At 37.6% G+C, this 72,089-nt stretch overlaps 1 protein-coding gene across 2 annotated transcripts; it reads right to left on the bottom strand.

Moving 5' to 3' along the window:
- Positions 1 to 13,052: 13,052 nt before the first annotated feature.
- DNAJC10 (DnaJ heat shock protein family (Hsp40) member C10) lies at positions 13,053 to 67,238 on the bottom strand. 2 transcript variants are annotated; one of them, XM_065931887.1, is made up of 24 exons: positions 66,810 to 67,238; positions 66,211 to 66,266; positions 64,942 to 65,291; positions 63,122 to 63,284; positions 61,559 to 61,609; positions 55,595 to 55,677; positions 55,234 to 55,365; positions 54,584 to 54,677; positions 53,461 to 53,538; positions 43,570 to 43,613; positions 42,783 to 42,920; positions 38,619 to 38,708; positions 37,840 to 37,953; positions 36,261 to 36,375; positions 30,906 to 31,033; positions 30,487 to 30,603; positions 26,616 to 26,717; positions 25,284 to 25,439; positions 24,237 to 24,370; positions 21,468 to 21,521; positions 21,042 to 21,189; positions 17,213 to 17,332; positions 14,919 to 15,023; positions 13,053 to 13,883 (listed from the first exon to the last, which is right to left on the bottom strand). In XM_065931887.1, exons 3-24 carry the CDS (start codon positions 65,143 to 65,145, stop codon positions 13,872 to 13,874), a joined length of 2,382 nt encoding a protein of 793 aa, XP_065787959.1. In that variant the 5' UTR covers positions 65,146 to 65,291; positions 66,211 to 66,266; positions 66,810 to 67,238; the 3' UTR covers positions 13,053 to 13,871. The 2 variants fall into 2 exon arrangements, with proteins under 2 accessions (XP_065787959.1, XP_065787960.1); XM_065931888.1 differs by having other exon boundaries at positions 66,918 to 67,238.
- Positions 67,239 to 72,089: the final 4,851 nt, after the last annotated feature.

The following is a 72,089-nucleotide window of genomic DNA, read 5'->3' as shown; positions in this document are numbered from 1 at the left end:
AGAGGCTCTTTAGTTCCTCTTCACTTTCTGCCATTAAAGTGGTGTCATCTGCATATTTGAGGTTGTTGATATTTCTCTCAGCAATCTAGACTCCAGCTTGTGAGTCATCCAACCCAGCATTTTGTATGATGTACTCCGTATAAGTTAATCAACATAGTGACAATATACAGCTTTGATGTACTCCTTTCCCAGTTTTGAACCAATCCGTTGTCCCAAGTCCAGTTCTGTTGCTTCTTGTCCTGCACGCAGGTTTCTCAGGAGGCAGGTAAGGTGGTCTGGCATTCCCATCTCTCTAAGAATTTTCCAGTTTGTTGTGATCCACACAAAGTCTTTAGCATAATCAATGAAGCAGAAGTAGATTTTTTTTTAATTCCCTTGCTTTTTCTATGATCCAGTTGATGTTGGCAATCTGATTTCTGGTTCCTCTGCCTTTCCTAAATCCAGTTTGTACATCTGGAAGTTCTGGGTTCACAAGCTGCTGAAGCCTAGATTGAAGGATTTTGAGCATATTCTTGCTAGCAAGTGCTATGCTGTGTTTAGTCGGTCAGTCATGTCTGACTCTTTGCGACACCATGGACTATAGCCCACCCGACTCCTCTGTCTATGGAGATTGTCCAGGCAAGAATACTGCAGTGGCTTGTGATGCCCTCTTCCAGGGGATCTTCCCAACCCAGGTCTCCCCAATTGCAGATGGATTCTCTACTGACTGAGCCACCAGGGAAGCCTAAGAATACTGGAGTGGGTAGCCTGTCCCTTCTCCATGGGATCTTCCTGACCCAGGAATCAAACCTGGGTCTCCCGCATTGCAGGCGGATTCTTTACCAGTTGAGTTACCAGGGAAGCCTGGTAGCATGTGAAATGAGTACAGTTGTATGATAATTTGAACATTCTTTGGCATTGCCTTTCTTTGGGATTGGAATGAAAACTAACCTTTTCCAGTCGTGTGGCCACTGCTGAGTTTTCCAAATTTGCTGGCATATTGAGTGCAGCACTTTAACAGCATCACCTTTTAGGATTTGAAATTGCTCAGGTAGAATTCCATCACCTCCACTAGCTTTGTTATAGTAATGCTTCCTAAGGCCCAATTGACTTCACACTCCAGGATGTCTGGCTCTAGGTGAGTGACCACACCATCAATGGTTATCTGGGTCATTAAGAGCTTTTTTGTACAATTCTGAGTATTCTTGCCACCTCTTCTTAATCTCTTCTGCTTCTGTTAGGTCCTTGCTATTTTTGTCCTTTATCTATTGTATCCATCTTTTTTTTTAAATTATTTTTTAAATTTTATTTTTTCCAGTGGGTTTTGTCATACATTGATATGAATCAACCATAGAGTTACATCCCATCCCGATCCCCCCTCCCAACCTCCCTCTCCACCCGATTCTTCTGGGTCTTCCCAGTGCACCAGGCCGAGCACTTGACTCATGCCTCCCACCTGGGCTGGTAATCTGTTTCACCATAGATAATATACATGCTGTTCTTTCGAAACATATTGTATCCATCTTTGCATGAAATGTTTCCTTGATATCTCTAGTTTTCTTAAAGAGATCTCTAGTCTCTCCCATTCTATTGTTTCCCTCTATTTCTTTGCACTGTTCGGTTAAGAAGGCCTTCTTACCTCTCCTTGCTATTCTCTGGAACTCTGCATTCAGTTTGGTATATCTTTCCCTTTCTCCTCTGCCTTTCTCTTCTCTTCTTTTGTCAGCTATTTGTAAGGCCTCCTCAGACAACCACTTTGCCTTCTTGCATTTCTTCTTCTTGGGGCTGGTTTTGGTCACTACTTCCAGTACAATGTTATGGACCTCTGTCCATAGTTCCTCAGGCACTCGGTCTACCAGATTTAGTCCCGTGAATCCATTTATCACCTCCACTGTACAATCATAAGGGATTTGATTATGAAGTCATAAAAATTCTTTGAGAAGGCACCCTTCAAATGAAGAGGGGCTTTCTTGATAGGTAAAGCCATCTTAAACGTAAAATAAAAATGACTACCTTCTAAAAATTTTCATACCATCTATTATGATACCCTCTAAGCATTATAAAAGTTGCTAATTAAATTTATCATATGCTAGTACTTTTTGGTTGATGGACAGGGAGGCCTGGCGTGCTGTGATTCATGGGGTCACAAAGAGTCAGATATGACTGAGCAACTGAACTGAACTACTTTTGAGGTATAACATGAATACAACTTCTAGCCAACAATTCTTATCACAGTTGAATCACTGGCAAATGAATTTTTTACAAATTTAACAATATAGAATGATACTTCCACTTTATATCTAATATAAATAATGCATGCTGCAATATACATGGGGGTGCAGATATCTTTTTAAGTGTTTTTATATCCTTCAGATAAATACACAGAAGTAGAATTCTGAATCATAGAGTAATTTTAATTTTTAGGAATCTCCATACCGTTTTCCATAGCGCCTGTAGCAATGTCCGTTTCTACCGTCAGGGGATGAGACTTCCCTTTTTACTACACCCTCATCAGCACTTGTTATTTTTTTGTCTTTGACATCACCTCACACCTATTAGAATAGCATTATCTCACTGTGGTTTTGATTTGGATTTCCCTCATGTTAGTGATGCTGAGCACCTTTTTATGCACTTATTAAGTCAGTTTTATATTTTCTCTGGAAATATGTCTATTCAGATTCCTTGCTCATTAAAAAAAAATCTTTTGCAAACATTTTATAGCATTCCATAGGCTGCCTTTTCATTTTGTTGATAGTTTTCTTTGCTGCATGAGTTTTTTTTAGTTTGATGTAATCCCAGCTGTTTATTTTTGCTTTTGTTGTCTTTGTTTTTGGTGTTAAATGCAAAAAGTCATAACCAAGACAGATGTCAAGATGCTTACTGCCTATGATTTCTTTTATTTTTTATGATTTCAGGTCTCATGTTCAAGTCTTTAATCTGTTTGATTTTTATGTACAGTATACAGTAGTGGTTCAGTTTCATTCTTTTGTATATGGCTGCCCAGTTTTCCCAACTCTACTGAACACACTGTCCTTTCTCCAGTGTATATTTTTTGCTCCTTTGTAATAAACTGGCCATGTATGCATTGGTGTATTTCTGGGCTCTTGATTCCATTCCATTCATCTATGTGTTGTTTTTATGCCAATAATACACTATTTTGGTTACTATAATTATGAAATATAGTCTTTCAAGATTGCTTTGGTTATTTGGGGGTCTTTTGTGGTTCTGTACAAATTTTAATTCTGCAGGCGCTGGAGTCGTGTGCAGCTGAGAGGAGATACCCCACTCCAAGGTCAGGAGCAGCAGCAGTGAGGAGATACCCCACGTCCAAGGTAAGAGAAACCCCAGTAAGACAATAGACTCTGAAAGAGGACATTAGAGGGCAGACAGACTGAAACCACAATCACAGAAAACTAGCCAATCTGATCACATGGACCACAGCCTTGTCTAACTCAGTGAAACTAAGCCATGCCATGTAGGGCCGCTCAAGATGGTCAGGTCATGGTGGAGAGGTCTGACAGAATGTGGTCCACTGGAGAAGGGAATGGCGAACCACTTCAGTATTCTTGCCTTGAGAACCCCATGAACAGTATGAAAAGGCCAAAAGATAAGACACTGAAAGATGAACTCCCCAGGTCAGTAGGTGCCCAATATGCTACTGGAGATCAGTGGAGAATAACTCCAAAAAGAATGAAGTGATGGAGCCAAAGCAAAAACAACACCCAGTTGTGAATGTGACTGGTGATAGAAGCAAGGTCCGATGCTGTAAAGAGCAATATTGCATAGGAACCTGGAATGTCAGGTCCATGAATCAAGGCAAATTGGAAGTGGTCAAACAGGACATGACAAGAGTGAACATCGACATTCTAAGAATCAGCAAACTAAAATGGACTGGAATGGGTGAATTTAACTCAGATGGCCATTATGTCTACTACTGTGGGCAGGAATCCCTTAGAAGAAATAGAGTAGCCATCATAGTCAACAAGAGTCCAAAATGCAGTACTTGGATGCAATCTCAAAAATGAGAGAATGATCTCTGTTCATTTCCAAGGCAAACCATTCAATATCACAGTAATACAAGTCTATGACCCGACCAGTAATGCTGAAGAAGCTGAAGTTGAATGGTTCTATGACCTACATGACCTTTCAGAACTAACACCCAGAAAAGATGTCCTTTCCATTATAGGGGACTGGAATGCAAATGTAGGAAGTCAAGAAACACCTGGAGTAACAGGCAAATTTGGTCTTGGAGTACGGAATGAAGCAGGGCAAAGGCTAATAGAGTTTTGCCAAGAGAACGCACTGGTCATAGCAAACACCCTCTTCCAACAACATAAGAAGACTCTACACATGGACATCACCAGATGCCCAACACTGAAATCAAGACTGATTACATTCTTTGCAGCCAAAGATGGAGAAGCTCTATACAGTAAGCAAAAACAAGACCAGGAGCTGACTGTGGCTCAGATCATGAACTCCTTACTGCCAAATTCAGACTGAAATTGAAGAAAGTAGGGAAAACCACTAGACCATTCAGGTATGACCTAAATCAAATCCCTTATGATTATATAGTGGAAGTGAGAAACAGATTTAAGGGACTAGATCTGATAGACAGAATGCCTGATGAACTATGGATGGAGGTTCGGGATATTGTACAGGAGACAGGGATCAAGACTATCCCCACGGAAAAGAAATGCAAAAAGGCAAAGTGGTTGTCTGAGGAGGCCTTACAAATAGCTGTGGAAAGAAAAGCAAAAAGCAAAGGAGAAAAGGAAAGATATACCCATTTGAATGCAGAGTTCAAAAGAATAGCAAGGAGAGATAAAAAAGCCTTCCTCAGTGATCAGTGCAAATAAATAGAGGAAAATAATAGAATGGGAAAAAGTAGAGATCTCTTCAAGAAAATTCGAGATCCCAAGGGAACACTTCACACAAAGATGGGCTCAATAAAGAACAGAAATGGTATGGACCTAACAGAAGCAGAAGATATTAAGAGGTGGCAAGAATACACAGAAGAACTATACAAAACAGAGCTTCACAACCCAGATAATCACGACGGTGTGATCACTCACCTAGAGCCAGACATCCTGGAATGTGAAGTCAGGTGGGCCTTAGGAAACATCACTACACACAAAGCTAGTGTATGTAATGGAATTCCAGTTGAGCTATTTCAAATCCTAAAAGATGATGCTGTGAAAGTGCTGCACTCAATATGCCAGCAAATTTGGAAAACTCAGCAGTGGCCACAGGACTGGAAAAGGTCAGTTTTCATTCCAATCCCAAACAAAGGCAATGCCAAAGAATGTTCAAACTACTGCACAATTGCGCTCATCTCACATGCTAGTAAAGTAATGCTCAAAATTCTCCAAGCCAGGCTTCAGCAATACGTGAACCATGACCTTCCAGATATTCACGCTGGTTTCAGGAAAGGCAGAGGAACCAGAGATCAACTTGCCAACATCTGCTGGATCATTGAAAAAGCAAGAGAGTTCCAGAAAAACATCTATTTCTGCTTTATTGACTATGCCAAAGCCTTTGACTGTGTGGATCACAATAAACTGTGGAAAATTCTGAAAGAGATGGGAATACCAGACCACCTGACCTGCCTCTTGAGAAACTTGTATGAAGGTCAGGAAGCAACAGTTAGAACTGGACATGGAACAACAGACTGGTTCCAAATAGGAAAAGGAGTATGTCAAGGCTGTATATTGTCACCCTGCTTATTTAACTTATATGCAAAGTACATCATGAGAAACGCTTGGCTGGATGAAGCACAAGCTGGAATCAAGATTGCTGGGAAAAATATCAATAACCTCAGATATGCAGATGACACCGCCCTTATGGCAGAAAGTGAAGAGGAACTAAAAAGCCTCTTGATGAAAGTGAAAGAGGAGAGTGAAAAAGTTGGCTTAAAGCTGAACATTCAGAAAACTAAGATCATGGCATCCAGTCCTATCATTCATGGCAAATAGATTGAGAAACAGTAGAAACAGTGTCAGACTTTATTTTTTTGGGTTCCAAAATCACTGCAAATGGTGACTGCAGCCATGAAATTAAAAGATGCTTACTCCTTGGAAGGAAAATTATGACCAACTTATACAGCATATTAAAAAGCAGAGACATTACTTTGTCAACAAAGGTCCATCTAGTCAAGACTATGGTTTTTCCAGTAGTCATGTAATAATGTGAGAGTTGGACTGTAAAGCTGAGTGCAGAAGAATTGATGCTTTTGAACTGTGGTGTTGGAGAAGACTCTTGAGAGTCCCTTGGACTGCAAGGAGATCCAACCAGTCCATCCTAAAGGAGATCAGTCCTGGGTGTTCATTGGAAGGACTGATGTTGAAGCTGAAACTCCAATACTTTGGCCACCTGATGCAATGAGCTGACTCATTTGAAAACACCCTGATGCTGGAAAGAATTAAGGGCAGGAGGAGAAGGGGACGACAGAGGATGAGATGGTTGGATGGCATCACCGACTCAATGGACATGAGTTTGGCAAACTCAGGGAGTTGGTGATGAACAGGCAGGCCTGGTGTGCTGCGGTCCATGGGGTCGCAAAGCGTCGGACACAACTGAGTGACCGAATTGAACAAATTGTAAGACTGGCTGTATTGCTCTCGAAAATGTCATTGGAATTTTGATACTGCAGAGTCTACAGATTGCTATGCATAGTATGGACACCTTAACAATATTCTTCCAATCCATGAGCAAGAAATGTCTTCCCATTTATCTGAGTCTTTTCAATTTTTTCAATATAGTAGTTACAGGTCTTTCACCTTCTTGGTTAAATTTATTCCTAGATACCCTTTTTGATGCCATTGTAAATGGGCTTTTCTTAACTTCTCTGACAGTTTACTACTGTGTAGAAATGGAATTGACTTTTGTGTATTCATTTGGTATCCTTCAACTTTACCAATTTATTAGTTCTAACAGGTTTTTTTTTTTTTTTGTAGAGTCTTCAGGGTTTTCTATATATAACATTCTTGCCTAGTGGCTTTGGCTAGAGCTTCCAGTGCTGTGCTAAATAAAAATGGCAAGGGTGAATATCCTTATCATGATCTTGATCTTAGAGAAAAAGCTTTCAACTTTTCACCATTGAGTATGCTGTTAGCTTGTCATACATAGCCTTTGTTATGATGAGGTACAATTCCTTTGATACATAGTTCCTTGAGAGATTTTTATTATGAATAGATCAAATTTGATCTATTGAATTTGATCTATTGTTGAATTTGATCAAATGCCTTTTCTGCATCTATTCAGATGATCATATCATTTTCATATTTCATGTTTTAAAAATGATTTGTAGATGATTTGCAGATGTTGAATCATCCTTGCATCTCTGGAATATATCCCACTTGATCATGGTGTTTGCTCATTTTACTGTATTTTTGAATTAGGGTTGATAATCTTTTGTTGAGGATTTTTGCATTTCTGTTCATTAGGGATATTGACCTGTAATTTTCCTTTCTTATATTAGCTTGTAACCTTCCTTTTCTTGACTGGTTTTTGTATTAGGGTAACACTAAACTCCTAAACTGAGTTTGGAAGTTTCCCTTTTCTAATTTTTGGAAGAGTTTGAGAAAGGTTGTCATCTGGTCTTGGACTTTTGTTTGCTGAAACATTTCAGATTACTGATTCAACCTCCTTACGTGTAATGGGTCTGTTCAGATTTCTCTTATCTTGCTAAACTGTATGTTCTAGAAATTATCCTTTCTTCTCATTTATTCAATTGAAAGTTTTATCAATTTTATCTTTCAAACAAAGCATCTCAGTTTCTGTTGTATCTTTAGTCTCCATTTCATTTATTTCTGCTCTGATATTTGTTATTTTCTTCCTACTACTCTTGGAATTTGTTCTTGTTTTTCTAGTTCCTTTAGGAGCAAATTAGGCTGTTTGAGAATTCTGTTTTCTTTTCCTGTAGGCTTTTTATCACTGTTTGCTTCTTAGAACTGCTTTTGGAGCATCCCATGACTTTTGGTATTTTGCATTTCCATTTTCCTTTGTCTCAAGTTTTAAAAAAATTTTCCTTTTGATTTCTTCTTTGACCCATTTGCTGTTCAGGAGAATGTTATTTAATCTCCACACATTTGAGAATTTTCCAGTCTTCCTTTTATACTTGGGCTCTAGTTTCCTACCATTTTGGTCAGAGAAAATGCTTGATACGATTTCAAACTTCTTAAATTTATGAAGCCTTTTTTTCATGGCCTAACATATGATCTACCCTGGATAATGTTCTATGTGCATTTGAAAAGAATGGGTATGTTTCTGCTTTTGGATGAAACATTGAGTCCATCTGCCCTAACGTGTTATTTAAAAGCCCAATGATTACATGATATGTTTTCGTATGCCTTAAGTTTGAGACTACCTGTGTCCTTAAGGCTGAAGTGAATCTCATCAGTAGCATATAGCTGGGTTTTGTTACAATTTACATCTTTTTATCTTGTATATCCATTAGGAAATAATTGTAGTTCATTACGGTCTCTTTTGTCTTTTAACCTTCACAACTAGATTTGTAAATGATAAACTCACCATTAGAGTATTCCACATTAACTATACATTTACTTTTACCAGTGAGATTTATATTTTCATGTTTTCCTCTTACTAATTAATGCCATTTTGTGCATGCTCAGTCATGTCTGACTCTTTGTGACCTCCATGGATTATAGCCCACCGGGCTCCTCTGTCCATAGGATTTTCCAGGTGAGAATACTATAGTGGGTTGCCATTTCCTTTTCCAGGGCATCTTCCTGACCCAGGTATCGATCTTACGTCTCTTGCATTAGCAGGCAGATTCTTTCCACTGTGCCACCTAGGAAGCCCTAGTGCCATTTTAATTCAGCTTAAAGAGCTCCCTTTAACATCTGTTATAAGGCCTGTCTAGAGATGATGACGACCTTAACTTTTGCTTTTTAAGAAAACTCTTCAATTCAGGACAACTTTTGCGTTTTTTTCCTTTCAGCACATTGAATACACTGTGTCACTCCCACCTGGCCTGTGAAATTTCTGCTGATAAATTCATTTATAGTTTTAGTGTGGTTCCCTTGTATGGAACAGTATTTTTTTTCTTTTGCTAATTTTAAGATTCTCTTTTGCAATTTAATTATAACTTGTCTCAGTATGGGTCTCTTTAGATTGTATTTAGCACTTTGAGCTTCCTGGATCTGGGTGTCTTTCTTTTTCCAGGTTAGTAAAGCTTACAACCATTATTTCTTCAAAATTTTCTGTCCTCCTCCCTTTCCTTTCTGGGACCTCTGTAGTGCAACCTCTGGGTTGCTTGATGGTGTCCTATAAGCTATCTTCACTCTTAACTCTTTTACTTTTTGCCGCTCTGAATTCTACCGTCTGATCTTTGACTTCACGTAATGATTTTTCTTAGTCTACTGTTGATCCCCTCTATTGAATTTTTCAGTTACTGTATTCCTCAATTGTGTAATTTTTATTTGCTACACTTTCTATTTCTCTGCTGACATTCTCACTTTGTTCATGTGTCAGGGAGTACCTTTATGGTAACAGTTAGCATTTATTTCATTAAGATCTTTTTCTGAAATTTTCTTGTGTCCTTTTGTTTGGGACACAGTCCTGTTTCTTCATTGTCCTGACTCTGTGTTGGTTTCTCTGCATTAGGTAAAACCACCTCTCCTAGTTTTAAAGGAGTACTTTTGTGTAGATTAACCTTATCAACGATGGCCTAGCCCTTGGCTCTAATACCTTTGTGAACATTCAAGCAGACTTTTTTCCTCAGTGGCTCTCCTTAGCGGAGTGAACCAAGACCTGTCAGTGTCCCAAAGGGGAGGCGCTCATTCAGCACTTGGATGCAGGCTGACCGGAAACTGGACTCTCAGGCAGCGGATTGTAGAGTAAACCAACAGACCACTTCAGGGGAAGGCTGGGAGATGGTCTTGGCTCTCTTTGCACTGAGGCTTGAAGGGATAGCGCATTACGGACTGTTTGCTACAGTCCCACAGGCTCCACAAGCAGCGCTGCCACCAGCACCGGGTGAGCAGTCCCATGAGTGGCAGCCGCAACAGCTGGGGCGCCAGGTGTTTGCACAAGCTCCTTCCCAGGAAGTTCTGGTGATCTGGTGTGAGGCAGAGGGACAACACACCTGCACGCCTCCGTGGTCTCTGGAGAGTAAGGAAGTGAGCCCCAAGAAGGCTGTTCCTCAGGCTAAAGCATATAAGATAAGCAAAATAGGCCTGTTTTACATTAAGACTGGGCAGCTTCAGGATATTCCCTTTTGGCTAAGCCTTCGGGAATTAGCCACTGTGAGTCCACACAAGCCTTTGAGGAACTGCTTCTCAGACTGCACTAGCTCTTGAGTCTGAGAGATGCAAGCCCTTGCTGGCTTTCAAAGCTCCATGTTTTAGGGACCCATCTCTCCAAGTCTTAGAAGCTGCAGCACCAGCTGTGGGGTCCAAACCTTTCGATCCTTAGGAGAAACTTGTAGTCCTGACATCCCCCCTGGTTGGGTCACTGTGTCAGGTGGGGTTTATGGTGAGAGCCTCTCCTGCCCATTCCAATGTGGGCTTTTTCTCATCCACCTGATACGTAAAGTTACTCAGTTAGATTCTGGATTTCTTTCAGAATGTTCTGTATGCAGTTCTTATTTAATTTGTCCGTGGGAGGAGGTGAATTTGGGAGTCATCTTGTCCTGCAACCTACTGATTAAAAAAAAAAAAAAATCCTTTACCTCCTCAAAATGTTTGGAATAGCAGTTATTTAATGAATTGTTCATCAGTAGTTAATTAACATATAACAGTAATTTTGGTGAACGGTTAGCACAGACTCTTAACAGACTTTTGGCCCAGAGGGTGGATTGATGGAGAGCACATTCCTGGGTTTTCCTCTCTCCTATGGTGTCTGGTCATGATGACCAGTCCTTCAGTTCAGACTGTTAAATGTGCAGTTGTCTCGGGGGCCCTTGATGGAACAAGTTTCTCGACACACCAGGACCCTTCTGTTGGACTTATTTTTTCTACTGGGCTATTTTACTTACCCACTTTTGAATCTTAGGCAAACAAACTAATTTAGAGCAGAACAGGCCTTTTCAAATATGATTACTAATTTTCAGAGCTGGCTGTTAAATAATCCACACCAGTAACAAGATAATGCAGTCAAATGATCCAGACACCACATTTCGGGATTCATTATTGATACGGCCCTGTTTGACATCAGCCTCCATCCATTATTCTGGTGAGTTACTGCTCACAAAATATACCCCTCAAGCAGACTGGATGACAGTATAGCTGTCTCTTGAATAATGTGGGGGTGAGGGGTGCCAACCTCGAGCAGAGTTAAACACCCATGTATAATTTCACAGAGTTGGCACTATATATCTACAATTCTGCATTTGTGGATTCAGCCAACCATGGACTATGTACTGTAGAACCTCTTTATTGAATAAGATCTGCATGTGACTGAACCTGTGTTATTGAAAGGTCAATTGTTCTTGAGTCACACCGTTGTGCCTGACTCTGTGATCTAAATGCAAACCGACTATTAAATATATATATATATATAAAGACTCAAGTCAGTAAATCACTAACGTTTTTATATATGATCAATAATTTATACTGAGCATGGTGGCTGACCTACACGACTTCATGCTAATCACTTCAGTGGTGCTCGACTCTGTGACCCTATGGACTATAGCCTGCCAGGTTCCTCTTCCATGGGATTCTCCAAGCAAGAATACTGGAGTGGGCTGTCATTTCCTTCTCCAGGGGATCTTCCCAACCCAAGGATCGAACCTGTGTCTCTTACATCTCCTGCACTGGCAGGTGGGTTCTTTACCACTAGCACCACTTGGGAAGCCCAAAAATATGAATTTGCATGTCACCGTTGTGCAGTTGCCATTACAATCTTTAATTCTGCCGGCTGTCTTTAAATACCCAATGACACTGGTATGATTGCAGAAAATTCTAATGTATGTCACTTTTATGATACATATTACTTACTATGTCTCCCAGGTAGCCCTGGCTTTTGAGCTAATTCCATAGGCACTTATTTAGGCCTAGTTATGGGATAGATAATATTTACTATTTCACTTACAGCCTAAAAGATGTTTCTCAACAAGTGAGTCTGGAATTCTTTATATAGATAACAGTATAGGTACCTGTAAGCTTGTTTACGGATTCTGTGTCAGAACTATGAGTGTACAGACACCAAGGAGACAGGGCTAAGGCTTGTGTTTAGTTTACTTCTGCACACTCCTCAGTGTCCAGCATGGCACTTGTACGAGTTCAGTAAATATTACCAGAACTTCTCCAGGCATTCCATTTTGGAATTCTTGTAAAAACAAGTCAATTTGGAAAATCTTCTGGTGTTTGTAAATTTAATAAATGAAATGCACTTGCCATTACTAATCATAAGTTAAAAAAAAAAAGATGTAAGATTAAGGTTAGAAGTGGTGACTGTTCTGTATATGCTCACATGCATAAAGTGGAGTTGAAACAATATGGGAGAGAATATGAAGAATAGGGTTAGCATATGGGAGAGAATATGAAGAATAGGGTTAGGTTAGACCTGACAATGAAAAAAAAAAACTGATCACTTTTTGGATAAGGTGCAATTGTAAATTAAACCTTTATGAGGACATTTTGGAGAATGGGGTAAAGTGATATTAAGAAAAACACCAAAAACTCTCCCAATATAATAAAGCATAATTCAAATAGGTTTTGGGAAATTTAAGTTTTTTAAATAATTTGTTGACCTCTTGATTAACTGGGATTTTTACCATTTCATATACTCTGCAATATAATTAAATAACTACATTGTTAATGTGTAAGGAAAAAATAATCGGATTCTTTGAGTCTGAACAACTAAGAAATGAAAAGATCCCATTCTTACATTTTTATACTTGATTTTCTTACAGAAATAACTTCAGTTATTATGCCAATATTTACCTGAAAATGGCAGCCTCCAACAGTAAATAATTGAAATAACCACAGTATCATTATGAGCTATAGTGAAACAAACAAAATTTTTCCTTCTTGACTAATAAAGTTTGGAAGAGTGAAAAACCACAACTATGAAGGAAAAAAGGCAAATGTAAATAAAGGACACACATCAAAGCCCAGGAGCTAAAAATGAATTATTAGAAAGATGCTTCAAAAAATCAATTACCATCACAGGGAAAAACTATTATGAAAGCAGCTCAAAAAATAAATGAACACTTATCTTTAAAACACAGAAATACTTGAGATAGTTTACAATGCCCAGTTAATTACTATATATAATTTCCCCCCTCAGGTATATATGAATAATGTATAAGTCAATAGGATTTGTTTACTTACTGTTAGAAAGTTTTTTTCTTATATGTGAAAAATTACAACCAATTCTTCAACCCTTGAAAGATAGGTTTTCCCACATTTTGAATGTTTTTTTTTAAATAATACATGGTCAGAGCATTAATCTCAGAGATTTTTTTTTAGAACAGGTGACTGAAAACCAAGTTCTCTTTACAGGCCAGCTACAAAACGTTAAGTGATAAAATACACTTTAATCACTTAGGCCAGCTAGCCTAAACACCGTTCTGGGAGTCAGCAATCTGTGGCCCATAGGCTGAGTGTGGCTTGTGGCCTATTGGTACACAGCCCTGAGTCGAGAATGGTTTTTACATTTTTTAAAGGGTTGTAAACAAACCAAACCAGAGAATATGTAACAAAGAACCATATATGGTCTACAGAGCCCAAAATATTTATGATCCGGCCCTTTATAGAAAAGTCTGCAGACCTTTCATTTATATCAATGTTGTACAGAATTCAGGCAGTGCAATTACAAGTCCAAGATAAGTTTCATTTATTCCCATCATGAATATAAGTAACTTTCTGAGAAGGTATCTTCTGATGTCATCTGTCGATTTCTTTTCAAGTTTTTCTTCATTTTCATCATTAAAGTTCATCCTACAATAATAATGTAGAAGTGATTTAATTCCTTTCTCTTAAACAACTAATGTTAAAAGGTAAAAATAATTAACTGACCTAAGTTTTACTTTTTCAAAAATTATTAATATTCTTATTTTATAGATCACATGGAAGTATACCTTGTCTAACCGTGGGAAAGGGTATCTCACAATTCTCTCTTGCCCATGGCATGTAATACAATTATTATAACTTACCACACTTTCAAAGTCATCCTTTGGCATGCTCTTTAACTTCATTTCAGTTATTCTACTTTTGACTAATAATGTTTGATTTCAAAAACATTGTGAGAAAACTAACAAAGCCAAAATGTCAGAAAAAATTTTTGGTCACGAAAATGGAAAAAAATACTTTTATCTCTATCTTTTAGATTTGGATAAAATAGAATTCTTGAAGTAGGCTGTAAAGCTTTGTATGTGAGGGTCTATAGTTCTAATACAGCTCTATAAAGCCAGATTCTCTAGCCATCTAGCAGCTGTGTAAAGAATTCAAGAAACCTTATATGTGAATGTATTAAATTTCATTCAGAAAGCACTCAAGCATTTGTAAACTGGTTGGTCTGTTTCTAAGTATGTCTTACAATGATACTGATTTTAAAAAAGGAAAACATGAATAGCCCTCTTTAGAAGAGCAAGAAAGAGGTTGTACTGCTTCTTGATAGATTAGTAATTCAAGGCGGTGGGACAGGTCAAGATGAACACGGATTCTAATATATCCTGACTATATCAAGAACAAAAGAAAACTTGCTCTCCCGAAGGTGTTTTGAGGCTCAAATAAATGTTTTTACATCTGAACAAAATTTATGACCATAGTTACTATTTTTCTGTTAAACGGTTTTACTTGTCCAAATTTCTAAGCATTTTAGAAGCTACATTCTGATTGTCAGTTTCCAAAGGAAAAGTTTCTAACCACTTGACTGTTTCTTGAAGCTTTGTTTTACTGTTTGATACATATACTGTACAGTAAGAATACATTTAAATAATGTTTGTCAAAGTCAGTTCTAGATTGCGTCCTTACCTTATCTCTCTTTTCATGATTTTGGAGCTTTTCCAATTTTTCATATATGAAGGTAGCAATCTCTTTTGCATCTCTGGAATCTATTTGCTCTCCCCAAGTATTTCTCTAAAATTGAAAATACTCTTCTTATAACCTTTTAAGTATCTAATCAAAACATGACATTTCCACCTAAGAAACTTGATTAAATGCTTAAAACTTAAACTTCTTCAAGGAAATGCTGCTGGCAAAAGCAATCAAACAATAACTTACCAGAAATAAATACTAACAATACTGTTATGGAAACATGTAAATTAATTAATTGGTTAAAATGCATTGCTAACTCCAAATGCCTCAAAACATCTAAACTGTATAAGAAAAGATGTCCCCAGAGGACTCAAAACAACAATCTAGTCACTGGTTGGCACAGACCAAACTTGGACAAATTACAATGCAAAGCCATGTATCTCCTGGTTCTCACCCACCTATGGCAGGAAGGTGGCTGAAAAGCAGGGGGAAGGGTCAGGTCAACGCATCCAGGTCTGTCTGTTTAGGATCTGGAGCCGCCAGTTTCCTTTCCTGGTGGAACTTCACACTTGGATCTTTATTCTGCTGTGGTCTTGTCTGCTGGACTTTGCAGGGAGCCGGCCTGAACGTACAGGCCCCTTACGGCCCTAAGAGAGAACAAAGGGTCTCTCTTTGTCCTGCCACCCCTTCTTGTTAAGGTGTAGACTGGCATTTATCTCCTTCAGGGAAAAAACACCCCGGTGACCTTTTGCCTGTTTTCCTGGTGCTGATAAACTCATCATGCTCGAAACCTGTTTTCCATCTAGTTAATGTTCTATTGATGAAGCCTGTTTTCTATCTAATGTTCTATTGATCTTAATCATGTTGGGCGCTAGGGTAATTAATGCTTTCCTGATCTTGAGTGTGGGAATTTAAAACATCTGTAGCTCTGCACGTATGCAAACCCTCGATCTATTCTTAGTAACTCCTGTTAGCGTATATATAGGCGTGGTATTCTTCAATAAAGTCGGCGGAGTCAGACGCAAGCGGACTCCGTCCCTCTCAACCCCGTCTTTCTGAGTCTTATTTTCCTAGGTACTCTGGTAATTGCCTTCTCGACCAGTTCGTTTGCCAGCAGGACTTCTGGATTCTACCCTTGCCTTTCCATCGGACATATGGTGACATCATGTTTTCAAACCCTCTACGGCCCGGTTAATTCTGTGACTGCTCATTATACTGATATTTCCCTAACATCATTCTACCTGAATAAGACACCTACTTATGTATCTAACTCTCAAGGTGTCTGAGAACTGGGAAGCCAGAGGAATGAAGATTCAGGCTTTGGTATAAAGTTCCTCTACTCTGAGTTCTGCTTACCCCCAGAATGTTGTTAAGACAGAGATACCTTCCTCACGTATCAGAATCCCACTGAAAAATGTAGGTTGTCTGACAGGTCTAGACTTCTGAAATTCATCTAGTTTCTTTAGCTCTATTTCAAAACGTATTATAATCATAAATAAATTACACAAGATCTTAATCTGATATACTTTCTCAAAAGGTATGTATTAAAACATTTGAAATTATTTATCTCAATGTTTTATCAGAAAATATGTATGCATAACAAATACCTGTCCATCACAGCTTTATTGTCAAAAATGTCTTAGTCTTTTACTTGGGAAGACAGCAAAGGTCATGAATCCTTTCAGTTAGCAGTTATACTGGCTGAAAGGTATACACTTTTGTACTGATGACCATAAAGACCCAGGTCTAATGGGTTAAACTGTCTTTAAAAACAAAGTTAAAAAAAGCACAGTATCAGTGGCCCAAAAAAGAAATTATGAATGAATCACAAAATCCTGACTTTAATAGTCTAAACCATTAATGCATATTCCTCAAGATAAATTTTCAGGTACTAAGGCTATTTCAGAAGTATTATGACAGTATTCTCTTTTTCTTTTTCTTTCCTGGAAGAACTCATCATAAAGGTAATATATGTTAATTCTATAAAAATAGGAAACACAAAACTTCACAGAAAACAATTACCTTAAATTCTACCACCCGCACAAAACCACTATTAGTGTTTTGGTATGCCTATTTAGTAGCTCCCAATTCATGAGTACAGAAATTTTAAGGTACTGGAGACCATCATATCAACTGGGAGGCAGAAAAAAATTTTAAAATCACTTCGTGTATATGTGAAAAGCAGCTGTTTCAGTGGCATGCAAAACAGTGAGAAATGACAAAAGGAAAGAAACTAGAAAAAAAGTGTTACCTCCTAAAGAAAAGTGACACAGAGGAAGGTGTGTACATACCTTTGTCCTTTCATAAGGATACAATCTCACAGTCGGATAGGCTCTGATACCAGCTTTCTGGCAGGTCTGAGCATAAGCCTGACAGTCTACTTTTCCAGCTTTCACTTTTCCTTTAATCGTCTGAAAAAAGAAAAATATGCTTTGCTATTATTCTCTTTGGTATCTACTACTCTGGCAACCACAGAGCAATATGATACTAAAAATTCTAGATATTTTTATAAATGCAAGGATTTGTTACTTTAAAAAAACCAAAACCAAAACAACATAGTTTTAATCTTTTCCATTTAAGCAAGATTGCTTCCAAATTCTTACTAGCTCTGAACTCTTATTTACCTAGCATGGCCCCTCCAATAGCAAATAAACTCTCCTTTGCTTTATCAAGAAAATTGAGAAGCTTTACCCTGAAGGATCTCACCTTCTTCCTGTCACCCACAACACATCTGTCACACCACAAACGTCTTGAGATTCTGTCTTTCTGTTCCTCCAAGCTCTGGTCTCGTCTGCTGAGGTGGGCAACTTCCTCCCATGAAAGGCTGACTATGCCAACATTCTCTGGTCCCTTCCTGCCAGAGTTCTTACTCACTTGTTAGCATATTCTGTTGGTGTTGTTTAGCATATATACATATGATCAAAAAAGAATCCCCTCCTTAATGGCACTGATTTTCTGCCACCCTGCTTCTTTTTTTTGAGTTTATTCCTTGATCACGTCCCCATCATCTACTTATGATCAACACAGTTTAGCTAGCTTCTGTTCTCACGGTTCCCTCCATTGAAACTGCTGTAAGTTCATCAGTGACTTCTATTTGACCAAACTCAATGAACACTTTTCATTCTTCTTAATGAGTGTCTGACACGACCGACCACTCCTTTCTTTCCTTTTTTCTTTCTTCACTTATCACTATTCTCTTGGCTACCCCTATTCCTCTGGTTATTGTTCTTCATTTCTAGCAGGGGGAACTCCTCCTACACCTGCCCCTCGAAATGTTCAACCACAGTTCTGTATTTCATCAGCGATTTTTTTCACTGTGAACAATCTCCCAGGGAGATTTTATACACCTATAAGCTGCTGAACCTCAACGTTCCCTTGATTTCAGTCAACTATGTACTGGCCTGTCTCACCTAAAGCACCTTAAAGATACCATTTCTAAAATGACTCCTTTCCCCCTTAACCTACTATCCCTTCTGTCCTACTATTCACTTAATTCAGGCCAGAGACTAGGGCCATGCCAGACTCCTTTTTCTCCTACACTTATCACAAATAAACACGAACTAAATCCTAGTCTAATTCCTTTACAATCTCTCGTTTCTTATTTCCTTGAAACCCCCGCGAACAGGTGGGCGGCAGTGGGTGCAACTGAGGGACTCTGGAGGGGGTCCTCTTTGCTATGTCCAAAGGCACTATTGGGCTTCCCTGGTGGCTTAGACGGTAAAGCGTCTGCCTGCAATGCGGAGACCTGGGATCGATCCCAGGGTCGGGAAGATCCCCTGGAGAAGGAGATGGCAACCCACTCCACTATCTTGCCTGGAAAACCCCATGGACGGAGGATCATGGTAGACTACAGTCCATGAGGTTGCAGAGAGTCGGACATGACTGAGCGACTTCACTACTACTTCAAATCCTAGTCATCTCTCATATTTGTTCCATATGTTTTTATGACTACTGCCATAATCCTGGTTCAGGTTATCAGCTCTCACTTCAGGACAACTAAAATATCCCTGCTACCTCTAATTTTGTCCCCAAGGTTGGGGCACTAAAGGCAGACTAACTTGTGCCAGGGCAGCAGCAAGGCTGCATGCAGAAGCACACACACATGCACACACACTCCCTCTCTCATAGTGACGGTCAGAGAAAGCTAGCTGGCTTGTACTCTCAGTTACAGGACACTACACTGCTTTTTGTGCTCTGATCTTTCTCTCGTCTTGACGGTCCAGGTTCAGTCCACTCAATGTGATCCTTCTGACTGATCCAACAGTTCTCCTCCCATGCTTCTACAGAATACATTCTAAACAGTGTGAGAGCAGTGAGGCGAAGCGTCCAGTGTGAAGAGCACAGGCAAGCTGACCACACCATCTCCTTGCCTGGCTAAGAGCCTGTTTTGGCCACGCCCCCTTTGTCTTTATCCTCTGGTGACACTGGACCAACAGAGGAAGAGCCTGAACTTGCTCCGCGGTCTGTGTGTCCTGCATCTCTGCAAACTCTGTCTCCTGTGTTTAGAGGACTCCTGAGTCAACCCTTCCAAGTGCCACAGTCCTAGCCATGCTGCGATTCCCACCTCCCACACCACTTCCCGTGGAGCCTCCGGCCTCCTGGTATGACTCTGACCTGCTCCCCATGCTCTCGCTTTGCTCTGACTTCACTATAGTAAAGATCCTACTGATTTATATGTATTTGCATTTTACCTTCCCACTAGATTAAAATCTCATTTAAAAAACATGCAATATTCATCTTTCCATTTTTTCAGCCCTAATGTTTGGCATAGTGCTTTTTACTTGGTGCTCAGGATTTGCTGAATGACCTCTTAAATACTTTTCTGCTATATTCAAGATACAGTTGCATTACAAAATATGCTAAATTAAGTTTTTCAGTACTTAAGAGATAAGGGAATAAAACATTTTTGTCTGGATTATTGCAGAAAAAGAAGCACAAGAGCAAAAAAGATACGATAAGTAGGAAAAAAAAAGAATAACCTTTTATTTCAAAAACCAGTCAATAACTGAAACAATCTCTTATAGCTCCATAGGAGTTTTGAAATCTCTTTGCTTAAAAAAAAAAAATTGCTCCTGCCTGGGATGCTCAGCTTTTGTTTCAGACTGGTGGAACTAGTGCTGGCTTTAGCATTCTAATGAATGTTTTGTAGCCAAAGGCAAAATTCCTGAACAGAGGTGGGGAAGCTAACAATCTGGATGAGGCCATTAATAGGATTTATAACAGAAATACCAAAATAAACTGTGTTTACTTTAACTTTCTAAGTGTTTATCGAGTTAAAACATGGGATATACAGATAGGTAAGACATATACCGCTTTCAAGAAGCTCACAGTTTATAGAGGAGGCAGATACAGTTAACATACAATGTATAAGCATACTGAAGGAGCACTGGGAAGGGGAGAGAACACAGAAATCCCAAAGGAGCTGGGTTTTGTAGATTAGGGACAAAAAACAATCCAGATGACCAAAGTAAGGAAAACGCAGTTTAGAGAGGGAACAGCATGGACATAAAAGCACCTATTCAGAGAACCTGGAGCACTTTGCTGTGCCTGGAGTATAAGCTCAGGGAGAGGGAAAAAGCTAAAGAGGTCAGAAGGGTCAGATTAGAGAGCTGTCATCAAGAAATGTGGTTAACAGAAAGCTAGAGAAGGCAATATTTCAGAAAGATCATTAGCGTGGAACTGAAGATGAAGAAGGAAGGCTGGCAGAATGAGACTAGTTAAGAGGCTCATATAACTAAGTCTAGATGATGAAGGCGTGACCAAAAAGCTAGCAGAAGGATGTTGGATTTGAAAGAAGTTTAGGAGACTGAACTGACAGGATCTAGTGACAGGATCTAGTGACTGCCTAGAGGGCAGCATGAAGAAAAGAAAGAACAAGGGAAGAAGTGAGGTTTCTGGCTATTTTGCTTAAGTAGATGTTTTCAGTCAAGATAAGTAGGTAGTTACAAGCTTTAGTGAAAAAGCAAGAATCTACTGTAAAGATTAAAATCATAGAAATGGAGCAGAGTTTTTAAATTCAGAGGAAACTTTTAAGGAAAAAATTATTATTTACAAAATCTTATCTAATTATTAAAACATGAGGGTGACTACAACTTATTTAAGTAGATAGATAAGACTTACCCTAGCCAAGAGCTCAAACTCTGGAGCAAAGTTCTGGCAAGGTCCACACCAAGGAGCGTAGAAATCAACCACCCAATGGTTTTTCCCTTGTAAAACCTTTTCATTGAAAGTCTGAGGTGTTAGATCTATAGATGCTTGAGGTAAAAATCTGTGACAAGGGATCAAAATTATTTATTATACAAAGTCAAAGCAAACATCTAAAAGAGACTATTGCAAATCTTTATAAGTTAAAAAAACAATTCAAAGAATGACAGTATAATAAAGCATAACCTTATCTTGGTAAATTATATTCTTTCCTAAGTGCTAGAACTTTCCTAAGTGTTAAAGTGCTAGAACCTTAACTGAGTAAATTTAGCCACAGACATAAAAGGAAGATAAAGAGCATTGAATATAATTTATACAAATATACATAATTTAATTACTCACCCTAGACCCCAGATTCTTAGGGAATAAGCATCTCTATTCCAACCATTGTAACTACTGAAAGAAGAAAAATATGTAAGCTGTAAACAGTTATTTCTATTATTGGGTATGTTCAGAAAACAATCCCTTTGTAGCAATTTAAAAGTTTAGTTGACTGGCTTCATTTAGCATCTCTTTTCTCAGATATACCTTAGCTGCAAATACTAAGCTTACATGGCTTTCCAAGCATATTTTTCTCTAGTCTCGACATTTTTTTTTGGTGTGTGCGTGTGTGTGTGCTCAAAACAGACCTAAATGTTTAGATGTCTGCTGGACACCTCCCACAGACCTATGGTAATGGCAAAACTCAAAATCTCCAAGGCTTTAGTTCTGAAACCTTTACCCTGGTTATTACAGTCCATCAAATTCCTATCCACTTTTTAAGACACATGTCAAAAGGCACAGTGTAGTTCTTTTGCTCATTTTTTGATTGGGTCATTTATTTTTCTGGAATTGAGCTGCAGAAGTTGCTTGTATATTTTTGAGATTAATTCTTTGTCAGTTGCTTTGTTTGCTATTATTTTCTCCCATTCTGAAGGCTGTCTTTTTACCTTGCTTATAGTTGCCTTTGTTGTGCAAAGGCTTTTAAGTTTAATTAGGTTCCATTTATTCATGCTTTTATTTCCAATATTCTGGGAGGTGGGTCATAGAGGATCCTGTTGTGATTTATGTCAGAGAGTGTTTTGCCTATCTTTTCCTCTAGGAGTTTTATGGTTTCTGGTCTTACATTTAGATCTTTAATCCATTTTGAATTTATTTTTGTGTATGGTGTTAGCATGTGCTCTAGTTTCATTCTTTTACAAGTGGTTGACCAGTTTTCCCAGCACCACTTGTTAAACAGATTTATCTTTTCTCCATTGAATACTCTTGCCTCCTTTGTCAAAGATAAGGTGTCCACAGGTGTGTGGATTTATCTCTGGGCTTTCTATTTTGTTCCATTGATCTATATTTCTGTCTTTGTGCCAGTACCATACTGTCTTGATGACTGTGGCTTTGTAGTAGAAACTGAAGTCAGGCAGGTTGATTCTTCCAGTTCCATTCTTCTTTCTCAAGATTGTCTTGGCTATTCGAGGTTTTTTGTATTTCCATGCAAATTGTGAAATTATTTGTTCTAGTTCTGTGAAAAATACCACTCATTTCTCCAAAGAAGACATACAGATGGCTAACAAACACATGAAAAGATGCTCAATATCACTCATTATCGGAGAAATGCAAGTCAAAACCACAATGAGGTACCATTACACGCCAGTCAGGATGGCAGCTATCCAAAATTCTACAAACAATAAATGCTGGGGAGGGTGTGGAGAAAAGGGAACCCTCTTACACTGTTGGTGGGAATGCAAACTAGTACAGCCACTATGGAGAACAGTGTGGAGGGAAGATTCCTTAAAAAACTGGAACTAGAACTGCCATAAGACCCAGTGATCCCACTGCTGGGCATACACGCCGAGGAAACCAGAATTGAAAGAGACATGTGCACCCCAATGTTCATCACAGCACTGTTTACAATAGCCAGGACATGGAAGCAACCTAGATGCCCATCAGCAGATAAGTGGAAAAGAAAGCTGTGGTACATATACACCATGGAATATTACTCAGCCATTAAAAAGAAATACATTTGAATCAGATCTAATGAGGTTGATGAAACTGGAGCCCACTATACAGAGTGAAGTAAGCCAGAAAGAAAACCACCAATACAGTATACTAACGCATATATATGGAATTTAGAAAGATGGTAACCATAACCCTGTGTGCAAGACAACAAAAGACACAGATGTATAGAATAGTCTTTTGGACTCTGAGAGAGGGCGAGGGTGGGATGATTTGGGAGAATGGCATTGAAACATGTATATTATCATATGTGAAACGAATTGCAAGTCCAGGTTCAATGCATGAGACAGGGTGCTCGGGGCTGGTGCACTGGGATGACCCAGAGGGATGGGATGGGGAGGGAGGTAGCAGGGGGGTTCAGAATGGGGAGCACATGTACACCCGTGGTGGATTCATGTCAATGTATGGCAAAACCAATATAATACTGTAAAGTAATTAGCCTCCAATTAAAATAAATAAATTTATATTAAAAAAATAAAAATAAAAAAATAAAAGCACTGGACTCTGAGTTCCAGGCAAGTGGGGGGGGGGGGGGGGGGGAGGGCACAGCAAAAATGCAGCCTCATGATTTCCTCTTATGGTTGTGACCCTTTTTTATGAAATCCGTGGTTCATTTTTACTTTTTAACAATCTTTATTATATTCTTTTTTGTATTTGAGTTTCCTACTTGAAATGTCATATGGGTGTTATCAAAACAGCATGGGTGACACCGATCTGAGTTCAAACCCCAGCCTCAAACCGTAGCAGCTGTGTGACTCGGGAAAGTTATCTCTAATAGTAGGAAGGGTAATAATTCTTACTTCTCAAGAGTATGTGTGAAGACAAGTGGAAGTAATATGAGCAAAAAGTATCTAGTACAGTACCTGAAGCCAAAGAGGGGCTTAATAAATGTTCTTCCTCTCATTTTCTTCTTTACTAGATTGTCAGCTTCACAATCAGTGGGTCCATTCAGTTCACTTTTCCCTTTGTAAATTCCTCATTTCCACACTATTTTAAGTAAGGTGTGGGCTCTCCCAAAATATTGGGTGATTTAACTTTTATTTAGTTAGGATAACTTCAAAATTTTAACTGTATAAAAATAAATGATTATATAAATGCCTTCAAATTTTAGAGAATACTTACTGATATTCATAAGCTTTATTTGATTTTTGGGGAAAAAATCTTATCTCAGGGTATCTCCGAACATTTTCTTGGGCACAAAAAGAATGATATTGTTGGCAGTCTATACTGCCCACATTGATCAGTCCAATTAATGTCTATAAAAGAAAAAAAAAAGATGAATAGATCAAAGTAATTAGAATTAAATTACCTCCATAACAACTTTTTATGTTTACAATAGAGAAGGGCTTAAAACATAATAGAACATTTACAATAATGAATTAGAAATCTAATTTTGTAGTCAAAAACTCACTAAAATTATTGTAGATTTAAGTAATTGAATTCATTCATCTATTACATGGGGAAAATTATGTATATCTAAAATTTGATGTGTCAGAAACCAAGAATGAATTTCTTTCCAACAGTCCTTCAGAATTGCTTTTTAAAATGGAAATGTGGATTGCAGATATAATACTGAGTCATGCCTGAATTTAAAAATTTCATTGGAAAGAGTGGAAAATTATATTATGAATTTAAATACTAGAAAGAATTTTAACTCTTAGGTTTATTCATTTTTTACCTTATAAATAGATAAAATAGTAATTATATCTTCCATTCTGGTATTTAAATAATTTGTTTCCAATCTTTCATGATTTATAATGCTCTGTAGGAAATTTAAAAACCTAACTATTTCATTGATCAAGGCCATTTTTTATCATCTTATAATACTGTGAAGAAACTGTATTTCTAAGCTCTAAAAATGAAGAAGCAGAAAAAATATTAATAGGAAACAAAGAGAATCTTTGTGTTGATATTGGCAGAAATTTGGTCAAACCAAGGGACACAGATAAAAGGGTCCTTACTGTGTACTACTACTCAATGCTAGACAGAAGCAGAGTTGAAATCTAACTGTTAAATAAAAAATGATCAAAACTCTTATTAAGTGACAATCTAGAGGTAACTTCATTCATCTCAGTTTCAAATGCTTGTTAAATGAACATTCTTAGTAAATGTTAAGATTTAAAAATATATTATTTTACTATACTCGCACAATAAAGTATGTTACTATACCCGGGCCATTCTTTTCCATTCTGGCATTAAGACTTGACATGGGTGACACCATGGAGAATAGAAATCAACCATCCAGACTTCATCATGCTTTCTTTGTTTAACCAGTTCGTTGAAAGTGGTAGGTGTCAAAGAGATCACAGAAGGATTCATAAGATCCTGAAGAGAATATAGCATTCATTGCAACAGATATAAAAAAGAGTAGTTCACATATTCTTGGGCAAACTGTTGGTATATGTCACTTAGAAAAGTTTCTGCTTTTGAATAATCAAAGGATACATTAGGATATTTAAAGAGAATCTATAGTGGATTATTTGAAGAAATGATCCTTAATTTACTTTTTAAGTTTGGATTCTGCTCATCAGTCTTATTAAATCAAGGAATATTTTCTTATTTCTATGTATCACTAAAACCATCTTAGGCAGAGAAAAGTGGCAACTTGAATTAAGGTTGTGGGTAGATGAGGCAAGAGTTTTAAGAGCTGCCCAGATGTCTACGTAGGCCATGTAGTTCTTTTTGGAACCAATAATTGGTTTGGAAAGGACCCTTTAATTATTAATAGAAAGTCTACTATCCTATTTTTCTGACATTCCCACTTGAGATACTGCACAACCTCAGATCACTTGCTCCAAATGTTGTTTTGTTAATAACGAGCTTCAGTTTATCATGATTGGGTAATATTAATCCTGTTAGGTTCCCTGGGGAGACAGACAACACAAAACAAAAAGCTATTATTTTTCAGGAGGAAGAAGAGAAGAGTAGGACGGAGGCTGGGAGGGCAACTGCATAGATAATAAGCTATAATTGTTCATTATTCTGTTAGGAGTCCCCTGTTAACTATTCTAGTCGATTAAGGTTAGTAGTGATTAAAAAAAAAGGGGGGGATGCTCTAGTAGAGCACTCCTGGGCTAATAACACAGCAGGCTTGGCATAAGCTGTTGAGGTGAAGAAGCCTTCCATTGGTGGCTGAGGTAGGCCTGTCCTTAGCCACATATTTCTTGGAACTATCCAAGAATGGGACTCACTGCTATCTAATCTATATGGGACCAAAAAGAAATAATCTGTGGTAGATCAGAGAAAACTAGAGAAAACGGGTGGGGAGAGGGCTGACAAGGCTTTATGCACAAGTTTTAATTTCACGTATTCAGTAATACATGTACAAGGCACCATACCAGGTAACAAACAAAACACACTAGTATGAACTCTGAGAATAAGTCTATTAATAGAAGAGTAAAAAATTTGACAAATCCTATTATTAAACATTATTAAATGCTCATATGAAGTATATACATACATGGAAGGATTTATAGCTATATAGGCTATAACTTAAAATACCTCTACAAACTCCAAGATTTGTTCAGCAGAGTGATGTCCTTCATATTCATGAATGTTGGACTGGTTGAATACCACTGTTGTTGGATAAGCCTGAATGTTATACTGTTAGGAATGAAAATACAAATTAAACATAAGATTCTATATATTTTACCTATTTGCTTCAAATTTATAACCAGCTTGCCTTAAGTAACAACAGTATTTTAAAGGACGCAATGCTTAACTGATGACTGAAAAATTTTAGCCTAGCCAAATTTAACAAAGGAAATAGATCTACTGCTGTATCCTGAGCAGCTGATTCTTACACGTAGTTACTCCATTAGCCACAAAATCCGTAGGCACCAAACACTGAGGAGGGAGATGGGCATTTCTGAGTGCAGTCCCCTCCTGCTCTCCTGAGCCAGGGTGGATGGGGTAAGAGCAGACAGAGCTCTGGTTTGAGTGTGTGATTATTTTTTTTTAAACCATAATAAACACTCCAATTTGTTCAGAAGTAGAAGAAAATCAAGGACATAAAAATAGCAAGAATAAGGAAATAAATTAATAATCCACGTGCACACAGCCACTTTTAAATTAGAGAATTATGAATCATGTGCTAAAAATGAGGTCACTTTTTACTGTTTGCTCATTTATGATGTGTGTGTGTGTGTGTGTGTGTGTGTATAAACCCACTATAATTTCCTTCCTCAGAATTAACATGAGCACTAATTCAGGAAGCACTTCTCAAGTTTTTTTTTGTTTTTAAAGGTTATAAACAGATCCCCATCTCTAAATTTGCTGTAGCTGAACTATGCATCCTCAAAGCTGACAAGCACTCATTAGCAAATTGAACTTCAAAAATAACTTCAGAAAAAGTGATGGAAATATTTATCAAACTTTTGTAAATGAGCACAAATAACCCATTAGATGGAAAAAACTATTTATCTAACATTTGACAAGTCCTTACTATGTGTTGAGCACGTTTTTTAGCACTGAAATGTAGTTTCTCATCTCTTCCTCAAAACAATTCTATTTGGAAGCTAAAATCACTTAATCAACTTTACACATGAGGAGACTGAGGTACTGAGAGGCACAGTGACTTGGTGGAGATTAACCAACTAGTGAGGAAGGAATCCTGGCCTCTATTCCAGGTGAATTGTTACAACAGCTTTAAATATCTACATTCTGCTGAATTATCTATAGAAAATTAAAAACAGATGAAAAGTAGAGAAACTACAGAATTCAAATTACTGTTGAAAACAATTCTTCATTTTTGCTTAGCAACTTTTCAAAGTCCCATACAAGACATTTAAAACCAAAGGCCTTATTTATTTCATTTTTTAAACTTATTTTAATGAAATTTCAAACATGATATACAGAGACTCATTTAACAAATACGTATCTCTACCACTACATTTAGGGATGATTAACTTTTCTGCCGTTCTGGCAGATCTTTGGAGGTTCTCCTTTTTGATCCCCTTCCCTTCCCTTCCTGATGCTAGGAATAACCAATATCCTGAAATAAGCATGTATCCAATGCACTGATGTTTTACACTTTTGCTACATGCATGTGTATTCCTAAACAGTATACTGTAATGTCTGAGCACTTATAAACTTTCTATAATTTTATCACACTCTGTATACTACTCTACAACCTGCTTTTTTCATTAGAGTCTTGAGATTTACCATACATGCTGGTAAAGACAGATCTAGTTTTAAATTCTCTATGATTATTCTACGTGTGACTGGATAATTTATTCATGTACTTGTTACTGCTGGTCACCTAAGTTTTTTTAATTTGATGGAGGAAGGGTATATGACCTCTGCAATAACTTGTACTTTATTGAGGAGCAGTGAAGTTGAACATTTTTCACATTTATCGAATTTCTGCCTTTATAAAATGTCTAAACCTCCTCATTCTTTTGCTATTTTAAAAAACTGATCTGTAGTCTTTAAACATTCTGGACAGTAAGGCTTTGTCAGTTGTATGTGCTGCAAATATTTCCTCAGTCTATTGTTTGTTTCAACTTTATAATGTCTCTTTGACAACAGTTTTAACATTCAATGAAGCTAAAATCACTCTTAACTTGTATCCTCAGTTTATGTGTGCAATGGCAGGCATGAGCATCTCTGTGGAGTGAAATTATTCCTCAGAGAGATGCATAAAGATTTCACCCTACATTTACTTCTACTTTGCTTTTAAAACACATTGCTTTCTAAAAAAATTGAAGTATAGTTGATTTACAACATTGGGTAGACCTCAGTTCTACAGCAAAATGATTTAGTGTTATACATATATATATATTTCAGATTATTTTCCACAATAGGTTATCACCACATACTGAATATAAATCCCTGTGCAGTACGCTGTCTTTGCAGCTTATTTTATGAGTAGGAGTGTGTATCTGTTAATCTCGAGATTGTAACCTGTCACCTCAGGTTTCAGTAACTAGGTTCGTTTTCTCTGTTTGTGAGCATGTCTCTGTTCTGTATACAGGCTGATTTGTATAATTTTTAAGATTCCACATATAAGTGATATCATATAGTATTTGGCTTTCTCTGACTTACTTCACTAAGTATAATATTCTCTGGCCACAACCCCCCCCACATCTTAAGCCAACTGTCTGCTGATAGCCACTTGGGTTGTTGCCATATCATGGCTATTGTAAATACTGCTTCTATGAACTGTATCTCTTCAAATTAGAGTTCATTTTTTTTGGGTATGTACCCAGGGTTAGGATTGCTGGATCATACAGTAGTTCTATTTTTAGTATTTAAGGAACCTTCACATTCTCCAGTCGCTGTACCGATTTATGTTCCCATCAGCAGTGTGGGAGGACTCGTTTTCCTCTACACCGTCTTCAGGTTTACTGTTTGTAGACGTTTGGGTGACAGCCATTCTAACTAATGCGAGGTGGTACTGTCGCTATTTATACTTCTCTAATAACCAGAGTTGAACAACCTTCCATAGGCCTGCTGGCTATCTGTATACCTTCATAATAATAATTACTGAAAATCATCAGAAACTCAGTGTTCAAGTTTCTTCAATTATCTTTTTTTGAGTTGGTTTGTGTGAATACAAGGCCTGAACACTGTATTTGAATGATATGTCTTATCAGTCTTTTTAATATCTTTTTTCCTTCTTTTCATGTGTATGTCCAATAAACTGCTATTTGTCCTATAAAGTTCTCTACATGCTGGGATTTGAAGACTGTATGCATAACCCGATATCACTTAATATGTCCTCTGTTACTGGATTTCCTATACACTAATATCTGTAGGCTTGATCTGATTTAGGAGTTCCCCCCAAGAATATTTTATAATTTCTATTTCTTCCTAAACTGAAGAGTAAATATTAACCTAAGAAAGTATGTTATGTAAATAAAGGTTTAAAAAAGCCTGCTTAATTTCTATTAACTACACTTAGAAGACACAGAATAAAAACTATAGGTTGCCAGAAAGAAAGCGTAGTGAAAGTGTCAGTCGCTCAGTCCTGTCCACTCTTTGCAACCCCATGGACTGTGGTCCGCCAGGCTCCTCTGTCCACAGGTAAGAAGACGGAGTGGGTAGCCACTCCCTTCTCTAGGGCATCTTCCCGACCCAGGGTTCAAACCCGGGTCTCCTGCATTGCAGGCAGATTCTTTACCATCTGAGCGACCAGACATGCCCATAGGTTGCAAAAAGGTAATATTAAATTAAAAAAAAAAACCCTTAAATATTTATGTTTAATCCAATCACAATTTTCATAATTTTATATCATTTTGATGAAATAATTTAAGTAATGTTACTACTCTAAATGTTAGATGTACTTTTGAAAGTTATTTTACTGCTTTAATGTGAGGCTGCTGAAACATTTTGCAAAAACATTAGAACAAATATTTACACTTTGCCTTACCATGTTACAGAGTCCTTCGTGCACTGTACAATCTAATGTACCGAACTTAAGCTGACCATAAAGATGCTTTGATGCTTTTCGCAGCTCTGGCAATAAAGCTCGACATGGTGGACACCACTATTGAAGGAAAAATATTCATAAGCACCAAGCCAAATGAAACCAAAAAACCACATATTTTTTTGCAACAAGCAATATGCTAAGATAAACAATATTTATTAGTTACAAATCTTAAGCATTTATATACTTAGTCCTTGGAAGGGCAAGTATGTCAGCCTTTCTTAAAAACAGTATGTGACAGTAGCCAAATTGAGTAACATGACTCTAATAGTCATTGTTCAAGGTTACCTAGAAATTTTTTTTTTTGTCATGACAAGAGAAAACCTGAAAATGTTGAAATATGACAGATAAACATAACTTACAGGGGCAAAAAAATCAACTAGCCATGGTTCTTTTTCATTGGCAGGAAAATTCTGAGGTCCAAGTGTGGTAACATGAGAATTGACACTTTCCTTGGCAAAGGCAAGTATGTCATATAGAATCTTCTTTCCTTTGAAACAGAGAAAAAAGAAAAAAATTAAAATCTACATTTTGTCTTTTTATCCATAGAAACATTTCAAAGCTTTTATACCTGAAATACAGAAAAGAAGATAAACTTATGAATAAATTGATTTGGTGGAGGTTTTAGTGTTCTGTATACTATGTAAGTTTGCTCTGCCAGAGAAACCTTTGCTTTACACTCTGCTTCTTGCAGATCAGATAAAACGTCAAGACCTCTTTGAAAAGTTTCTTCATCCTCAGAGGGAGAATTATTGCCTCCCAATGTTCTTGGAGTTCTTTTTGCTTGCCTGAACTACTGTTATGGCCTAACTCTTAAGTCTGTTTCTTCAACCGAGACTTCTCTTATGAATTCAAGACCTGAGTTACCCAGTGGAAATATTTACCTGGATGTCATATGAACATTTCAAACAAAATATACATTAAATCAAGTTGAGTTATTCTTCCCTAAACTTGCTCCTTTTCTCACCTTTCCTATCTTGACAATAGCGTAATCATCCACTAGGTGGTAAATCAGATTTCCTAGAGTGATTCTTGCCTTCTCTCTTTGCCTGTGTATCACAGCTCCAACCATTCTATCTCTTACCATCTCCAACCCCGATTTAGGCTACTGCCTAAATTTAGTCTAGCCTACTGAAATAACCAAGCTGGTCTTTCTATTCTGCCTTCCCAACTAGTTCATTTTCTACATTGCTACCAGAGGCAAGTTATAAAAGCATTAATCTGATTGTGTGGTCCCCTTGCTTAAAGGCCACTGCTTAAAGAATATACTCCTTGCCTTCGCAAATACTAGCTTTCTTAGGACCAGGACATAATCCATTTTCCCATGTGCCCTCTGACTTATTCACTCAATGGTTAATGTTAAGTAAAGCACCTATTATGTGTAAGGTCCTGTTTTAAATGCCACAGCACATGCAAAATAAAAGATACACACTTTCCCCCTAAGGAGTTTATAGGCCAAAAGAAAAGAAACATTTCATAAATATGTAAACAGTGATAAATGATATCACATTCTCCTGCTTTTTCCCCACTCTTTAGCTACTGCTGCTTGAATTGCTTCATAAATTCTTCTATCTTTGACAGTCTTTTAAAAATGATTCACAGGGTCCCAATCTTGTCTCTGTCACCTTTGGACAAGGTCATCCTCACCTAAGGCTTCAATTACCAAAGAAAAAGTTTTAGCCCAAACTCTTCTCCTGAGACCAGGCCTATATTCAGCTGTGAACCAGGGGTGTGTACTCCATGTCACCTCCTCCCCCAGTGTCCTCTTTCTTACAGAATGGTGCAATCACTCAGTTGCCAAGTCAGAAACTTGAGCTTCCTTTCCTTATCTCCCTACGTTTAAACACAATCATCAAGTTATACTGATTTTGCATTCATGTAAAAATTGTCTAGTTCTCTTCATCTACATTTACCAATCTTATCTTACATCAATGACCACATCAGACTTCTACTTGCTTTCCCTCCCTCCAATTCTAGGCAGCCAGTTAACTTTCTAAAATGTAGAACTAGTTAAGTCACATCTCTGCTTAAATCCATATGAGTCTGCTGTCTCCAGGGTAGAGTCCAAACTAATTTATTACCTGACAGATGAAACACACAATTGGGACCCCGGTGCCATTTCCAGCCTTAAGTCTCAGACCTTTCCACACTCCACATTCCAGTTATCCTAAAATTCTTGCCTTCTAAGAATGAATAAGGCTCGCTCTTATTTCAGAGTCCAAGAATACACTTACTGGTTCCTGTGCTTGGAACATATTTAACACCTCTCTATTTGTATAACCATTACTTCTACTTAGATCTCAATGAACAGACTGCTTTCTCTAACCTCAGAAAATTACTCCATCTATGTATTCTTCCCAAGTGTAACCCATACTCATCTTAGGGTAGATGTCTCCAAGATAGCCTTCAACGACCCCTGTCTCAAGGACTCATACCACGGTTGTACCAGGGTTGGTGTATATAATCAATAGAATATGGTGAGTGCCCTGGTTTATACTGTCTGAGATCAGATTCTAAAAGATACTACTGCTTCTGTGCATGTGTGTCTCCCCATCATTCCTTCTGGGATAAGCAAGCAGCCCCCCAGAGAGGCCCATCCTGTGAGGAACGCAGGCCTCCTGGCGATGCCATGAGTCAGTCTGGAGCCAGATCTGCCGGCCACAGTCTAATCCTCAGACGACTACAGTCCTTACCCACCGTGACTGCAACCTCATGAGAAAACCCGAGCCAGAACCACTTAGCTAAGCTGTTCTCAGCTTCCTGAACACTAGAAACTGTGCTGAGTTAATAAATGGTCATTGTTTTAAACTGCTAAGTATATATATTTGGAGAACAGACAATCTGTTTAACACGTGGTGTTGGGAAAACTGGTCAACCACTTGTAAAAGAATGAAACTAGAACACTTTCTAACACCATACACAAAAATAAACTCAAAATGGATTAAAGATCTAAACATAGACCAGAAACTATAAAACTCCTATAGGAAAACAGGCAAAACACTTTCTGACATAAATCACAGCAGAATCCTCTATGACCCGCCTCTCAGAGTAATGGAAATAAAAGCAAAAATAAACAAATGGGACCTAATTAAACTTAAAATCTTTTGCAAAATGAAGCAAACTATAAGGTGAAAAGACAGCCTTCAGAATGGGAGAAGATAATAGCATATGAAGCAACTGACAAAGAATTTCTCTCAAAAATATACAAGCAGCTCCTGCAGCTCAATTCCAGAAAAATAAATGACCCAATCATAAAATGGGCCGAAGAACTAAACAGACATTTCTCCAAAGAAGACATACAGATGGCTAACAAACACATGAAAAGATGGTCAACATCACTCATTATCAAAGAAATGCAAATCAAAACCTCAATGAGGTACCATTACATGCCAGTCAGAATGGCTGCTATCCAAAAGCCTACAAGCAATAAATGCTGGAGAGGGTGTGGAGAAAAGGGAACCCTCTTACACTGTTGGTGGGAATGCAAACTAGTGCAGCCACTATGGAGAACAGTGTGGAGACTTCTTAAAAAACTGGAAATAGAACTGCCATATGACCCAGCAATCCCACTCCTGGGCATACACACTGAGGAAACCAGATCTGAAAGAGACACGTGCAGCCCAATGTTCATCGCAGCACTGTTTATAATAGCCAGGACATGGAAGCAACCTAGATGCCCATCAGCAGACGAATGGATAAGGAAGCTGTGGTACATATACACCATGGAATATTACTCAGCCATTAAAAAGAATGCATTTGAATCAGTTCTCATGAGGTGGATGAAATTGGAGCCTATTATACAGAGTGAAGTAAGTCAGAAAGAAAAACACAGTATACTAACACATATATATGGAATTTAAAAAGATGGTAACGATGACCCTGTATCAGTTCAGTGCAGTCACTCAGTCATGTCCAACTCTTTGCGACCCCACGAATCGCAGAGCGCCAGGCCTCCCTGTCCATCACCAACTCCCAGGGTTTACTCAAACTCATGTCCATCGAGTCGGTGATACCATCCAGCCATCTCATCCTCTTTCGTCCCCTTCTCCTCCTGCCCCCAATCCCTCCCACCATCAGGGTCTTTTCCAGTAAGTCAACTCTTCACATCAGGTGGCCAAAGTACTCACAAGTAGCTAGAGCTAAAATTATTTGCAGGGGCAGAGGTGGGAGATGAGGTTGGAAAACCAGGAAGAGGCAGGTTAACTTTTAACTTAACAACTATTTACTGAATTCCTGTTAGGTACCACCATTCTAGGTGCTGGAAATACAGTAGTGACCAAGACAAAGTCATTGCTCATATGCTAGGGAATCTGAAGTTTATTCCTAATGAGATCAGAAGACTCAAGGCAGAAAAGAGACATGTGAAGGTTCCAGGTATCCTATGGTAATAAATCTGCAAAGAAAACAAATAATTAATTGTAAAGAAAAAATGTTGTGAGGCAGATAATTATCCTGGAGGATATTAGACAAGATGGAGATGATGGACCTGAAATAAGGCAGCAAGCATAGACTACAGAAGGAATCTGAGAAATATTTCAGAGGCAGAAAAGAATAGAACCCTATGAAACCTTAGGTCATTTCCAGCACTTTTATGAGGTGGCATAGTTTAGTGCAGCTGAGTCTAGGCTTCAGAGTCAGACATATTTGGATACAAAATCTATCTTCACCAATTATTTTATCTTTCTGAGCCTAAGTTTTCTGCCTTGCTGTGAAGATATAAATGGACATGCACAATATGCAAAGAGCTTTAGGAAAACATCTCATTTATAAAAAACACTGAATAAACAGTAGTTACTGTTAAATTTACCTTGTTGTCTTTGCTCACATAGTTCCTTCAATCTAGGGGACCTCACTTTTTCCTTGTATTTGCCTGGGGAAACTGAGTGTTCAAATGTCACCTTAATTCAAATATCACCTCTTGATGCAAAAGTCTCTTTATTTGATCTTATAATTTATAATGACTGTTACAATGTCCTTCATATTTTCTTAAAAATCTCCCTTTTTTCACCCCCCCTGCCACTAGATGATATTTTAAACTTCCTGAGAACAGAGTCCATATCTTACAATTTTGCATTCCTAACACCTATAAGAATGCTTCTCACATTACAGGCATGATATCAATATCTGTTATTTACTGTCATTGTTAGTAGTTTGTGTCTATCTTTTCCTACACTTGGCCTTTTTCAGGACAGAGACAATGATCTATACCAAACCTCAGGAATTGGAACTGCACCTACATGATGCAGGGCTAACGTCCTGAACAAGCTGAAATGCAGAAATACAAAATCAAAATTCAAGAACACTAAAAAAGCAGTTAACAGAGATGTTTGGTCATCAAGTATTGGAAAAACATCTAATAGACTATCTAGAAATTGCCCATAATGGTTGAGATGGTACATTAGGTACACTGAAATGGAAACGATAGGTGTTGCTTACTTTTGTCAACCAGTAAGACCCTTAAATTCTTTACTAGCCTGACAAGTCACTAGAGTTCTTACTGAAACACTGATCAAAATATTAGGTAGAAGAAAAGGATTTATTTTAAAAAGAATAAAGAAGATAAAATAACTATATATAATTAAACATATCTTTCCCTTTAAGAAACATGTACTAACAAATGAAAGCAAAGTTATTTTAAAATAATCATGTCCATATAAAACAAGGTAAAAAGTAAAATTAAAAATGAAGAAATTTTTAAATCATTTTTTCCTTCTTACCATGATGAATTTCAAATTCTTTGGTTCCTTGTCCTTTAAATACTGCTAGACATGGCTGAAAAACATAGAAGTTACTACAGACGTCTGGTGCAGAGGAACAGTCAAACTTGCCAACCTAAAGGAAAAAGAAAGTTCAATATGTTGAAAATAAAATCTTATCCATTCAATTAAATATTCATAAGGATAATCTGAAAATGACATTACTATAAAAACAACACAGCTTCTAAACAAGTTAGTGGACCATGAAAATAAGAAACAGGAATCATTAATTTACATTTAACACTGAAACTACATTTAGTTTAAATAATGCCTCTTGGAGATCTCAAAAACCTGAGAGGAAATTACCAAGAAAATATTAAGTTGTTTATGAAGCCCATCCTTCTAAAAACTTAGAGGATATTTATATTATCTTGACAAGGGGGAGAGAAAGAACGTCTTAAGACCGCAGAAGCAGAAATAATAAAAAGGTCAACATTTTCATACAGTGTGGGAAAAAAGCTAGTAGGCAAGTGATAAACCAAGAAAAAATATTTGCACCATTTAAGACAGAGGATTTCTTTTAAGAAATAAAAGATAAACATCCCATCAGAAGAAAGTGGGGCAGAGACATACATAGAAAATAAAGTAGAAAGCAAATAAATAAAAATGAGTATTATTAACATCTCCCTTCTGGCCTATCCAGGCACTGCTGCTTATAAAGAGTGTAACACCAGGCCTGGCACTGGTGCGGGGAAGCGGTCACTCCCACGCTGTCAGTAAGAAGGCAGGCTCGATAATGAGGACAGAAAACTTTTAAGAAAATATAACCTTGGCTCAAAAAATTCCTCATAGTGCATTTTCCCAGTGTATCTTTCTGACATAGAAATGGAAACAACTGAAAGTTACCAGTAGGACAGAACAGGTTAGACAATTATAGTGCAGCCATACAGTGAGACACGACTCCGTCTCCGGATGATGACTGATACACAGACGTACACAAAATATACACATCAATATATGTTACACTGGTATGTAGAAAGGCTTTTAATCACTAAACGGAAAATTTTACAGAAGAGGATAAAAGCATACATATAAATTTACATGTGTATGTCTGTCACCATGGCCATTACAATATGCACAAAGGTGCACATATATACATATGTGCACATACTATCACAAACCCACGTCTAAAAAGCCTCAAGAGTTATTAACAGAAAATTCCTCACAGTGGTGAAAATATGGATAATTTTTAGATCTAACTCATTTTTGTACTTATTTATAATATCTTAATTTAAAATAATGAACATGAATTACTTACATAAAGAAACAAGTACTGAAAAAAGGCTATAGTTTTCTGCATTCCAGAAAAACAATATCATATAGATTTATCACATACCAACTGCTCAAGAGTAATGAAGGTTAAACTTTTTCAGATAGCATTTTAATTTTCAGTAGAAAAAAAAATAGAAGAACAAAAGCATTTAGGGGTTTCTAAATTTAGAATTCAACTAAACATCTTAATGTTATTTAAAACATAACTTTATGTACTAAATTAAGACAGCACAAAAGCAGAAGGGTAGGCAGAATACATTTTTCTTACTTGAATATGTTCATTTTTAAGAAGAGTTTTTAGTTTCTTCAACTCAGGATCATTTGAATTTTCATTTTGTCCAAAGTGAAAAAACAAGAGCCACCGATGATGAGCTAAACGATCCTTAAAAATGATTTAAAAAGAACGTGGTAAAGGGAAACAAGAGATGAGAAATCCTAAGAGTTCTAATCTTAATTTCTTTAACTATCCTACCCATTACTTCAAAATACTGTCTAGAATTCAGACCCAGTCATATTCTTATTTCCTGGTTTATATATAAACCAATTATACAGTACTAAACAGCCACTAAATCATGAAATCTTAAGGTAGATGACTGTGCTAAGAAAAAACACGGTTTTAATGACACAGCTAAAAAGCTGAATGGTGGGGAAGTCAGATTTTTTTCAGGTTTAACATAATGTTTCATAGGGATATAGACTTAGAAAACTCTGGGATCAATAAGTAGAAGAAATTAATTGATTCTACTACAAGTTGAATGTTTCTAAAGCTGCTCTGTAATTCTCAGTGAACAACACAAATTGTTCTGTAGGGAGGAACACAGAGCTCCAGATCAGATTCAAAGTTGCTTTCTGATCAGTATCTTGTCTTTTCTGGTGCTCTTCCTGAACTTGCCTTCAGGACTAGTTACACAAAGCTATGGGTCCACCCTCACAAGTTGCAATCCCAGCAAACCTGGCATTAAGAGTTTAACTTGGAATCAACTGATAATGTTAAAATCTGAAATGTTACCAATATTTGTTACTATTTATTATTAAAAAAAAAATTACCTGTAGTGTATTTGCTGAAAGGAGTTCAAAATCTGGAAGATTATGCATTATTTCCAAATAAATTTCTTTAGCATCCAATGAATTAAGAAACTAAAATAAGAGAATCATATTGTTATTTTTTAAATCAACATTTGAGTACTTCAGTATCTTAGTTTTCCAGTTTTCAGAGAAAGAACTTTTAAGAAAAAACCATAGAAGTAACACAGTTTTCAAGCTATTTATCCTAAATGTTTTCCTTTTCAAAAAAAGACAGTATATCATATTTTGGCAATTATTAAAGAGTTATATAACTGGGTTGTTTCCTTAAAAATAGTGATGCAAAATAAATTTCATTATTAGGTGTTTTATTACCTGGAATTTTCTGTTAACTGTGCTGGATATTCTATGATAATCTTCAAAATAACCTTGAGGGACCTCTGGCTCACTGGCGGGAAAAGCTGTATCATATTCAATCTAATTTTAACGCTAACCAAGTTTTACAGAATGCCAGTGCTTTACAAATTGACCATCTAATACGATGCTTTATGGGCCTCCCTGGTGGCTCAGTGGTAAAGAATCTGCCTGCAATGCAGGAGACCAGGGTTTGATCCCTGGGTTGGGAAGATCCCCTGGAGGAGAGCAAAGCAACCCACTGCAGTACTTTTGCCTGGAGAGTTCCATGGACAGAGGAGCCTGGCAGACTATAGTCCACGGGGTCGCACAGAGCTGGACATGACTGACGCAAGTAAGCAGCTGCAGCAAGACGCTTCATATCCCAATTAATACTGGCAGAGAGTGCAGAGGAACTGAAGAGCCTCTTGATGAAAGTGAGAGAGGAGAGTGAAAAAGGTGGCTTAAAGCTCAACATTCAGAAAACTAAGACCATGGCATCCAGTCCCATCACTTCATGGCAAATAGATGGGGAAACAGTGGCTGACTCTTTTGGGGGGCTCTGAAATGACTGCAGATGCTGAGTGTAGCCATGAAATTAAGATGCTTACTTCCTGGAAGGAAAGTTATGACCAAACTAGACAGCATATTAAAAAGTAGAGACATTACTTTGCCAACAAAGGTCCGTCTAGTCAAGGCTATGGTTTTTCTAGTAGTCATGTATGGATATGAGAGTTGGATTATAAAGAAAGCTGAGCACAAAAGAATTGATGCTTTTGAACTGTGGTGTTGGAGAAGACTCTTGAGAGTCCCTTGGACTGCAAGGAGATCCAACCAGTCCATCCTAAAGGAGATCAGTCCTGGGTGTTCATTGGAAGGACTGATGTTGAAGCTGAAACTCCAATTCTTTGGCCACCTGATGAGAAGAGCTGACTCACTGGAAAAGACCCTGATGCTGTGAAAGATTGAGGGCAGGAGGAGAAGGGGACGACAGAGGATGAGATGGTTGGATGGCATCATCAACTCAATGGACATAAGTCTGGGCGAACTCCAGGAGTTGGTGATGGATAGGGAGGCCTGGCGTGCTGTGGTCCATGGGGTCGCAGAGGAATTAAGAAAAACTTATGGGAAAACTGGAATGGACCTTGTTTATTATAGAGGTTTATAGAAATAAAGGCCCTGAACCAAACCACTGAGGAGTTTTGCAGGGTAAAATGTATATACCTAAAATATGTATTTTAAATTAAATACACTTTACATCTAGGTCTGTTATTTAAAACACAAACAACTGAAATAGACACATCTCAATTCTAACAACTATCTATTTCTGTCCATATTTTATCCTCAGCATATTTTTTTTCATGGAACTCTCTTTGCCAGTCTAATTCTCATGGAAGCAGCTGGTGTTACCAAAAGTGTAGCAGCAGTTACAGGGGTTGATCAGTTTACTGTCTATCTTTAAACTATTTTCCTGACAATTCAAATATCACCTCAAAGATATAAAACTCTATTAAAAACCTGTAGAAACTATTACTGTATTCAGTTCAATTATGTTCAACATGAGAACACAATCAAATGGATAGAAACAATGTCTATAAGAAAAGAAAACTCGGTTTTTCTGCTTAAAAAAAACTATAGCATACTCAAAATAATTTGTTACCAAAGGGCTTAAAAGGTCAAAACAGAAAGCTTTCCTGTTTCAGTACTATAAAGCTCATTCACTTTACTCAGTCATCAAAAATTTTATGTAATTTATAAATTCACTAGACTTCATTTTAAATCTATTTTAGAGTAAAATTTGGTAGTTTTATTTACAAGGGTATTGTGCAGCCTCTAAATTTCACCTGCCAAATGTATTTAGCTAGCATAGTATTTTACATTTTTAAAAAACTTGAATGCTTTTAGGAGGGACAAGGACTTTAATTCATCACCCTGTGTTGTCACATGTCTAACATCACTTACTTATATTTCCTGAGATATCTGAGCTCGCTGTTTTAACCAAAAAGTCCCAAGATCTCACTGAAAAATGAGATTGTTGTACTGAAGGCAAGAGCCTATGTTTAGTGTTGACTAGAGTACAGGAAATCCTCATGAGCTAATGGCACAGTGTAAAATAAACCCAGGTTTTCTGGGAAATCTGGCAACATGAATTGAATTTGCAATTGCTACCGCCATCTCATTCTAAATAGATAATGGAAGAACTGCACAAAGGTGAACAAGATAGTTCATTATAACACTACTTGTAATCATGAAAAAGTAGAAATTTAAATATATATATCCAGAGAGAACTGGTTAAACTCATTATGTTACATTTAGTCAATTAATTAGTTTTTAGGAATGTGATGCATACATTCACAGGAATATCATATATACTACTATTCAGGGACACACACAGACAGACAGACAGACAGACAGACAGACACACACACACACACACACAGTATAAAGCACTTAAGCAGGCACTAAATGGGCTTCCCCTGTGACTCAGCTGGTAAAGGGTCCGCCTGCAATGTGGGAGACCTGAGTTCGATCCCTGGGTTGGGAAGATCCCCGGGAGAATGGAAAGGCTACCCACTCCAGGATTCTGGCACTATATATAGTACTTCTGTGCCAGATACTCTTCTACGCCCTTAGGATATGTCAGTGAAAAATTCAAACTTAAAATTTACTGCAAGAGAATAAATATAGTATATAAGGTGAAAGAATAAATATAGTATATAATGTGATAAGTACAATGAGGTGGATTATCAAAGATTGTAAAGAGATCCAACTATTTTCCTGATGAATAGGGTATAGGTTATAAGGTATGAGAAAAAGAGGGGTCAAGAATGACTCCAAGGTATTTGGCCAAAAAGATGAAGCTTTCATTAACTGAGATAGGGAAAAAACTAGGTAGAACAGATGTATGGGGAAATATCAGGAGTATAGTTACAGACACCTAATTTTGAAACATAGATCATCCCAGGGGTGATACTGAACAGGCTGGAGGATAACCATGTCTGTAGTGGAGGGCAGAGGTCTGGGCCAAAGGCAAAATTGGTGAGTTGTCTGCATGAAGTCCTAATTTCATACACATATAAGCAGAGATCTGGAAGGGTATGTACTAAGATTTGATGGTGCTTGCCGATGGGCGATTTAGTTTTAACAAATTTCAAATCTTTCTTTACACATTTATAAATCAAATATGAATTTCTATAATGAATACATGTAATCTATATCAATATCAAAAAAATAAAAATAAAAACAGAAAACTACAGGTAGTTTGTCTTATATCAGAATCTTTTTCTTGTGGGTTCTCTAGAGACCTATCCAATAACCCAGTATTTGTTTCAGCTCCTTGACAGCTATCTTGAACCTCAGCTTCTTCATTCATAAAATTAGGAAGGTGAACCAGACCAGTAGATCACCAAACTAAGTTTATATCAGAGTCAAATAGGAGGCTTTAAAAAAAACAGACACCAGATTCCAGCTAAACCTACCAATAATCTGTATTTTAACATTAGAAAATATAGAAATAAATGGAAACCAATAAATATTCATTTAACCTAAGAATGTATTCATTACCTTTGGGATTGTTAAAAGTGCAGTTTAAAAATAATCCTTACAGTGTAACTTTATAGACTGAAGTATTAAACAGAATCCCAAATATTAAGTATTTGTTCTAAATAAACTAAGTGTTCCATAATCAGATGATAGAAACTGGTTCATTTTTTTTTTTGCTCATTGTGTACAAAATGATATATTTGAATACATGTGTTATATATCTATATGTAAAGAAATTAAAGGGATTCATACCAAAACACCGCTTTTCTCTTTGTTATTTAAAGTGGCTCCAGGAGGAAAATAGGCAGTGGTACTTGTTGTAATATCCAAACTCTTACAGAGGTTGTCCTGGGTGGCACAGTCCACCCATCCTACGTTAACAAGACCATCCTAAAAAGAAAAGAAAAAATAATATTGTAAGTTGAAAAAAAAAGCTAAAAGGATGTATATTTAGCAAAAATACAACTTCACTACCATAAAAATTAACCTTTTAAAAAGAACATGAAAAATGATGCCGATCTGAATAACATGATTAATAAATTTGATCAAATAGATATAAAAATTACACCTCACATAGGAAACATTTTAAAGCATACATAGAACACTAACAATCTTTGTAAAACAAACAAAATCTTGGCCAACTCCCAGTCCACAAGGACAGTTTTTATAGTGTTAAAGTATCAACACATAGACTGTACTCCCTGACCATAATAGGATGAAAGCTAAGTAAGTAAAATAACAAAACAACAAAAAATTACAGTTTGGAAAGGACAAAAACACTAACTCTCTGGTTAAGGAGGAACTCATAATTAAATTATGGAATATTTAGGAGTGAATGAAAACACTACATGTTAAAATATATTGAACACAGCCAATCAGTTAGACGCTAATAACTATGAATACATTGATCAGAAAACAAGGAAGATTACAAACAAGAGAGTTAAATGTTCAAGAAACTGGCAAAGAAACTATCTGGAATCAGTTTTTAAATGTGTTTCTTAACATGGTGATACAGTTTTGCAAAATAATTGATGCTTACCAACATACCACTTAATCTGAGACGTGTCTGTGAGGTCAAACAATCTGGGGGGAAGAAAGAAACTTATGAGGAAATTTCAGCTATTAAGTATTAAATCTATACTTTCATTTGCGGCAAACCATGATGTTGATTCTAAGGCAATTAACTGGGCTGTGCTGGAAAATACTGAGACTATTATTTACTAGGTAGACACAGAGGTCAATGTCTCATTCTTCTCCCTCCTTCTGACCTCTTTCCCCTCCCTTCCCTCCCTCTCCTGTTCTCTCCCCTTAGTTTCTTAGGATTTCTAGCCAAAGAAAAAAAAAGGCATTCCCTCTCAAGCACCTCTTTAAGATATTATGCTAAAATAGCTCCTCCTATCAACAGTCCCCTTGAACCAAGGATCTCATAATTTGGGGTAATAAAATGTAATGGACCTATCTGATTAACATATACAACACATTCTTAAAATACAGTACAATCTTAAATAGCTTCTTCACTCTTTCTTCACCCTTATGGCAGAAAGCGAAGAGGAACTGAAGAGCCTCTTGATAAAAGTGAAAGAGGAGAGTGAAAAAGCTGGCTTAAAACTCATTATTCAGAAAAATAAGATCATGGCATCCAGTCCCATCACTTCATGGCAAATAGATGAGGAAACAATGGAAACAGTGAGGACTTTATTTTCTTGCGTTCCAAAATCACTATAGATGGTGACTGCAGCCATGAAATTAAAAGACGCTTGATCCTTGGAAGAAAAGCTATGACCAACCTAGATAGTATATTAAAAAGCAGAGACATTACTTTGCCAACAAAGGTCTGTCTAGTCAAAGCTGTGGTTTTTCCAGTGGTCATATTTGGATATGAGAGTTGGGCTATAAAGAAAGCTGAGCGCCGAAGAATTGATGCTTTTGAACTGTGGTGTTGGAGAAGACTCTTGAGAGTCCCTTGGACTGCAAGGAGATCCAACCAGTCCATCGTAAAGGAGATCAGTCCTGGGTGTTCATTGGAAGGACTGATGCTGAAGCTCTAGTACTTTGGCAACCTGATGTGAAGAACTGACTCATTAGAAAAGAACCTGATGCTGGGAAAGATTGAAGGCAGGAGGAGAAGGGGACGACAGAGGATGAGATGGTTGGATGGCATCACCGACTCAATTGAACATGAATTTGAGCAAGCTTTGGGAGTTGGTGATGGACAGGAAAGCCTGGTGTGCTGCAGTCCATGGGGTCACAAAGAGTCAGGCACAACTGAACAACTGAACTGAACTCTTTTATGAAAGTTCTATAAATATGAATGCTAGGATACAATGAGATAGTTTATAAGGGAGATACAGCATCATGGAACTTACAGAGATAGGCAAAATCAACCTACCTGTTATATAAGTAAAATAATGTGAGAAAGTTTTTAAAGTTTTCTTTACGTGTGGAAAGGACAGAAACATGTGCATTAGGCCAAAATGAGATAAAATCCCTCAATGACAGACTAAGGGTGATTAGGTGATTTTTGTTGCAAGGCAATATCTTCCGAAGATGGGATAAGTGGTTGATTTTAGCTGCAAAGCAATAGCTTTTCAACACAGCGGCTTAAAGGCTGAGAGATGTAGTATAGGAAAAAGACCCTTGTTGGAGTTAAACAAAGAGGAGTGTATTAATTGGGATATTTTCTAACACTAGGACCAATTTTTAATCAGTCTTATTGCTTAAATATAGTTTACAGTTTGTGTAGGGTATTGAAATTTCAACTTGATTTACTAAGGTAAAAGGTCCTAGAATTGGAAATTTATCATCTTGAAATGTATACTTTAATGGGGCAAACATGTACATTTTTGAAATGAGTAAGTATGAGGAAAGAAATAATTTTGAGAGTTATATCTATCAACAATTATTTTTGCAAAGTGCCCAAAACATTAGTAGCTTACAGTATAATTTCCTATGAGTACAATTAAGCTGAAAAATCTGCCCACTGAACATAAACCACAATGATACTTTAAGAAATTAATAACTGTAAAGAGAGATCAAGTTGGTAGAGTATGAGGACATAGAGTTCACCACCCCCGACAAACATTAAAAAAAAAAAAAGCATGTGGAACAATTCTCATGGAAAACTAACTGGAAAACCGCAGAACGACTCCTGTGCAACCAAGTCTGCAAAAAAGATGTTCCCACAACCAGGTGGGATGGAAAAGGCAGAGGGTTGGGACACCTGCCTGAAAGGGATCTGAAAGGAAAAGAAGGTTGCCACAAAGAGACCCTCACCATGGGGAACAAGTGGGCTGAGTCACAGACTGGGCAATACTGTCATGGGGTTCCTGCGAGGAGGAGACAAGACCCTTGGCTCCTGGGAGAACTGGTGGGACAGACAGAAGGCGTAGAGAAGCTGAGACGATTCATGCAGCAAACACACGCGCTGGCTTACCAACAATCAGGGGGAGAGCTTTGGAGGGGCAGTCGCCACCTCACCACACTCTCCAACATGAGCAGCTTGAGTATCTGGCCCTTCTCACTCCACACCACAGCCTGAGGTTAGATCTGGGCTGAGCAGGTCCTGGGAAGACTCAGTCTAGCTAGGCAGAGACAGACTGGGGTCCCGGGATGTGATCTGGATGCAGCGGAGGTGGTCATGTCAGCACTCGCTTGGGCAGTGCTACAGGGGCCCCTGCAGTTTGCCTCCCAGCGGGGCCAGCGCCCTGGCCTTGGGGTCGGGGGAGACAGGTCCTGGGAGAGGACTGCCACGGAGGCAGCCCTGCTCTCTGCGTGGTGGCAGAGCCGCCTCAGGTCCGAGAGCCACAATGCCCTGAGCCCCAGCCTGGCAAATGCTCTGGCCCCACCACTCCACACCACAGCCTTGCACTAGACCTGGTGTGGACACAGCAGAAGAAAGGAGGAGACCTTGGGCTGCATCTGAGTCGAGCCTCAGACACCTGCACGGGTGGTGCACTGGTCCTGTGCGCACACAGGCCTCACCTGCTTCAGCAGCCGCCTCCTCAAGGGGCAGGGCACCATTCAGGGAGAAAGCAGCCTGGTTCCCCCTGACCCTCAGGGCAGCTACTCCGACAGGTGGGGAGCAGACCTTATCCCTGACAGGGTGGCGGCAGCCATGGAGCAAAGAGAAAAGTCCCACCTCACACTCTGCACAGGCTTTAGACTCCCCAAACCAACCAACGCCCCCCAGTAAGGGGATAACAACCAGTGGCAAAATGTAAGGACCTGAAGAAAGACGGGACTGGTGTCCACATCAAAACTAACTCTCCAGACACTGTACATATGGTCTACGTAGGGATGCTCCCATACAAAAACACCCCTCTAAGACCATAATAGATAGTCATTTCTCCTAAATTCAGAGACAGAGAAAGTAAAATGAAAAGGCAGAGGAACTATTTCCAATTGAAAGACCAAGAAAAATCCACTGAAACAAATAATGAAATAGAGCTCACTAGTCTATCTGACCCCAGGCTCAAAAAAGTGGCAATAAAAATGCTAAATGAATTAAGAAAGATCATCAATATAAATGCAGATCACTGTAACAAGAACTAGAAACTATAAAGATGAATCAATCAGAAACAGATAATTCAATTTCTAAGATAAAAAGCAATCTAGAAGCAATGAACAGCTAACTAAATGACACAGAAAAATGAATAAATAATCTAGAAGACATAATAGAAATCACCCAATTAGAAGAACAGAAAGACAAATGGGAAAAAAACTGAAAGAAACATACAAGATATATGGGATAATGTAAAATATGCCAACCTATGCATAATAGGAGGAGAAGGCAATGGCACCCCACTCCAGTACTCTCGCCTGGAAAATCCCATGGATGGAGGAGCCTGGTGGGCTGAAGTCTATGGGGTCGAGAAGAGTCAGACACGACTGAGCGACTTCACTTTCACTTTTCACTTTCATGCATTGGAGAAGGAAATGGCAACCCACTCCAGTGTTCTTGCCCGGAGAATCCCAGGGACAGAGGAGCCTGGTGGTCTAACGTCTATGGGGTTGCACAGAGTCGGACACGACTGAAGTGACTTAGCAGCAGCAGCATGCATAACAGGGGTTCCAGAAGAAGAGAGAAAGACATTGAAAATTTATTTGAAGAAACTATGGCTGAAAACTTCCCAAACCTAAAGAAAAAGAGAGAACCAACCAGGTACAAGAAGCACAGAGGTTCCCAAAGAAGATGACCCAAACAGACCCACAACAAAACATATCATAATTAAGATGGCAAAACTTAAAAAGAGAATTCTAAAGGTAGCAGGAGAAAAATGAAGAGTTAATTACAAGGGAACCCACATAAGGCTATCAACTGATCTGCAGGCCAGAAGGCAGTGGCATAATCTACTAAAGCCCTGAAAGGGAAAAACCTGCAACCAAGGATACTCCATACAGCAAAACTACCATTCAGAAGGGGAGATAAAAAAATTTCTCTGACAAGAAGAAACTGAAAGGATTCAGTAATATTACACCTACCCTAAAAGAAATACTGAAGGGTCTTCTCTAAACGGAAAAGGAGCAAGAAGGAACTCATAATAGGCAATGCAAATACACAGTAATGATTGAAGATCAACTTATATAAGCTAGGATGCAGATTAAAGCAACTGTAACTACAAGCACAGGATGTAAGACAGGGTATCAAAACTGCAAAACAGCAAGGCGGGGAGTAAAAATGTACATCTTTTAAAGTATGTTTAAACTTGAATGACTATCAGTTTAAATCAAGTATTAATTGGTAAGAGATATGGGTCAACATACATGAATTCCATGGTAACCACAAATCAAAACACAAAACAAATTTTAAAAAACTCAAGAAAAGGGAACAGTCCCAAATTCATTAGACAAAGACACTAGAAAGAAGATTACAGGCCAGTATCTTTGCTGAGGAAAATTCTGAAAGAGATGGGAATACCAGACCACCTGACCTGCTTCTTGAGAAATCTGTATGCAGGTCAGGAAGCAACAGTTAGAACTGGACATGGACCAACAGACTGGTTCCAAATAGGAAAAGGAGTATGTCAAGGCTGTATATTGTCACCCTGCTTATTTAACTTATATGCAGAGTACATCATGAGAAACGCTGGGCTGGAGGAAGCACAAGCTGGAATCAAGATTGCCAGGAGAAATATCAATAACTTCAGATATGCAGATGACACCACCCTTTATGGCAGAAAGTGAAGAAGAACTAAAGAGCCTCTTGATGAAAGTGAAAGAGGAGAGTGAAAAAGGTGGCTTAAAGCTCAACATTCAGAAAACTAAGATCACGGCATCCGGTCCCATCACTTCATGGCAAATAGATGGGGAAACAGTGGGAACAGTGGCTGACTTTTTTGGGGGCTCCAAAAATCACTGCAGATGGTGACTGCAGCCATGAAATTAAAAGACGCTTGCTCCTTGGAAGGAAAGGTATGACCAACCTAGACAACATATTAAAAAGCAGACACATTACTTTGTCAACAAAGGTCCGTCTAGTCAAGGCTATGGTTTTTCCAGTAGCCATGTATGGATGTGAGAGTTGGACTACAAAGAAAGCTGAGCACTGATGAATCGATGTTTTTAAACTGTGGTGTTGAAGAAGACTCTTGAGAGTCCCTTGGACTGCAAGGAGATCCAACCAGTCCATCCTAAAGGAAATAAGTCCTGGATGTTCATTGGAAGGACTGATGTTGAAGCTGAAACTCCAATACTTTGGCCACCTGATGCGAAGAGCTGACTCTTCTGAAAAGACCCTGATGTTGGGAAAGATTGGGGGCGGGAGGAGAAGGGGACGACAGAGGATGAGATGGTTGGATGGCATCACTGACTCAATGGACATGAGTTTGGGTAAACTCCGGGAGTTGGTGCTGGACAGGGAGGCCTGGTGTGCTGCGGTTCACGAGGTCGCAAAGAGTTGGACACGACTGAGCAACTGAACTGAATTGAACTCATCTTTGCTGAATATAGGTGCAAAAATCCTCAACAAAAGATTAGCAAACTGAATCCACCAACCCTGAAAAAGGATCATATACCATGATCAAGTTGGATTCATTTCAGGGTCACAAGAAGGTTTCCACATGTGCAAATCAATCAATGTGATATTAACAAAAAAGACAAAAATCACATGATCATCTCAACAGATGCAGAAAAATCATTTCACAAAATTCAACAGCCATTCATGATAAAAACTTTCATAAAAGTGGGTGTACAGGGAACATATTACAACATAATAAAAGGTCACTTACAACAAAGCCACAGGCAAAAACATAATACTCAACAGTGAAAAACTGAAAGCCTTCCCTCTAAATTCGGGAACAAGATGAGGATGCCCACTCTCATCGTTTCTATTCAAGCGACTGAATTGGAGGTCCTAGCCACAGCAATCAGACAAGGAATTGTTCAGAGCAATCCTAAAGAAAAATAAAGCAGGAGGCATCATCCTACTAAACTTCAGACACTGCTACAAAGCTATATTAATCAAAAGAGTGAGGTATTGGCACAAAAACAGATATATGGATCAATGGGACAGAATAGAGAGCCCAGAAATAAACTCGCACACCTATGGTCAATTAACTTTCAACAAAGGAGGCAAGAATATACAATGGGGAAAAGATGATCTCTTCAGCAAGTGGTGCTGGAAATGTTGGAGAGCCACAGGTAAATCAACGAAGCTGGAACACACATGTCACCATAGGGAAATAAACTCAAAATAGCTTCAAGACTTAAATAGACGATGTAACACCATAAACCTCCTAGAAGAAATCACAGGCAAAACATTCTCTGACATAAATCATGCCAATGTTTTCTGAGGTCAGTCTCCCAAGAGAATAAGAATAAAAAAAGTAAACAAATGGGACCTAATCAAACTTAAAAGCTTTTGCACAGCAAAAGAAACCACAAACAAAACGAAAAGACAACCTACAGAATGGGAGAAAATATCCTCAAACAGCACAGCCAACCAGGGCTTAATTTCCAAAATGTAAAAATAGTTTATAAAATCCAACAGCAAAAAGTCAACCCAAACAAGAAACGAGCAGAAAACATAAAACAGATATTTCTTCAAAGAAGAAATACTGATGGCCAATAGACACATTAAAAGATGCTTAATGTTGTTAACCATTAGAGAAATGCAAATGATAACTGCAGTGTGGTACCACTTCCAGTCAGCATAACCATCATTAAAAAGTCTACAAATAACAAATGCTGGAAAGGGTGTGGATTAAAGGGAACCCTCTGACATTACTGGTGGAATGTCAGTTGGTACTGCCATTATAGAGAACATTACGGAGCTTCCTCAAAAAACTAAAACTAGAATTACCATTCGATCCAGTAATCCCATCCCTAGGGATGAAAGTGAAAGTGAAGTCACTCAGTCGAGTCCGACTCTTCCTGACCCCACGGACTGTAGCCTACCAGGATTCTCCATCCATGGCGTTTTCTAGGCAAGAGTACTGGAGTGGGTTGCCATTTCCTTCTCCAGGGGATCTTCGTGACCTGGGGATTGAACTCCAGTCTCCTGCATTAAAGGCAGACGCTTTATATATCCAGACAAAACTCCAATCCAAAAAGATACATGCAGCCCTATGTTCAGAGCAGCACGATTCACAACAGCCAAGATATGAAATCAACCTAAATGTCCATTAGCAAGTTAATGTATAAAGACGTGGTACAATACACAATGGAATACCGTTCAGCCATAAAAAGAAACAACATAATGCCATGTGCAGTAACATGGATCCAATTAGAGGTTATCATGCTAAGTGAAGTAAGTCAGAAGAAAGAGGAAGACAGCATATGATATGGCTTATATGTGAAATCTAAGACATGACACAAATGAATCTATCTATGAAACAGGGTCACGGATACAGAGAACATATGGGTGGTTGCCAGGAGGAGAGGGTTTGGGAGGAGGGACAGAGGAGGAGGCTGGAGTTGCACAGAATGAATAAACAGGGTGCTAGCGTACAGCACAGAGAACTATATCCAATATCCTACGATAAACCACAATGGAAAGGAACAGAAAAAAAAGGATGCATACACATGTATAACTCAATCACTTAATTACAGCAGTAGTTAACACAACTCTGTAAAACAACCATACCTCAATTAAAAAAAAAAATAAAGCTTTAAAGACCTAAATATAAGACATGACCTCATAAAACTCCCAGAAGAAAACACAGGCAAAGCATTCTCAGACATAAATTGTAGCAATCTTTTCTTAGATCAGTCTCCCAGGGCAAACACACAAAAAAAGCAGAAGTGAACAACTGGGACCTAAGCAAACTTACAAGCTTGGTTTTGTAAGTATGCACAGCAAAGAAGTCATCAATAAAATGAAAAGACAACTTAAGAAACAGGAGAAAAATGATGTGACCAAAAGGGGTTAATAACTAAAATAGTAAACAGCTCACATGACAGAAATAACAAAAAAACAACCAACCCAATCAAAGAATGGGCAGGGACTTCCCTGACTGTCTAGTGGTTAAGAATCCACACTTACAATGCAGGGGTCACCAGTTCAATCCCTGGTTGGGGAACTAAGATCCCACATGCTGTGTAGTGCAGCCAAAAAAAAAGGAAAAAGGCATAAGACCTAAGCAGACATTTCTCCAAAGAGGACATATATACAGACAGCCAACAAGAACATGAAAAGATGCTCAATGTGTCTACTTATTACAGAAATGCAAATCAAAACCACAATGAGGTATCACCTGACACCAGTAAGTATGGCTATTATCAAAAAGTCTACAAATAAATGCTGGAAAGAGTGTGGAGAAAAGGAATCCCACCAAACTGTTGGTGGGAATATAAACTGGTACAGCCACAATGGAAAACAGTATGGCAGTTGCTCAAAAATACTAAAAATAGGTCTACTGTGTGATCCAGCAATTCCACTCTTGGGTATATATCCAGAAAAGACAAAAACTCTTTAATTTGAAAAGATAAATGCACCTGTATGTTCAAGCAGAACTATTTACAATAGCCAAAAACGGGAAATAACCCAAGTGTCCATCAACAGCTAAGAAGATGTGGTGTGGATACAAGGAGTAGTACTTGGCCATAAAAAAAATGAAATGTTGCCATCTGTGGAAACATGAAAGGACCTAGAGAATATCATACTTTGTGAAGTCAGACAAATATATGGTATTTAATTATACAAACCAATCTATATACAAAACAGACACAGAAAACAGACTAACGGTCACCAGAAGAGAGAGAGACGAGGGAAGGGACAGATTAGGAATGTGGGATGTGGGATTAACGGATACAAACTACTACACATAAAATTGATACGAAGGATTTACTGTATAGTACAGGGCATTTTACCCAATATCTTGTAACAACCTATAATGGAAGGTATCCCACAAAAAATCAAACTGAATGCTATACACCTGAAACCAACACAATATTGCAAATATATACTTCAAATTAAAACAAGCAATGAATAATTTTATAGCCTTATGTGTAAAAGAATAAAAAGATAAATATTCATTAAATAAAAATTATAACATTAAACTAAAAAGTATAAATTGTACTTTGAAAATAGAAAATAATCAATTATAGTAGCATACTTAAGATTTTTACCTAGTCTAAGAGTACATACTTCCAATTATAAGACTAGTAACTTCTGAGGACCTAATATACAGGATATAGTGATTATATCTAATAATACTGTATTAAATCCTTGAAACTTGTTCAAAGAGTAATCTTAAATGTTCTCATGACAAGAAAGAAATGGTAATTATGTGACAGGATAGAAGTGTTAGCTACTATCATGGTGGTCATCATTTTCTAACATATAAGTGTTTCAGATCAACAAATTGTACACTTTAAAGTTACAGAATGTTCTGTCAATTATATCTCAATAAAGCTATGGAAAAAAAAGACTGTCACCTAAAAATCAAATGTCATGGTCTCTTCATCATAACAAAACAACAAATAATATTACCGCTTCCTTCGGAACAAAAAGTGATCAGCCAGCCAATACCAGCAGCAAATGCAGTTTGTATGGAGTTAACAAAATTTCCTTAAGAGAAAATAAAGAAAATTTCTGATCATTTACTACTCCACAATGGAAACCATTTTCTACATGGGTTTTCCCATCTAATCTCATCCATTTCCAATCTACTCTTGAGCAGTTTTCAGGATTCCTATTGAGCATGTCAAATTCCTACCCTGACTTTTTTTCAATCATATAAAATCTAAATTTATTATTAAGAAAGGAACTCAAATTGACAAGTTAGGCCCCTTGTGATCTGAGCTTTGTCTACCCGTTCAGTTGGTCATTCCTGCCCCAAACCACTCTACTCATCACCCATCTTTTGTTAGATTCATGAAATATTGCAGATTCCCAATACAGTGACCTTTTAAGGATTCCTCTTCACTTTCACAACAGATTGGATCTGATTTCATTCAGGAAGAATTTCCTAACCCTTCCTCCTTTCCCCACCTGAATTCTTTCATATCCTTCATGCTTCCCTAAGCTTACCTCTATCATAATAGTCACTACTCTGTATTTTAATGGTTTAATAATGGGGTCCCAGAAGGCAAAGATTATACAGTTTATGGCTGCAGCCCTAGTACTTAACAGTTTTGGAGACATAACTGGATTCATTAAATGATATGAGCATCCCTTTAGAAGTAAATACTATCATTTCATGGGTAGTATAATTACATAACTCCCCTAAAGACACCTGATGAATTAAATGCCTGAGATTAGAAGAGTTCTTAAACTTCAAAATTAAATTGAATAGGCATAAATTTACACCTGATATAGTATACTTATGAAAGAAATAAAACACTTGTTTTACTAAATATTCAGTTGCACTTTCAAAGTTGCCTTTTTACCTAGCCCCATCTCGTATCCATATCCTACATCAAACTTGTTTTCGTTTCTGTATAAATTTATTAAAGGCCTACTATTTAGCAGAGCTCAGAACAAATGACATAATTCCTTTCTAAGAAGCATGGAAAAGATAATATGACCAGAACATTAATATTACTACTGAAAAATCTGAAATACCAATTCAAAGTATCCTTGAAAATCAAGCAAATTATGAAGACAAAATTACCTGTCCATAATTCTGTCACTGTACTTGTAACATGCTGCATGGCGAAATTCATTAAACTTTCCTTTGATCTGTCACCATGGTATTTCACTGCAGCCTATATTTTCATTTATAAAAAGAGAAACATCTTTTACTTTTTAAAACTCAAACAAATTGATTGATTTGATTCTCCATTATTCTGAATAAGTAAAATATGTCTTTCAATGGTAAAGTGTTTTTCTAAATGACATGCTAAGAATCTTGATTACACGGATTCCCTATCAGACATTTGAATAATATTACTTATAACTGTTTTAGTTTCAGTTTTATCGCTTAACACTGGGGAAAGAAAGGGAAATTAGAACTTCATATTCAATGAGAAAAATACCTGTAAAATACTTTGTAAATTATAAAGTACAACACACATATTGGTTATCATTATATTCCTTAAGATGGAAACTGAAATTGGCAAACATTTTGTTATAGCAATGTCATCTAAAAAGTATTTATAGTATAATCAAAAGTGTTTATTATGACTATAGCATAGGTAGATAGCACCTAAAATAAGAAAAATCAAAAGACTCTACAGATTCACATATTGTGTTTTCTCTAGTATTCCTCTTGTTATAATGTTCCATCAAATTAAAAACAAAAATGCCAATTTTATATCTTACCATTCCAGACCTAAAAATGAAGAGGCTGGGATAACTGTTGACTCCTTTCATTCGGCAAAGCATTCTATCATCGCCACAATTAACTGCTCCAATTCGAAGCAATCCATCTACTTCTTTTGCAAAGTCTCTCCACTATGAAGAAAAAAAAGTAGTTCTCTGATAAAATAATTTACGTTTCCTTGAACATTCTTCAAACTACACTTCCTTAAAAGAGAATATATTCATGAAATAAAACCATAAACATGTGAAAAAATATGATAGCTATTTCTGATAGTTAAATCCTAACATTTTCAAAAACATTCAAATAATAGATAAACTGTAAATAGTAAAACTTTAATAATCAGGATGTAAAAATACTTACTGTGGGAGCCAAATCATGGCAGTGTGAACACCCTGGGGAGTAGAAGTTCACAAACCACAGTTCTCCAGAATTAACAGCAGCATCTAAAAATACATAAACAACTTGTAACTATTTACTAAAGGTTTGTACATGTGTTAGTTCAAAATTTTCCTTGAGATCAAAATGAAAAAAATAGTCATACATCTTTCATACTGCCTTTATCATTTTCTATATATATTTTTTTCTATAAGAAGAAAACATACTATTTTGACTGTCAAACAATACCTTTAAACAAAAAAACAACAAAAAACCTCTTCCAAGCTCTATTTCAATAAGATGCAGTCTTGAACAGCATGATCTATGTCACTAAGAAGCTGTAAAAATAAAGGAAGCAACCTAAGGAAGCAACAGTCAAACCTCATGAGAGGCTGTGTGGATGACAGAAATGGAGAAATGACCAGAGAGAGAGACTGCGGTTTCTGCATCTGCAGCACCGGTTTAGCACACAGTCAAACTCTGAGAGCCACTCCAGATTACAGAAGAATGCGGTCAGCGACCTACAGTAAGGGCTGTGGAGATTAAACCTAACCTTTGCTCTTAATAGGGGCTTCTCTTGGGACTCAGCTGACAAAGAATCAGCCTGCAATGCAGGAGACCTCAGTTCCATCCCTGGGTTGGGAAGATCCCCTGGAGAAGTGAAAGGCCACCCACTCCAGTATTCTGGCCTGGAGAATGCCACGGACTGTATAGTCCATGGGGTTGCAAAGGGTCAGACATGACTCAGCGAACTTCACTTTCACTTTTTGCTCTTAATAAGACATTTTCTTTGAAAAACTGAGTTATCCGAAGTACTAGGATCAAGGTTTTTAACAATTCAAAACATGAATACATATTTGCTAATAGACCCAAACACTACATAATATCTACTCAACAATTACATTACACGTTATAATCTAACCTATAAAGGACCTGATACAAACAAAATCCATTCATTTAAACATTTTATGATTGTAAGGATGTGCTCTAACATTCAAGACAAAAAGTTTAAGACAATTTGCTTTTGGCTAAAGAGTTTCCATATAACTCCACACTAAAATCAGCAATTTTGAAAGAAAATTTCCAAAAGTCATAATAAATTGTACTAAGACATCAAAACATGCACACTATTCGAAATACATATAACTGATTCAGGTTAATTAGTAATGTGTGCAGTAATGTTCACCTACATTTCAATGCCAAGACACATGGATCTGTGGGAAAAATTACAGGCAAAGTGTGTACATTAGGATTTTATTGGCTGTGCTTTGGCAAAGTTTAGAAAGTCTGATGAATAGACCACTCTATCCAGGTTGTGAAAATAATGGCCATGCTGCCTTGGACCACCAACTGGTAGGAACTGAGGTAAAATCTTACACGTTCTCTGCCCCATTCTTCTGGGACCTCTATCATGCAAGTGTTAGTATGGATGATGACGTCCCAGGAGTTTCTTAAAACTGTCCTCATTTCTATTCTGTTTTCGTTTTTCTGTTCCGTTTCAGTGATTTCCACATCTTCTTCTGTATCATATAATCTACTTGTTGACTTCTTCTAGCGTATTTTTTACTTAAGTTATTGCATTCCTCACCTCTGTTTAGTTGCTCTTTGTTTTCTCTTTATTCAAAAACTTCTAACTTCTCACTCTGTTCATTCAATCTTCTCCTAAGTTCTTTGAACATCTTTAAAGTGATGAAAGGGAAAACCTACAGCTAAGAATACTCTACCCAGCAAGGCTGTCATTAAGATTTGAAGGACAGATTGAAAGTTTTACAGAGAAGCAAAAGCTAAGAGTTCATCGCCATGAAACCATATTTACAAGAAAAGTTATAGGGACTTCTTTTCTTAAAATTTTATTATTTTTTTTAACTTTTCTTTTATTGGAGGATAACTGCTTTACAATATGGTGTTGGCCTCTGCCATATACTAACACGAGTCAGTCACAAGGGACTTATCTAAGTGAAAAAAGAAAAGGCCACAACTACAAAGATGAAAACTATGGAAGGAAAAAAATCTCACAGTTAAAGCCAAATATACAGTAAAGGTAGTAAATCTGTCATGTATAAAGCTAGTAGGAAGGTTAAAAGACAAAATAGAAAAATCATTTACACCCACAGTAAGTAATTAAGAAACATACAAAAATATATAAAATATGATGTTGAAACCTGTGAATGTGGTGGTGGGGGGGCGTAAAATGCAGGGTTGTCATGGTGACTTTGAACCTATGAGATCAGCAACGTAAAATAACCATACACACATATACAGACATCTATGCAGTGTGAGGAGTATCCTCAAGAACTATACCGTTTCTGTGTATGGTGACATATAGTAATTAGACTTACTGTAGTGATCATTTTGAAATGCACAGAAATGACAAATCTCTATGTTGTGTAACAGGAGCTAATACAGTATTGTAGGTCATTATACTTCAAAAACAACCTCCCAGAAAAAGAAATCAGATTTGCGGTTGGCAGAGGCAGAGGTGGGGGAAAGGGGTAATTGGATGAACGTGGTTGAAAGGAACAATCTTTTAGTTACAAGACAAAAAACTACTAGGGATGTAATGTACAACATTATAATCAACAATGCTGTATATTATATATAAAGTTGTTAAAAGAAAATCCTGAGCATTCTCATTACAAGAAAATTTTTTTCTATTTAAGTTTGCCTCTATATGAGAATGAAAAGAAAATTGTTTTCCACCTTGGTACTTTGTTTTCATAGAGTACTTCTAATTTGCCCAGTTCCCACTACTGTTGACAGTATTTATAAAACTCTATATCAAAGCTCAATGAGATGTTTTTGTACAACTCAGTGACCCAGAAAAGAACAAGTATATTTCAAAATGTGACTTTCAATTTCTAAACTATACAGCTAATGTTTGTTAATATTTATACAATTATAGCTAGCAGCTTCTGTTAGCCCCAGAAAAACGTTTAAAAAAAAAGCTGAAGTGCTTTGAGTTCCTCTTTCGTTTCTTGAGTTTGTCTTCAAAAGAATGCATGTATTGTGTGGGTACTACTCCAAATGACTAGTGTTAAGTGCAGGATGTTCTGGTTTTGCAGATACTATCTAGAACTTGTTTTTAGTAACAATGTAATACTTTCCTGTGACTTTTAAAAAGATAATACAAATCATGTTTAATGGGAAGGATAAGAACTTCAAAGTGAAGTGTATTAATCACATTTTCTCTTCTGTATCACAGTTGAATTCTACTTCTGATAAAAGTGAACTATGTAATCTGAAGAATTGATGCTTTTGAACTGTGGTGTTGGAGAAGACTCTTGAGAGTCCCTTGGACTGCAAGGAGATCCAACCAGGCCATCCTAAAGGAGATCAGTACTGGGTGTTCATTGGAAGGGCTGATGCTGAAGCTGAAACTCCAATATTTTGGCCACCTGATGTGAAGAAATGACTCATTTGAAAAGAACCTGATGCTGGGAAAGATGGAAGGCGGGAGGAGAAGGGGACAACAGAGGATAAGATGGCTGGATGACATCACCGACTCAATGGACATGAGTTTGAATAAACTCTGGGAGTTGGTGATGGACAGGGAGGCCTGGTATGCTGCAGTCAATGGGGTTGCAAAGAGTTGGACACGACTGAACTGATGTAATTTGGATTAACTCTCCTACCACAACTGAAGAATTGGACAAAATACAAAAGACCTGCGTTGAAAGCATCAGAGTTATCAATGTGGTTGAAGAATTACGGGACCCCTAGGAATGGCAGGAGGTAGAAATGTTTGCAGGGGGCCAATGTTTGCCACCTCTTGAGAGGCAAGAAACTAAGCAGAGCTTTCAATAGATTCATGAGACAAGAGACACAAAAATGAAGTTCAGGGCACACGTAGAGAGGGTTCTATATATAAAGGTGAACTGAAAAGAGGCTGGTATTGTCCATGTCCAAAGCTCAGCTTTTGAATCATTTCAATCCTTGGAAAAAACTGATCTAAGGTTGTTAGTGACTGTAGTCAAAAGAAAACATAATTTCTCTCTAGAGCAAAAGAACATAAAATACCTTAAAAATAACTTCATAATTACTTATTAGTTACACAAAACACAAGTTAAGTAACCCCAAAAATAGAAACTACTGGTAACAGGAAGAGACCCACACCAAGTAGGCGGATGGGATCTTTACATAGGCACAAACTGGTAAGGACTATCCATCCTCGGCCTCCTCCCTCGGCTTCTTCAAATGAAACTCTGGGTCACCCTGCCTTAGTCCGCTCACACACAGGGTCGTATCAGAGTTCAAACGGAATACTGGCCACTTTGCACTGGACCTGTCGACGTCATTTAATTATTTCTGAATAACTGTCTCTAAGATTTTGTGACTGTAATCTATTTTTAACTACTATTTGCAGTTCCACACGAACTATTAGCAGTTCTGAATTTACCCTTTTCTCTGTAATGACTGATCTGAAAAAGTCTGAACCCATGTGCAATACAGCCATCAGGAAAGTCTTTCATTCTGGGTAGGTTCATGGATTAATCAGCTTGCAGGTTTTGTTCAGTTTCTCTATCTCTAATTCCAAAGTTTTCTGTCCCATAGGACCACAAAATACTTACTGATAGACTAGCAGATGAGACAATAACGACATAAAAAGCAATAGGTTCATATAACTACCTGCCAGTAAGTCACGATTCTGCCAGCCTGTGACATGAGTTATCAATTCTGTCTACCAATAATACAAACAAATAAAATTTTCTTCCATTTCTTTTATAAAGATATTCATTAATGTTCCTTAGAACTTATTCAGGTATTCACTACAAGACTTTAAACAAAATAATGTACTGAACAGCTACCTTGTAGACCTGAACTCACTATGTTGTAGAAAATATGAATAGGATGCAACTTTTGCTTACAAGGAACTGTAAAAAACTCACTGGTTGTAACACATTGTTTATTAAAATGAGAAACTATATATATTTTGCACCTAGTAAGTTATTTTAATTAAATGAAACTGTAACAAAGCAAAATAAAATTGAAATATGATTTAAGGTAAAATATAGTTTTAAAGTAGAATATTTTATTAAAAGTGTACCAGTTTGAAAGTATAAGAATAATGAATGTTTTCTAAAATACACTGCAAAGTACAGAAGTATATTTTTATATCCATTTTCACACAAATCAGAGATCAAAGTAAATCTACTTGCAATACTTATTTAAAACTCTGAAACACAAAACTAGAAGTATTTCTGCAAGTTTGCAGGAAGCTCACACGGCATACAAACTTACCCTGAACTGATATGGGGGGCTGTGTATAATGTTCACTTCATTTAGTATACATGCTGAGGCATTTCACTGCATAAGTATTTTTTAAAAATAGTATACTAAAAAAAAAAAAAAAACAGTATACTGCCCCACATTCTGTTAAGAACTTTGTTTTTAATCAGTGCTGATATTTTTATTTTGTTCCCACCCAGGTTTTATTCTCTACGGATATATATGTACACCTCTTGTATGATCTGTATTATACTGCATATACATTTTTGTATTAGGCTTTTTTCATACAACATACTCTTAAATATACACATTTTTTAATAATGTGAAAAAATATAGAGAAATAGAATAGATATTGGTTCATTATCTCAAATGTGTCAATTATACACAAACACACAAGTATAGAATGTTGAGGATGTTGCTAGCACTTCTATGGTTTCCTCAACTGCCAAATAAGAGGAATAATAGCATTAATACACAGGAATGTTAAAAAAGTTCATTAACATAATAGAAGGAAAGTTGATGATATGCTAAAATCTACAATAAAAGAAACTGTTAAAATCTCGATGGTGATTATAAAACATTATTTAAAATACAATATATACCATTTACCTTGCTAAAATTAGAAAAATTTCTAAATTCTAAATACATTTGTCTTTGAGGGAATTTTAGTTAAAGAGACTGGTCTTAAACTAGTTTTGGAAAATCATAAATGCACAAGCTTACCAAATTCTCTTCTATCCAATGTTATGATTTCAGGATCATCATCATAAATACCTAATTTTAGAAGTAAATAAAATTATAAAATTAAAACTTCATCATAAAAATAAACACAGTAAAAATGTCATTTTCTTTCAATCATCAAAAATCAGATTATTCTAAATCTCAAGTTGAAGAATCTGCAACACTAAGAATCTATTCTATTTTTCTAGGGGTAAAGCAAAGAATAAACAGTAACAGTGGTGATACATTTAAAGAGCGATCAAAAGACACTTCCTGATATGTACTGTCACAGGTGTGTGTGTTGGGGGTGTGGCTCCTAACAGTCACACGATTTCATCTCCACAGAAAATTTTTATTGTTTTTTTGAAAAAGCTTTTATTTGAAAATAATTATAGACTTTTATTAAGTTGTAAAAATAGTTCAGACTTCCATTTACCCAGCTTCCCCTAATGGTGACATACTATGTAATTTTAGTACAATATCCAAACCAGGAAATTGGCAATAGTACATTACTTTCAGACCTCATTCACTTTCAGATTGCATGTTTTTCTTTTTAATGTGCTATCATTTAAAAATGTTCTGTACCACTAAATGTCTTATATAATTAGAGTATTTGCAGAGGTAGAGGCAAGCTTAAATATAAAATTTATTTATTATAATAACACCAATGTAGGAAAGCTTCTCATTACTATATAAAATATCAATGAATAAATATTAAGTGATAGATACATACACACGTTAGTATTTGATTTTGTGAGACATATGATTTCTGTCACAACTATGCAACTCTGCCCTGAAGTGTGAAAAACAATATGTACATAGATGAGCAAAACTGTATTCCAGTAAAACTTTACAAAACTAGGTGGCAGGCCAGACTTAGCCTGTGAAATATTGACTACCGACACTTGTTATAGACTATCAAACGATAGTGAATATACGTGAAAATACTATATTAAAAAGTCAGTCTCGAGAAATAAATACTCCAGATGTAAACTGAAAATACTTTATTGATTCTAAGATAAAAGCATATTTCACTTCTCAGCCTGCATTTGAGGCCAATAAATGACCACTGCTATCAGAACGCTCCCTCTTCGCTTGACACCTGTGTTTACTCTCCCCTCCCTCGATCTCTTTCACTTGTTGACTCTCTCTGCGCCTGCCTTCTCATTCCTGTCACACCTTAAGCCATTATTCATTACTAATTAAGAAGGATGGTATTTCTACTGAAGTGACCACTATTAAAGGAAACTTCAATCTTTCCTGGAAAATATGATACTCTAAAAATACTAGAAGGCTTCAATATTTAACTTCTAATACAAATATTTAAAAAAATTAAATACAATTGTTATAAGTATTTAACAAGATTATGACCAAAACACCTCCATATTTACTCAGGTATCTACATACTACTTGACTTTCCTCTTGAATTCCACTCCCATGCTGCATTAAAAAGAGGGTCTAGAGGATGCACATTAATTACATAAATAGGCTAATGGTGAAACAAAATTAATTTTCTAAATTTACTTAAATAAACAATAACTTCATAAGGAATATCTATCATCTTACCAAAATCATAACGGTAGTAATTCCAGCTTTCATACTGGCTTCCTTGATTATCTGCAAGTCCCTTTTCTCCATATTTGTCGTATTTTTTCCGCAGATCTTCATCTTTGAGTACTTCATATGCTCTATTTATTTTCAAAAAATCACTATGTGCATTTGGGTTATTCTATTAAAAATATTAGATATAATATTTGTTTCAGATACACAATTAACTGATTTAATTCTGAGAATTCTTTGAGAGTAGATACCAAGATAAGGAGTAGTACAATATGAAATGGGCATCACACATTGAAATAAAAAAGTAAAAAAGTATTTTTAAAAAACTACAATCTTAAAAAAGAAGAAAAGTAACAGAGAAATGAGAATTAATGCCTCAAGAGGTTGACAGAGGTGGTCATAAAATATGACCTCTAATAGATGCAACAGAAAAACTGGACTAATGAATCCTTGAAAACAATATGGTAAATATCATGTGTGGCCTCTAAAACAATCACAAAGAAAATTTTAGGTTACCTATTTGAGGCAAAATAAAAAAAAAGTATGTAACCCAATCGATTATGACATAAGAACTAATACCAAAGTAATAACTCAAAACTGGACTGATATGTTTCATTTGTCAGTGTTTCATAGAATTGCTTTTTGAAGAATGCTTTCATTTAAATCAGCAAGCCCCAACCATTTTGGCACCAGGGACCCTCTCAAAGAAGACAATTTTTCCACAGATGGGGTGTGGTTTTGGAATGACTTATGCACACTACATTTATTCTATATTTATTTCTATTATTATTACATCAGCTCCACTTTAAATTTTCCGGCATTAGCATCTCGGGGTTGGGGACTGCTGAATTAAGTACTTAGGTGGGTCTACCATCTTTTATACAGAAACTTAAATGACATTTGAAAATTTAAAGAAAAATTTGTAAAAATGAAAATCCTAAACACAACAAAATGTTGATCTCAGGAAAAGATTACCAATTAACAAGAGTTTTAGAGAAATACCAATTCTATTGCTCGGCTTTATGTGATGGAAATAAAATAATCCTACTTAAAATTCTATCTAGGGACTTCCCTGGTGGCCTAGCGGTTAGGATTCCTTTTATTGCGGTGGCCTGGGTTCAACCCCTGGTCAGGGAAGATCCTGCAAGCAGAGTGGTGTGGCCAAAAATAAAAATAAGCAAAAATAACTTAAAAAATAGTTATTGAAGTTAACAATAAAAACTTTACCTAGAAAATTATAGTTAAATCTTCCTTATTGATGAATATCAAATCTCATTAAGAAAAAAATGAAATGAGATAAATAATAAAAATATCTTAAGAATTAAAACAGTTTTGAAAGATTTCATTATGGAATACATAACCAAATATTTATGATCGGCATTAACTGGATTTGGCTGCCAAGTTTTAATTTGTAATACTTTCTGACTCTGGTTTTAGATTTGTACATAGGAGAAAAAAGTTGAAGCATGCTATTAATAGCTCTTGCTGCTGTTTTTAGCAAGACATACCCTCTGTATGTTGTAAGCAAATAATTTTTCTTACTGTTCTAAAATACTTGATTTTAACCTGCTTTACAAAGAAAACTACTTCTGCTCTGTGACTAACATCTGTAATAGAACTGCTGAAAACTAGTTTTCAAATTGAGAGAACTGCATTTTGATATTGACATTCCTTTAACTCCTCTAAACTTAGACTATTTAGCTTCCTCTATTTTGAGCACAGATGTTGAACTGTGATTTTTGACTAGTAGTGGCTGTTCTTAAGAATTCTGAGCACTAATTTAAAACACATTAATCAGAAATGGTTAAAAAGAAATTTTTACCTACCGGGTTTTTATCAGGATGTAGCTTCAATGCCAATTTCTTGAAAGCTTGTCTTATTTCTCTACTGCTTGCAGTTTTGGACACTCCAAGTAAACTGTAAAAATCCTGATCTGTACCCACTAAAATGGCCATATACATTATTAGAAAAAAGAGCATGACCCTTTTCAAGTCTCTGACATAGTCATCTTTATTTAACCAGATTCCCATTGTTTTTCTTGTACAAGTTCCGATTTAAATAAACATTAAGATAAGGCCACTGGTTCCAGTTGATGTAATATGCAAATTTGAGAACTTCTGTCCACATTACTCCAAAAGTGAAACAGGCATCATAAATTGTCTCCCCAAATGTTAATCTAAAGAGAAAAAATCAGGTAAAATACATTAAAAACCACCACCAACAAAATACCCCCAACCCATCAATAGCACTATTTACAAAATAACATGACCAGTAATATAATCTCCAGTAAATGGCAAATCAGGGTGAGTGCCTTAGGCCCTGTTCTTTGGGGGCCTGCTTCATTCCTTCCATTATCTAGGTAGCCAGATTCAGGCGATCATTCGCGTCCAGACAGCAGATAAAGGTAAAAAAAAGAAAAGGGAGCTAGTGTGGCTGCAGCTATCTAGAACGTTTCAGAAACAAATAAATGCAGCAATTCGCTCTCTCAGCATCACAACAGGGGAGGCGGGTGGTGAACAGGAGGTGAGGAGCTACTTCCTTCCTTCTTCTACCCAGCTTAAGACTGGCCCTTTTAATCTGCTTCCTTTTTGGTTATTTCTCCACCCATTTACGCCTATCCAGTTTTCATTTCAATCAAATTTCACTTGTAGGAAATATCCTTTGGGGGTACAAGAAGCACCAGATCCTTCCAAAGAGTCTGTATTTTTCATAAAACCGATGCAAGAAGAACGGCAGTGAATTTCTATCACTGTAACAACGTACAAAGTCGCCCGTTTTTTCTTCTGAATTTTCTCAGAAGGTGCTTTTGTTCTATCTAAGAAGTTACTATTTTATATATAACTTGCAGAATAATAACTGCAAGTTAATAGTTTACATTTGGCATAAATAAAAATAGAAAAACAGAAAAGCAGCAATCAGTTATTCAGACACGCTAACCTGGGCAGGATAAAAATAAAATAAAATCACATGCAAATTTGTATATACTTTAGTTCCAAAGATCTCATAATGTTTCGAAAAACCCAACTTTCCGAGCATTCTCAGCTCCTCCTTTCGTCCTTTAATCTTAAATGCCTATTTTAACTTTTTTTTCTCACCTGTGAACGGTTTTCGATTCATTTCTAATGCTTCCTTTTCACGTCTCCAAAAAAACCTTTGTAAAATAGAGCGATGTAGATTAATAAACATCCAGACTAGAAAACATTTAGAATGAAACAGAGATCACATCAGCAAACACCATTTGACAAGCGCTATTTGTTCCCTGCGCAGCGGTGGTTCTCAGAGTCAGCGTGGGCGTGCCGGACTAGCTGCGCGCCGAGGTGCGGGGACAGGTAGAAGCTGCAGGTAAATGCAGCACGAACTCCTTGCTGCCACCACTTCAGAATGGGTTGCGGCGACTGGGGAAAGATGCAGACATTGGGAGCCAAGGGGTGCTGGTGTGTGGGACCGGGTTAGTGTGCCAGGAATCTGGATAACTGAGGCTAAAGCGAGAAACTAAAAGCGCGTACCACTGAAGAAAAGGATGGTGTAGCTAGCAGCGGGAAAGACGACTGGGAGCGAGAACACTAAAATCCAGCCACAGGAGAGAAGAGCGCCGGGGAAGATTCCAGCGCACAGGCCATTTCCGCCCTCCCTTGCCGGAGAGCCCAGGCCGCCACCAGCTCCAGCAAAGCCCCGGCCCCGGGTCCAAGCCCACCTCGGTGTTGCGGGGTCGTCTCCTGCAGCTACTTCCCCATCCTCAACCCCCGGGGGCGGACCCCACACGGCCAAACACAACCTATGCGTTCCGGAGAGAAACACGTACTCTCTGACCGCTGGGCCGCCGCGCCCGGGATGGGGCTGGACCAGCCACACCGGCAGCTAGCAGCGCGGCCGGCTCCGGTCTGCGCCTCGCGCGGCGGTCTCCTAGGCGAGGCGGGGCGGGGCCTGGCGCGGGGCATTGTGGGAAAGGCGTGGAGGCCGCTGCCTGGGAGGATTCGCCCAAGGACCTGCGGGCCGAACAGCGTGGGGAGGGCGGTGTAGGTTTAGGCTGACGTGGCCCTCGGCGCGGAATCCGGCTCCGGCTCCGGCTTCAACTCGGAGCTGAAGAACACGCTGTAACCACGAAGCCCCCGCACCCGCACCATTGCGGCTGGCGCGCGCCGCGGGCCGGACGCAGGACGACGTAACCCGCCCCTTCCTGCTCCCGTTGCTGTGGTTACGGCGACTATTCGGAGGGCTGGTTTAGGCTTGCAATTTCTCGTTGACCCTGTTCTTAAAGGGAAAGGCAGACCCATTACCGCACTTTCCTGTTTGGTGGGTGAGTGGGGCAGCAAGGGGAAATTTTGAAGGAAAAGGGAAACTTACCTGAAGTGACATTGATAGCAGTGTCAGTCTAGAGTGAAGAGGCAGTAGGAAATTTGGAAGAAATAAAAATATTTATGAGTGTGTGTGTAGGCGACAAATGTGAGTGTTCTACTGTTTTGTCTGACTTCCTGGTCATTCAAGCTGGAAACTGGGGAGTTGTGCATACTCCTCTCTCCCACGTTTATATCTAAATAATATGGTATGGAAACTGCATTTTGATCTGCAGCATTATAACTAGGCTTCCCGGAATGGTAAATCAGCCTGCCAGTGCAGGAGAGGTAACAGACACAGGTTCAATCCCTGGGTGGGGAAGATCCCATGGAGTGAAAAATGGCGAACCACTCCAGTATTCTTGAGTGGTAAATTCCATGGACAGAAGAGCCTGGCGAGCTACAGTCCATGGGGTCACAAAGAATTGGACATGCCTGAGAACACTGAGCGCACACACAATATAACTAGAACAGTTGAGGTAGATGCATTTGCAACCATGAAAAGAAAAAACGTCCTAATGAAAAGAACGCCTACGTATGACAGCAACCTTAATATAAGTGGTAATTGGTAACAATTTCACGTGTAGTAAATCAAATGTCAGCTTGTTAAAAAATGATGAGCTTGTAGGATCCATAGCTAAACTAACACCTGACCGGAAAGAAGAGAAAGTAGCCAGAGCAAAGGCAGAAATATTAGAAGTAGCCTCATGTAGCTAAGGAGTGCCATGAACTGGCCTAAGTACACATGTAATTCAGTCCTCCAAGTTCTCTTATATGATAGTGACTATTATTATATCCATTTCACAGTTGAGGATAACAAGGTAAATATATGATAGAGCTGGGGTTCATACCTGAGCAGCTTGGCTCCAGAGACTGTAATGTTAATCATTATGCCACACTGTGAGTCACCAAAATCTTTAGAGTAAATTGAAAAGCAAAAAGGAAAACTGGAGAATCAAGAAGGGACCACATTACAGTGGGTTTTATGCCATGATGAAGACTACCTTTCAGGTAATAAGAAAGCTACTTAAAGCTTTTAAGTAACTGAGATTGTATTTTAGATCATTCTGGTAGCTACTGGAGAGTGAATGCAAAGGGGCCATGACTGGAGAAATGGAAAACAGAAAAGTAAATTTGGCAAAAAATGGTAATAGTTGGATGTGGGAGATAGAGAAAGGACCTAAGGTTAACTTCTGGTTTAGGGGGCTGAGTACCACTCACTGAATGAAGATCTATTTAGGGAAAAGATAAAGGTTTCTGATTTGGATATATCTGTTTCACATTTCCTAGATCATGTCCAAATAAAGACAAGAGTATAATATTCATGTAAAGTGTCTAGACTAGAGAAGAAAACAGGAGATTATCCTGTGGTAGTTGGACCCATGAGCATGAATAAGATTACTCAGAAAAAGTATGCAGAATAAGAAAAGTTGTGGACCAAGGATAAAATCTTGGGAAACTCCAACATTAAGAATGTCTTATAGTCAGGGAAATATCAACAAAATGATAAGGCAGTCTATGGAATGAGAGAAAATGTTTGTAAATCATGTATCTGATAAACATCTATATTCAAAATATATGAAAAACTCATACAACTGAATAGCAAAAAAACTCACAAAACAAATTTTAAAAATATCCAATTAAAATATGGGCAGAGGATCTGAATAGACATTTTTTCCTAAGTACAGGTGTCCAATAGGTACATGAAAAGATGCTCAGACTCACTAATTGTTATTGAGTCCAGGGTCATACTCACTGCTTCCTGCACAGCATTCCAATAAATAGAGAGACCAGCTTTTTACCAACTTTATTCAGAAAACCATCAGACTGAGAAGATGGCAGATTGGTGTCCTAAAAAACCATCTTGCCTGAGTTAGAATTTAGGCTTCTTTTATACTAAAAGTGGAAGGAGTAAAGTCAAATGTTTCCTGGTTCAGGTCAACGTCCAGAGGGGTTGTGTTAATTTTGTCCTGCCTGTAGACATTCACCGGTGGGCCTGGTCAGGATGTTTCCTGTGAGCTATACAAAGGAATTGTAGCTTAATGCTCATTATTTGGGAGGCTGGGTTCCCAGAGATGGATATTATGAATAATTTAAGCTTATAGGCACCATCCCTTTAGTGATTAACTTGTAATAGAATACAAAGTTTCTTCCCTATTACATAATCATCAGTTCAGTTCATTTAAGTTCAGTTGCTCAGTCATGTCCCACTCTTTGCGACCCCATGAACCGCAGCACGCCAGGCCTCCCTATCCATCACCAACTCCCGGAGTTCACTCAAGCTCATGCTCATCGAGTCGGTGATGCCATCCCGCCATCTCATCCTCTGTTGTCCCCTTCTCCTCCTGCCCCCAATCCCTCCCAGCATCAGGGTCTTTTCCAATGAGTCAACTCTTTGCATGAGGCGGCCAAAGTATTGGAGTTTCAGCTTCAGCATCAGTCCTTCCAATGAACACCCAGGACTGATTTCCTTTAGGATGGACTGGTTGGAGCTCCTTGCAGTCCAAGGGATTCTCAAGAGTCTTCTCCAACACCATAGTTCAAAAGCATCAATTTTTCGGCGCTCAGCTTTCCTCACAGTCCAACGCTCACATCCATACATGACCACTGGAAAAACCATAGCCTTGACTCATCAGGGAGATGCAAATCAAAACCACAATGAGATACCACTTCATACCTGTTAGAATGGCTATTGTTATAGAGACAAATGCTGGAGTGGACGTGGAGAACTGGGAGCCTTTGTGCACTGTGAGATCAGTGTGGACAGGTGTAGCCGCTGTGGAAATCAGTATGGAGGTGCCTCAGCAAGCTAAAAATAGAGCTCTCACAATGTCTAGCAAGTCTACCTCTGGGTATTTATCAGAGGAAGATGGAAACACTAATTATAAATGAAATATGCAGCAATATGTTCACTGCAACATTATTTACCATAGCAAAGATATTGAGACAGCCTAAATGTTCACTGAAGGGTGAGCAGATAAGAAAAAAATATATATATATATGTATATATATATATGTAGTGGAATATTATTCAGCCATAAAAAGAATGAGATGTTGCCATTTGAGACAAATGAATGATCTTTGAGGGTATTATGCTACGAGTAATGAGCTTGTAGAGTGTTATTTCACTTATATGTGCATTCTAAAAAAATCCCAAAACAAAAGACCAAGCTCATAGATATAGAGAATAAATTTGTGGTTGCCTGAGGCTGAGGGGAGGAGGGGGGAATGGGGGAAAGGGGCAAAAGTTTACAAACCTCCAGTTATGAAATAAGTTCTAGGTATGTTAAGTACAGCAGGGTGACTATAGTGAATAACACTGTTTTGCATATTTGAAAGTTGCTAAAAGAGTAGATCTTAAAAGTTCTTATCACAAAGATCAAATTCTATAAAATCCTTATTATGGTGATGATTTCACAATATATACAATTATCAAATGTTACGTCGCATAGATGTGTGTGTTCAGTTGCTCCTGATGCTTTGCAACCCCAGGGACTATAGCCCGCCAGGCTCCTCTGTCCATGGGATTTTTCTGGCAAGAATACTGGAGTAGGTTGCTCCAGGGGATATCCTTGACCCAGGAAACGAACCCACATCTCCTGTGTCTCCTGCATGAGCAGGTGGTTTTTTTTTTTTTTTAACCACTGTGCCATCTGGGAAATCCCTACATTATACACCTGAAACTAATATAATACTGCAAGTGAATTCTACCTTAATTAAAAAAACAGAAGAATGTAGTTCCTCAAAGAAAGGGATTTTTGTTTAATTAGTATTGTATCCACAGTTGTTCCTGGCCTATGGTAGGTACTAAATAAATATATTTTTGAATAAACAAATTAATTTGCGGAGTAATCTGAAAAAGAAGACCTCATCAAAGAGTCAAAAATGAGATAATTAGAGATATTCAAAGTGAACTAAACATCAAGGAAGGTAGTGAGAAAAATTAAGGTAAGATAGTAACTAAAACTTGTCAATTGAGTCTAGTAGTTTGGAGGTTATAGCCATCACAGAAAGCACAATTTTAGTGGGTGATAGGGTGGAAATCAGGTTGCAGTAGGCGGGAGATTGGATGGGAGCTGAAGAAATGGAAATTGTAAGTCTACAGGAATCTCCTGAAAGTTTGAGTGAAGAGAGAAACAGGGAAACTTACTGCAATTCAAGGAGGATGTGGATTCAAGAGAGGAAATGCTGTAGGTTTGAAAAGACTTGAACATCTTTAAATCTGCTTAGGAGCCAAAAAAGAGAGGAAGGCTGAGACATAGGAGAGTCAAGGGCTCAAATGAATGGATTGATTTTAAACAGTTCATTTATTCACTAGTATTGTTTATTGTCCTCTGGGATAGGTCCTTGGGATATCATGATGAGCAAAGGTACAACTCTACCCCAGAGAGGTAGGATAATGGAGGACACATTAATCTTATATTCAAAGAAATCTGTAATTATGAAGGGAAAATACACAGTGCTGTGAGACTAATTAAGGGAAAACTGACCTTGGAGAGGCAAAAGTTTTGTAATGGTATTACCAAAATAAATAAGATAAAAAAGAAATTTAATGTATATGGGCAATGAATTAGAGAATGTTTTAGGCAGAGGGAAGACAAGAGCATGAGCTTGTACCTCAAAAGTCCATGGGTTGTTTG

The sequence above is a fragment of the Muntiacus reevesi genome, chromosome 3, assembly GCF_963930625.1.
Source record: "Muntiacus reevesi chromosome 3, mMunRee1.1, whole genome shotgun sequence".
Taxonomy (NCBI): domain Eukaryota; kingdom Metazoa; phylum Chordata; class Mammalia; order Artiodactyla; family Cervidae; genus Muntiacus; species Muntiacus reevesi.
This window is presented reverse-complemented; position numbering and strand designations above follow the sequence as displayed.

Excerpts from the sequence above, each read along its gene's own strand:
- DNAJC10 (XM_065931887.1), bottom strand. The coding sequence starts at position 65,145 with ATGGGAATCTGGTTAAATAAAGATGACTATGTCAGAGACTTGAAAAGG. Across the intron at positions 55,366-55,594 it reads GCCATGATTTGGCTCCCACA|TGGAGAGACTTTGCAAAAGA; the intron begins GTAAGTATTTTT and ends TTTTCTTCATAG. Across the intron at positions 37,954-38,618 it reads TTTCAGCAAATACACTACAG|GATCGTTTAGCTCATCATCG; the intron begins GTAATTTTTTTT and ends ATCATTTTTAAG.